Source organism: Myotis nattereri, assembly GCF_964212035.1.
Source record: "Myotis nattereri genome assembly, chromosome: 21".
Lineage (NCBI taxonomy): Eukaryota > Metazoa > Chordata > Mammalia > Chiroptera > Vespertilionidae > Myotis > Myotis nattereri.
In genome coordinates this window covers 5,930,062-6,002,150 of record NC_138097.1, presented here as the reverse complement: position 1 = coordinate 6,002,150, position 72,089 = coordinate 5,930,062, and positions in this window count along the sequence as shown.

Below are 72,089 nucleotides of genomic sequence, written 5' to 3'. Positions count from 1 at the left end.
AGGTGGAGAGTCAGAGGTAAAAACGACATGAGATGGGCACAGTATAGAAGTACTGATGTTGCGGATGAGTACCTGGGAATCACACTATACAATTCTGCACATTTCCATATATTCAGAACTTTCCAAAATTAAAAGTTAAACACACGCACACACACAGAAGCCCAGACTTTGAGACTTTGAAAGGGAAGAAGAGGCCTGGAAGCTGGTGAGGCATGCCCCTTTACATCGGAAGCTGTGGTGAACGCCCCCTCCTTTTTCTTGGTTGGGAGAGAAGAGAAAGAGGGGCAGGAACCCCAGAGGAGCAGGGACCCCAATGCCGACACATGGTTTCCCTGAGCCGGGATCAGCTGGGCACACCATCCTCCCCCGGGGGACGCCCCTGCCCCTCAGCCTCCAGCTGCAGCCACCCCACATCGAATAGGGGGGCATTCCATTCACTTCTCTTCCATGTGAAGCAGCAGATCCAGAGGAACCATGAGGGGCCAGAGTGAAGGGGACAGGAGCCTGGAGAGCTTGCTAGTCACCCCGACAGTTGACGGCACCCACCTACGCCTGAACGCCTTGCTCTCCATTTCTAGAGAACGAAGCAGCAGGGTCTTGTAGCGGCTGTGTTCATCCAGGAGGGCCCGGTGCTGGACTTTACTGATGGTCTCCAACTTCTGGGTGTTTTCTTTTTCTTTGTGGAGTTGCACCTTCCACTTTTCCATCTGCAGAGCCAAAGACCCAGCCCCTGTGAAAGTCTGCTTCACAGAGTGAACTTTACTCTAAGGCAAGCCCTAAACCTCTTACCTCATGGAACACTTTCACAGGCTATTTCTCAAGGATGAACCTTCCTGCCCACTTCTTGGGGAGGTACAACAGCCGTGCCAAGGCTGGCAGAGGGGGAAGAGGGAAGCCTGGCCCCTGGGTGCACTCACTGAGCCGCTGCCCCAGCGCTGGGCTGCCTTCCCTGGGCCGTGTGGTGGTGCCAGGCAAACCCACCCTGGAGGTTTGCCAGGGTTCTCAGGGTGACCTTGGACATTTGGAGCAGGACCATTCTTTGTCCAGCGGGGCTGTCCGGGGGGCTGCAGGACATGGAGCAGCATCCCTGGCCTCCAGGCACCAAAGCCAGAAGCACCACCCCTCCCCTCCCCCAAGTCCTGTCCATCAAAAACAAGATGGCCAGTGTCCCTGGGCAGAGATACCTGTTTCCAATCACCCAGGAATCACTGACCAATGACCAGGACACGGCTGTGATCCTGGACACTCCCCATTGCAGGCAGGGGCGCCAGGGGAGGCACGAGCTCTGGGGGGCCTACCTGAAGGGCTCCAACTTCATTGAGCAGCTGCTCTAGGGCTTTAACGAGCTCCTCAGTGAGGGTCTCCCACTCCTGGCTGCTGGTCTTCTCCTTCCTGAGTTCCATCTCCAACTGTTCCTTCTGCAGAGGCAAAGACCCAGCCGTGAAGTGGCCCATCCGTGGTCCTATACACACGTGCGTGGCTTCCATGACTGCTTCCCTCTCAGGCCCTCCCTGTGCTAACAGGGCGCTGCTCTCCTTTCACTAAATACTTATTATGTGCTCAGACCCTTCATCTACGCTACCTCATCTGATCCTCAAAACACCTACAGGGGGCACATCATTAACCCCATTTCACAGATGAAGATGAGGGCAATGGGGCACAGACACGTCTATAGTGTCCACTCACTCTGCTGCACCGACATGTGATGCTGCCTCAGGCTCTGCTCCATGAGGACGCATGCCCCACTACCATAGCTGTTGCTGCCCTGCATTCCGCATTTCTCCCAGTTTCACATCCCCACCGACACCTGGGTGCTCCACCTGGCCACCTGCTCGCACATATGTTCGGTATACCACCCACCGTTACCTGCTTCCGGAGATGCTGGTTCTCCTCCTGAAGCGTCGTGCAACTAAGGCTGCTGACCTGCAAGGCCAGAGAGGCACCTCGCATCTCCTGGACCGTGCCCTGGAGGGTCTGGTTTTCTAGGATATGGTTGGAGGCTAAAGAGTAAAGTTGAGTCAGAGCCCAGATTGCATGGCGTGGCCTTCCACTCTCTGCCCCCGGCCCCAAGACAACCATCACCCTGAGCCCTAGGTTGGAGGGACCTGGGATGGTTGGCTGGGTGCCCTCACTTGTTCACAGGGTGCTGTTGCTGTCGGCACCTGAGGGTTCCTCAGGCGGTTATGGCCCCTCTGCTGGCTCAGCTGGGGCCTGGTAGGGAAGCAACCCAGAGCTTAAAAAGAAAGAATGTGATGGTGGAGAGGCCAATGCAAAACCTCAAGATAGTAGAACTGCTGGAACCGCTTTTTACCAAATTCTAACCTGGCCATCAAGTCATGGATTTCAGAGAATAACAGAGAAGGCAAAGAGATGGAGATTTCTGTGCCAGCCCTCAGAGTGGTGGGGGTCTGGGTGGCTCAGCTCAGGCTGTGGGGGCTGTGATAACTGACCAGTACGTCTGCAGGTGGTAGAGGCTCGGAGGCAAGTATGCCCAGTACCTACCATCCCTGGGCCGGGCCTTCAGATGGAGATTTCAATTTGAACTTTTACAATTGCATTGAAAAAAGAATGAGGCAGTACATCTAAGTGGCTTGAAAAGGTCTAAGCGAGATCAAAACATAAGGTAAAGACAGAAGAAGGCAGATTTCCGCCTTTGCTTTTAAACAGTTTGAACACCGAACAGAAAGGGGAGCACAGACCTGGGAAGAACGGGAGTTCTCAGCCCCTTCCTACCACACACAGGTGCGTGACTTTAGGTAAATGAATGGGTGAGGGGTCAGGGTGCTCCCTCACCTGTCCCTCCAGGGCCACATCCTCAACCCCGGGACCCTACTCACACTGCTCTGCTCCTATGGCTGCAACCCACCTGCTTCCTATTCACCCCCTCGTGGCTAGAAGGACCTAGAGTGGACGCCGGCTTTCACCCCAGCACATGAAGGTGGATGTGATCAGTTTCCACCAAGGAGAGCAGCACAGACCCAAGAAGCCAGAACAGACTGAAGACCCCAAGCAGCAGGCAACTCAGCAGTGGAGCAGATGAACCTTCCTGGCCCAACTCCAGCTCAGCGCACCCCACAGACAAACACACATGCTGTCAACACACGGAAGCACGCCAAGGGCTTCATCCTGACAAGGCTGCCAATGACACTAACAGCCAAAGACTCCACTAAGTCACAACCTGTGCTCATTCAATGGCACCTTTGCAGCATTCGCTTTAAAAATAACGGTTTTATGAATCGGGGTGAGCCCAGTCAGTGTGGCTTAGTGGTAGAGTGCCAACCTATGAACCATGAGATCACAGTTCAATTTCAGGTCAGGGCATATGCCCAGGTTGTAGGCTCCATGCCTTGTATGGGGCATGCAGGAGACAGCCAATCAATGATTCTCTTTCATCTTTGATGTTTCTATTTCTCTCTCCTTCCGCCTTCCTCTCTGAAATCTATAAAAAATACATGTTATGAAGATTGGGGTGAAATATATGTACAACACTGGGTTCACCATTTTAACTATTTTTCAGTGTATGGTTTTGTGGCATTAGATGCATCTCCACTGACCTGCAACTCACCCCGCCCACCTCCTGCCTCACTCAGTGCCTCACCCTTTGCTCTGTGCTCCTGGGAAATGACTGTGAAGAACCGTCCAGTGCAGCAGTGGAGCTGAGGACCAGCCTCATTTCTTCTTCCCTGAAGGCCAGCCCCGCAGAGGCTCTTATGTTGACACAGCAGTTTATGGGGGGAAAACAATGGTTCTCCACTGGGTACTGTGCTCCCGAGCACCCCAAGAAGCAGAGCAATGGGGTCTTTTAATTCAACAAGGGCGTTGAGGACAGCCGTCTTTGTTGGTGCCCTCGGGCCAGGCACAGCGTAAGGCTGCACTGTCTCCTCTCAGGAGGTACACATAGCAATCCTGTGAGGCAGCTTCATTACCCCCATTTTGCAGATAAGAAAACTGAGGTACAAAAGAGGTCACCTGGCTAACAGGTGAAGGAGCCAGGACTTGAAGCCAGGCCTTTCTGACTCACGAAGCCAGCACACCATCCACGCAGAAGTACATTCACGCTATGTTGATGAATGTCAGTTCTACTGGAGTTAGTCCCCACTGGGGAGGCTCCTGCCAGCTAAGCAGCAGAAGTGTGAACACCAAGAAGGAGTCAAGGGCAGTGACCTGAAAGCGCTCACAAACTACACAGAGGGCCTGAATCAGGGAGGCTTCCCAACCCACCAGCCTCCCTGGTCTCTAACAGAAACATGAGGTCTGAGAGGTCCCTGCCAGCCGGCCCCACTCCTGCCTGCCACCAGGGGGCAGTGGTCCTCCCCAGGAGCCTGATGTCCCAGAGCAGGGATCCCTGTTTTGCCCACCCTTGGTCCCAGGTGTGCCGAGATAACAAACCACTGAAAAAAAACTGGCTTCTCACACAGATTCACAGCTCAATGAACTGATTTTAGGTTTGGAACTGATCGGAACCCTTGAAGAGAAGGAATATCCAGGTTCTCTCAACAGCCTCTCCATGATGCTTAGGAATGTTGATCAATATTGGAAAAGCAGCACCTCTCCCACCCCACAACCTGCCCAAGGCCCTCCTGAGCTCTGCAGAGATCTAAGCACACCTTCACCTGCACTCTCAGGTGCACATGTGATGTTGTTGAGCACAGGAAATGGCTACTTGTTTGCTGGGTGCACTGCCTGCCCCCCTCCCCACCTTCCCCTGGCCAACCCCACACCTCCTCTGGGGCTGTGAGGGGGCAAACACAAGAGGGAGGGGAAGAGGCCTGGCTCCCCTGAGAAGCCAACACGAAGCAGTCCCTGCCCAGGGGGGACAGAGAACAGACTGCACCCATCTGTCCAATTATGAAATGAATGGAGGAAATCATGCCCAGGGTCAGGTATACTGGAGGTTAGTAACCACTGGGGAAGGCTCCTGACATGCAGAGCTTTCAATCCCCCATGGACAGACCTAAGATATCCTAAGGGTGCCAGTGTGCTGTCATCTGGAAGCTCCTGGGACTGTCCACATGGGAGCTGAGAAATCTGTTACTTTGTAGTTCACGTCCTGACGTCAAGGCTGCCAGACCTTTCATGATCTCCTTGGGGAGAATTGCAATGAAACAGTTCCAAATGGCTTTTAAATAAAATGTTATTCCCTTGGGGTGAGGATGAGCTGACACATGAGATTCAGATCCAAGGGCTCAGCTCCCTGGATGAGGAAGCCACATCCAGGCTGGCTCCCAGGCACCAGGGGCTGCTACCTACCTTCTGACAGCTGCTCCATCCTCCAGCTCAGGTGGGTGTGCTGGTTCATCCTCTGGACCTGTTCAGCCTCGAGGGCCATGCTGTCCCCCAACAGCTCCTCAAGAAACCGCTGGGGGATGTGTCCACGATCCTAGTGCAGGAAGAGGGATGGGGTGAGGATGTACCCCGGGGCACACTCTGGACAGGCCCCACATGCATGCATCTATCCTCATTCCCCCAGAATGAAGGGCCTTCATGCACCTTCTCACTTCCAAAAACACAGCTGCACAGAGGTGACTCCAACACAGGGCCCAGCTGGGAGACCTACAGCCACTAACAGATATGCTGACCCAGTGGCCTTAGGTGATGAAGACACCCAATGTCTCTCAGTGGTGTCTGAACAAAGGGGCGTACAGCACTGGGCTTTCAGGCAAGGAATATGATGATGGGCAGCTCTGCGGCTCCTTACAGGTTTAACATGTCTTGGAAAGGTCGTAGGGACTCCCAAATCACAGCTCAACCCACATGCTAAACACTACTAGAGACCCTTTTTGCAATAGTCACCCACGTACATCCATCCTTTCAGACAAGCAACACAGCAGTCAGGTCCTATCTGGTTTTGAGGGGTTTTTTTTAAACACACACACATACACACACACACACACACACCATTTTATAAATAAATAAAATATAAATATAAATATATATATATAAATATATAAATATATAAATATATAAATATATAAATATAAATATATATAAATATATATATATATATATATATATATATATATATATATATATATATATATCAGAGAGGAAGGGAGAGGGAGAGACAGAAACATCAATGATGAGAGAATCATTGATCGGCTGCCTCTTACAGGCAACCCCTGGGTAAGGTTCCTCCAACCAGGGCATCAGCCCTGGCCAGGCAGGCCTGGTCTGTTTTGAAGACATTAAGTGTTGCCCAATCCAGTCAAGCCACTGAGCTTAATAAGAAACTCTTCACAATCAGCAGGTCACCATGTCGGCAAAAGCAACAAACCAGTATCAGAAGGTCAGAGAAGGGCACCACAGAATCCTAACAGTGCCCCAATCTGTTGTACATGTGGTGCAAGAGGGTCTGACAAGTACAGCTACTGATAGCCATGAGACTTTGTTGAGCCCATTTCCTTAACTCGGAAGGGGTGGGGCTAAGGGTCTGTCCAGGGTTTAAGTGCTGAGTCTAGCCTCTCGATTCCACTGTCACTCCACTGATCTGGGGCTGGAAATAAGTAGCTCTTCGGGCAAGCTTTTATTCAACACACAGTTCCTATCTGGACAGTTTCCCCATGTCCTCTTGGAAAACCATTAGCTCTAAGCAGTTTCCTGGAAATGAGGGCTCAGACACAACAAATAATACTATGGGCCTCTGGGTGTCAGGCACATGCTGGGTGTGGGACGCCATGGCTGGTCCCTAGCAGGTCCCCTCACGGGAGGAGTGTGATGGACTTACTCCTGTCCCAGTACCCAGCACACATGGGGGATCCATTTGGCTCTTTCCCCTCATCTCTGCTCCCGCCCCAGGAGCCCTTCCAGAACCACTGGGTGTCTTAGGGGTCTGAGTCTCTCCTGAATGCCTTCACAGTGTGGGAACACACATACAGGGGATGTGACCCTTTCTCTCGGTGGCAGTTTTCCAAGGTTGACCCCACCCAGGGTTTCTAATGACTGGGAGTGGGCGGTAACTGCTGCCTTTCCATCTCCTGTTCATTTTCCCCGAAGGGGCCAGAACACAAGATTCTTGGTAGAAGGGAAGCCATGGACCTCCCATCAGTGGACATAGTTTTGATCAAGACCTGGCAGCCGGAAGGGTTTGCTCACAGACTCTGGATTCACCTGGGCACCGTCTATCTGCCCATCCCCTGCCCTGCACTAGGCGCCCTCTGTCCTTGCCACATTCACTCTTCACAACAGCCCTGAGGGGGAGGCAGGCACAGTCCCTTCTTACACATGAAGAGGCTCTGCACTCACCGACTCTGCTCTCACCGACTCTAAGTTCACCGAATCTACGTCCACCAACTCTATGTCCACCGACTCTACGTCCACCGACTCCTCACACACCTACTCTTCACACACCGACTCTTCACACACCGACTCTGTACTCAACCGACTCCACACCACCAACTCCACGTCCACCGACTCTGCACCGCACATTCCACTGTTTCCATGCCGCCCATTTCAAACTGCCCTATGGGACGCATTCTAAACTGCTCTGCCAGCAGCCATGCCCCATGTTAACTGCTTTGGAATACACAAATATTAGGGCACTCTCCCTATGAAACTTAAATCCTATCTGGACATATAAAATATAAAGAAACAAAAAGGATATACACATCTTCATCCTACATGAATACAAATGGAAATTAACTATTTCATTCTAATTTTGTCTACCGCATTTCTAAAAATTATTGTTTTCCCATCAGCTGAATTACAGAAATCAATCCGTATCATTTAGGTAACAACACATTTATTTTATTTTGTGTATTATCTAGAGAGCTCATTTCTGAAATTCTTCTCATCATCGACTGTGAATAGTTCATACATTAGAACACCTGAACTCCACCAGTCAACTGCCTAAAAAACAATTTGACAGACGATTTACTAATGTGTAGTATGTAAGAAAAATGAACAGAGTAAAGCTGTATATTTGGAAAATACTTTATTTGCTTACTTTTAAAATATATAGTTTTATTAAGTTCAGAAGGAAAAGGAGAAGGAGGGAGATATATAAACATCAATGATGAGAGAAAATCACTGATAGGCTGCCTCCTGTATGCCCCATAATGGGGATGGAGCCCCCAACCTGGACATGTGCCCTGATCAGGTATGGAACGGTGATTTCCTGGTTCATAGTTTGACACTCAATCACTGAGGCACATGGCCGGACTGGAAAAGATTTTAACAAAAAGATTTTGTACACAGCTTTTTGTGCAAGGAATCTTAAATTAGCACATGCAAGGAAGACATTTAGAGAGCAAATATGCAGGTATCCTCTGAACAGAATTGAAACATTTAGGCTGTAAATGAATGAGCTAAATGTGTTTTAATTATTTCTAAATTAGTCATGGTTTTACTTGGGTTAATTAAACATTCATTCTTAATTTAAAATAAATGTGAATTGTTTTAAGTAGATGAAATCGTTGGACTTATGATGGGGGAGTATTGATTAGCATTTATGTTAACTACCTAGCTTCACTAACTGCTATAAAATTACTTAAAGTGAAACTGGACAACCAATGGGTCCATGCTGCTGGTTACTATTTGAACAAATGTAGCAGAGACTGGGTTGTCTCATATATGGCGTTTATTCCATTAATGTGGGCAGAATGGGAGAGCAGCAGGCCATCCACAAACATCTGCTCTACTCTCCCCATAAGCCATAAGCTTCTCCTGGGTAGAATGATACACATTCCATGGGAAAGTAGAAATTGCACACTTGGGAAAGGAGGCAAGATACTGTGGCTACAGGTTACAGGCAATGAGGGTTGGGGTTCGAAGAGGGCAGGTGCCTCAGGGACCAGCTTACAGGCAATGAGGTTGTTAATCTAGGCCATTCTCAGGAAAGGAGGATGGCTGGATTCCCATGTTAACTCTCAAGCCCCAGGGCATACAACTCTCAAACAGATTAGAATGTGCTTTCTCTAATCCGAACAGAACAATCACAGTTAACAGAGCACAATTAATATTTCTTCTTATTATAGCTAGTCCCAATATTATATTCCTGCCTCTAACAAAAGTACAAAAATAAAAATAAATCACACCTAAAGCTGTTATTTTTCATAACTACCTCAATCAAGTCCTCTTGTAGAACCTATCCCATAAATCTAACATGCTTCATTTGTGGGAAGCATTTGTGGGATGAGATTTAAAATGATGTCAAACAAAATGTGATCTAAACTGGACACAAACTTATAGATGTAGTGATATGAACTGAGAACACAGCAAATTACATTTAATTTAAGGAATCTTGACATATTGAAAATTACTTCTTTTATCAATATGCAACTCAAGATTTCAATAACTGTTGAATTTAGGAGCTTATATCTATGAGATAGTAACTGGATGCTAAAATTTTCCACTCTCTGCTCCCAATATTAAGGGTCAACGTTTCAGAGAAATGATGCAAAATTTATGAACCTGGAGCTATTTTAAGGAACATTCATAACAATGACACAGAGAACAGGATGAGGCCGACTGAAACCACAATAGAGTGAGTGCCAGCTTAGCACAGTGATGAGCAGGTTGCAGACATTCTATCTCATTTAATCCACTCAAAATCATCGAGGTGTTCCATGAACTCCCATTGACTTAGCTGTATTTTGGATCTCAGAGATGCAGAAATTTAAGGAGTAATCCAAGGTTTTCTTTCCTACAACTTGGTTCCATGACCTGGCCAGTGTGGCTCAGTTGGTTGGAGCACCGCTCTACACACTGAAAGGCTCTGGGTTCAATTCCCAGTCAGGTTTCATACCTACGTTGGCTGTTCCATTCCCAATGGGAGTGCCTATGAGAGGCAACCAATTGATAATGTTCTCTACATCAACATTTCTCTCTCTCTCTCTCTCTCTCTCTCTCTCTCTCTCTCTCTCTCTCTCAAAGCATATCCTCAGGACAGTATTTAAAGAAAAAATGAGTTCCACTAGGTCTTGCAAGGTAATTTTCAAATTTTAGTTTAAATTCTTGCCAAATTTCCCAATAGTTTCAAAGAATAACTTGGAGTAAATTAAACCAGCAATAACATTCCTTTATTTATATAAGCAGTTTTACTGCACCTGAGCCTGGTCCACCTGGCTTAGTGGTTGAGCATCGATCTATGAGCCAGGTGGTCACCGTTTGATTCCAGGTCAAGGCACATGCCCTAGATCTGGGCTCAACCCCAGGGTTGGGTGTTCAGGAGGCAGTCAATCAATAATTTTCATCATTGATGTTTCTCTCCCTCTCTCTCTCTCTCTCTCTCTCTCTCTCTCTCTCTCTCTCTCTCTCTTTTCCTCTCTCTCTGAAACCAATTTTATATATATATATATATATATATATATATATATATATATATATATGAATTCTTTTTAAAAAAATAAAAAATAATAAAGGAAGGACAGAGGACTCACCTTGATTAGAGAGGGCAGTGGGTCTCAGCTATGGCCCCACATAAAAAAACCTGGGAAGCATAAACAGACAAGACCCCTCTCCTCCTAGGCTAACACCTCTGGTCCTAACACCTCTGGCTAACACCTGTGGGGCCTCTTCCAAAGTGATCAGAAGGTTCTAGGACGATTCTGCTCACAGCCCAGTCCAGCACCACAGGGTAAGGGTGGAGGATGCCTAACTAACAGGGACTCACTGCACACAGGCCAATCACAGGGTCTCACCACAGAAACACAATTGCCATTCAATCCCTCGGACTCTTGCTGACCAGGCCGGTCACCTGACTCACAGCTCCAACTACCTCCCAGACTTCCACGATGGGTCCACGTCCACAGGGAACGCAAAGCACTTAGGAGTAAAAGTGACTCCCCAAAGCTCTTTGCAATTGCCTCAGTTTCTCTACAGGCTCAGGGTCATAGCCCAGAACCCTCTGCATGTCACTGTCCTCAGTACCAACATCTTTTCCAGCATCAAGCGAATCCTAAAAATAGAAACACACGAAAGAGAAAGCCATCATTTCAAATTGTCTGTACAACTGTCCTTCAACTTGGGAAGAAATAAACCAACTCTGCTGGTGGCCATCACTGCTGATAGACCTGATGGTCTCAGGTAGACCATCCCTCTCCCGCCTCTGCAGCCTTTTAACATCAATCCAGCACTGAGCTTCCACCAGACCTCCACGAGGGCCTTGACCACTACCCACAAATCTCTGGTTGTTCCTCTCCTGTTCTCCCACCCCCAACTGTTTCCACTGATCCCCCCACTTGCGCTCCTCCCTCCTGACCCTGTGCTCTGGATCACCCCTCCTCTCCACAGGAGTTGCCATTCCTTCCCGAATCCTGGGATGTTCACTCTTTTAACGTTTAACGTGGAAATAATGCCATACTGAGAGAAAGGTTGTAGGAACAGTACAGAGACCTCCCAGATATCCCATGTTGCTATTTCTTCGAAAGTTGACTTTTTATTGATATAGTTCACATACCATCACTCACCTATTCAAAATATACACTGAGTATATTAAGGGTTGTGCATCCATGTCCACAATTTTACATCATTTTCATCGCTCATCAAAAAGCAGTTCCAAATACAATTTAAAAGCCACCCCAAATTTCCCCGCAACCCACCAGCCCTAGGCAACCAAGAGTGTACTTTCTGCCTCTGCTAACTTCTGGGATTTTTAAATTGATTTATTTTTTAAAACATATTTGTATTGCCATAGCTGGTTTGACTCAGTGGATAGAACTTTGACCTATGGAACAAAGGGTCCTGAGTTTGATTCTGCACAAGGGCACATTCCTTAGTTGCAGATTCCACCCTGGTCCAGGCCTTGGTTTGGGTGCATGCAGGAGGCAACCAATCGATGTGTTTTCCTCACATTGACATATCTCTCTGTATTTCCCTTTCTCTTGCACTTTCTCTAAAAAAAAAACAATGGAAAATATCCTCCAGTGAGAAAATATTTATATATCAAATTGATTTCTGAGAGGATCGAAAAAGGAGAGATGGAAGCATCAATTATGAGAGAATCATTGCTCGGCTGCCTCCTGCATGCTCCACACTGGGGATGCAGCCAAAGACCCAGATATGTGCCCTGACTGAGAATCAGACCATCACTTCCTGGTTCAGCGGTCGACTCTCCACTACTGAGCCAGGATGGCCAGGTTGAATTCTCTGTTTTAAACCTGACCTCTGTGCATTCAATATGGGGAAACTTCTTCTCTGGAACACTCCAGCCTGGTTCCCATGTCCTTCCTCCTGCTCTTCCTACTCTCAACCGTTCTTCTTCCCAAAGCTCTGAATGTCAGTGCTTCAACCCTGAGGCCTCCCACCTCAGAGCCTCAGGACCTCCTCAGAGGGCTCAGAACACACCTCCTAACAGTGAACATTTCGGGATTTCAGAAAAGAGCCCATCTTCCCTTTTGAGTGTGGGTCATCTGCATGTACTGCTGTCCACCCAAGGCCCAAGCTGAGAACATGGGCTCACCCTGGCCTTCCCTCCCACCTCTCACCCACCTAGTCAGTCCTCACTGCCACACCCACTGCAACTGAGTTAATCCTCCCACCACTGGCTCCATCTCCCTGCCTGACCACCTCCGTCTTCTACGTTGTAGCCAAAGGGACCATTAGCATGAAAACTTCCTTTGCCATTTTCCCACTCAGAACCCTCTGGTCCCTTAAGGCTAAAAGCCCAAATTCTTGCAATGGCCTCTGCCTGCGCCTCTGTGGGCCCCACACAAACCCTTCTCCTGCTCCTCACACATTCTGGGGCTTCCCTGTCCTCCCCTACTCTGACCTGCAGAAAAGAAACAAGGTAGGAGCCATGCTCAGCTCTGCTTTCTAGAAGGGGAAACTGAGGCTTGGAAGGCTCAGGTACAGGGCTGTCCACTGGCTGAGCCAGAAGTCCAGGTGTGCTGACACCTGAGCCCCAAGACAAGTGGACTTCCTCAGTAAATAATTTTTGAATACATGAGTGTTAAATAAATCAATTCTTAAACTCAAGAACTAGCCTGTTTCTTAATAATGAAAAAAGGCTTGTTCACATCATCCTATATAATAAAAGAGCAATATGCAAATTAACCATCACTCTGGGAGAAAGATGGCGGCGCCCATAGCAGCCAGGGCAGGACGCTGGCTGCGTCACCCCGGCAATGAGAGGCGAGCAGGTACTGCCGTGGTGACCCGGACCAGGCAAACACCCAGCAGTGCCTGCTGGCGGGTCACCCCGGCAATCTGCGAGCAGGCAAGCATGGCCCAAATGCAGCACCCAGCAGGACCTGCTGACAGGTAGCTGGGCATGGTGGGTCGCCACGGCGATCCCCAAGCAGGCAACTTTGGCCTGCAGGCAGCACCCACCATGGCCTGCTGGTAGATCACCATGGGGATCCCCGAGAAGGAAAGCGCCCAGCAGGGCCTGCTTGCCATTCGCCATGGTGTGGAGCAAGCAGGCCCCACAGAGAGCAGAGAACCTCGGGGAGTGGGCCTAAGCCATCAGAAGGACATCCGCTCATGGCTCCCAGATTGGAGAGGGTGCCGGTTGGGCTGAGGGACCCTCCCCTTCCCCCACCTTGTGCATGAATTTCATGCACAGGGCCTCTAGTATATAATGAAAGCCCAGTGACCGAACAGCAGAACGACCAGAACAATGACCAGTCACTATGAAGCGTAATGACCAATAGGGGGCCAACACTCGATGTAGGATCTGCCCCGTGGTGGTTAGCTCGCTCCTATAGTGCTGACCAGAATGAACAGCACTTCCTGCAGGCTGATCCTTGCAGGCCATGCCCCCTCCCCCCACCCACCAGTACATGAATCCCTTGCTCTGGGCCTCAAATATATATGTATGTATGTATATCTGCCTAATATGCTAATTGTCTCTCCAACCGTTCGACCAATTGACCAGATGCTATGATGCACACTGACCACCAGGGGTAAGATGCTGTGACTGGTAGGTTAGCTTGTTGTGGGGTCCAGCTGATCAGGACTGGGCTAGATGGGACAGACACGCCCTGGAGCCCTCCCACGATCCCTCCCTGGCCCAATCATCCACCAGTGGGGTCCCTCGGCCAGGCCTGCACCCTCTAGCAACCTGGGACTCCTCGGGGCATGTCGGAGAGCTGAATCTGTGCACCTGGCCTCTAGTTTTAAAGATTTAAAATATCAAATCGCAGAAGCAGAATATAACAGATTACTAGGCAATGAAACAGCATTTACCCCACTAATTTCTATGTGCTGGTCAGCTTCTGAACTCTTAGGTACTTAGGGGGCAGGTCGAGTGGCCCATCGTACCTTGTCTTGTCCTGGAACTTGCCGCCTGCCCTGGTGGCTTCGGCCTGGGTCTCTGTGATCATTTAAAGTGACAAAACATTATCTTTTCTCAACAAAAAGCCCACATTTCTCAGCATTAACACATTGCGTACCGCATAGAAATCTCTAAGACATACGCCAGGGACTGCACGTTTTTGGGCAAACTGCACGTTATTTAAATCATCATAATGAACTTTAGGTGTTGTTTTCATTATAACATTTTTATTTACAAAAACAATTTAAACAATTAAACAATTGAAGTTCCTAGTACTTTTTTAGCATATGGTACCGCGTAAAACATTTTCCTCTATGAAGAGGGACCAAACAAAATTTACATTAGTATCTAGATTCGCTCCTTTTTCCTTGGGCGTGAAAAACAGGAACAGTCATGAGCGGTACTTAACAGATGACAGGCAAAACATGAGAAAACTCCTGAGCTGTAGGAAATGTGTTAATAGGATCAGTCCCATATCTTTCTCTGTGACATTTCTTGTAAGTTTTTCCAAAATGACTAATATGAGGAGAGACTGTACCAGGTGGAAGTCATACAAATGGGCAATGATGGTGAACAGGTTGTCACACTCTTTGCCTTCACTGCCCTTTTTACAGACGTCATCAAACTTCCTCACTGTGGCCTCCAGATTGGGAGCTTTCACCTGCACAAAGGAAACAGAGGAAACGTTCTTGCAAACACCTGACAATTGTGGCAGCAAGTTCCTCTCAGGGATCCTTCTCTTCAAAAAGCTGTAGTGTTTATGCTGAAGGAGTCAGTACTTTTAAAATCAACGCATCATTATACACATGGTAGGATGCACCGGCCCACAGGACATACACTTTAAAAACATGTCTGTGTGTACAGTATTGATGCACAGCAACACAGACCGGCAGATGCAGCACAGAGCAATCTGCCACAGCACTGGAGCCTCCCCTGTAAGCACACCCTCTTGTCTTCTAAGTCTAGGGAGGACTGCCTCAGCAAGCAGCCATCTGGCTCCTTGGAAAAATGCCACCGCACATCTCTGTCTGCAACACTGCACATCTAACGGCACTCATTCTGAAGTGCCCACTGAGCCTGGAGGAGGAGGCATAGAGTGGTGCTGAAGTTCCAGTTGGGAAGTGAGACCTGCACAAATGCAGTCCTGCTGGACCTGGGAAGGAAGACCCCGGAACAGAACTAGCAGTTGTGACCAGCAACTCGGCCACTAGACGTAAAAGATTAAACTCTGACGAGCAGAAGCTGGAAGAAGAAACCTGAGGGGAAGAGCAGGTTATGGGGGGCTGCTTCAATTGTGGGTGCAGCTGAGCTCAACCAGACAGGTTACAGTGTGATGTACACGTGTCATTGCTGAAGGGCAAACACTAAATGCTAGAAGACTCCAGAGAAAGGCACAGTTGGGCAGATGAGAATGACTTCACAGAGGCCAGTGTCCATAGACAGGGGACATTCTTTAGGGAACAAATAATAAATATAACCTGTAAACTCCCTATTGGAGCCCCTGCATGAAAATCAACTTGAAGAGCATACTATGACCAGGGCATTAAGCTCAAATATAACTTAAAAGAGAGAGGGAGAGAGAGAGAGAAAGAGAGAGAGAGAGAGAGAGAGAGAGAGAGAGAGAGAGAGAGAGAGAGAGAAATTACCCAGCCAGCATGACTCAGCAGTTAAGAGTCAACTTACGAACCAGGAAGTTGCAGTTTGATTCCTGGTGAGGGCATCTGCCCAGGTTTCCAGCTCAGTCCCCGATATGGGGTTTGCAGGAGGCAGCTGATCAATGATTCTCTCACATCACTGATGTTTCTATCTTTCTCCCTTTCCCTTCCTCTTTGAAATCAATAGAAATATATTTTTAAAAAGAGAAATTAGAATTCTGCTGACATAAAAATAATCTTATATAACAGAAGCGTAGTATGCAAACAGTCCACTCCACGGGGAGTTGTCCTGGAGTTCACCCAGGGGGCGGGGCAGGCTGGGGGAATGGAGGGAGTATCCAGCTACCAGCAGGCAGCTGCTAGGGACCCTACCAGTGTATGAATTTCGTGCACTGGGCCTCTAGTTTAGTATAAACTACTCATGTTGAATGTTTTCAACACACGATTGGAATTAATTAATTACATCAATGTTTCTCAAATTTTGAATTTATCTGGTGTCTTCAATATAAACTACAACTTAGGAGAGCGTTTAAAACCAGCAATACCATTCACGTCGCCGAAGTTATTAAGCACTTACATGAGCTCTGATGGGGCCTGCACATACTCTGCGGAGACCTGATGTTTGATTGATAAAAGACTCAAGAGCAGCGCAGGGACCATCCCCTGGGCTGGTGACACACTCTGGGTCCCCCGAGGACGCTCCTGTCCCCACAGAACCGGAGCTTCATGGACGCCCATCCGGAGAGCTCATCCCTCTGGCACAGGTTTCAGGGGACGCCATGCTCCCAGGCACCATGCCGAGGCCCCTGCACCAGTCCTTCCTGGTGTCCTTCAGGCCAGGAGAGAAGTCGATGTGCGAAGTGGACCAATGACCTCCTGTGCCCACGTCCAGTGGACGCCTGACCTGCTGCAGGGGGTCAGGTCTATGGCGTTTATTCCAACTTGGTGACATTCTGTCTGAGCCCAGACCCTTGGCCTGAGGAGGATCCCGGTCCGTCACAGGAGGACTTGGGCCCAGGGAAGCCCTGGGACAGCGCCCTGAGCTGGGGCCACACAGGGCACAGGCAGCGCGGGCTCCATCACCCTCTGCGGGAGGGCGGGCCTGGCCCGTGCGGAGGAGTCTTTCTCAGAACCCAAACCCCGACTTCAGAAGGCGGCTCCCAAGCAGCTGGCCCACGCAGAGTGGGGGGTCCTCAGCCAGCGCCCCGCAGCCCCCACTGCCCATCTTTGCTGCAGAAGCTGCCTGACTCCCTGCAGGGAGCACACCTCCACCAGGGCTGCCCTCTGAGGACGCCTGCACGCCCTCCTCCCCGCAGGGCAGCCGCCTCAGGGCCCCGCCCGCCGCCCCCAGGCCCACGTCCCCGCTTGAGGCTTCCGGCCCCGCGCTGCCAGCAGCCACACAGCCTAACAGTCCTGCACCCCCGGACTCCGCTGTCTACTGGACACACCTTGCTGACTCCCGGCAGAGGCGGGACTTCCGGGTGGTGCTGGAGGGCAGAGCACTGCGACAGGCGACGCGTCGCCCCCTGGTGGCGGGAGGCTGCAATGTGTCCACTGTCAGAACTCTGCCCTGAGTAGGTGAGTGCAGAGATGGGCTCACTTCACACAGAAAAGCCCTGCAGGTCCTGGTATGGAGGCCTCATGCCTGTAGCAAAATGTGCCCTTGGGCCTGGGCGTGCATTTACCAGTATTTACGGGAAATTCCTACTCAGCTTGCTGTTCTGAGACTGCTCTTTCCACTCAACCCCGGGCCTCGATGTCTCCGTGTGCCCTGTGATACCTGTCCTGAGGTGTGTGCTGCAGGGTCCCCACATCCATGCGGACGGGACACAGCGACCGTGGCCTTATTTGGGAATGGGGCCTTTGCAGTTGTAATCAAGCTCAGAGGAGGCCTTGGCTCTTGGATGGCTGGGCCCTCACTGCAGTGACAGGTGACTTGTAAGAGGGAAATTAGACTCACTCACAGAGAGAAGGTCATGTGACTTGGACACAGAGATGGGTGGGGAGGATGGGTCTCCAAGTCAAGGAACCAGGGATAGCTGGCACCACCAGAAGCTGGGAGAGGTTTTCCCTTGCAGCCCCAGAAGGACCAACCATGTCCTCACCCTGATTTCTGGGGGTGAGTGTTTCAGAGGCAGTGTGGAGAGCTCTGGTCCCTGCCCACCTGCCCGGATCACTGTCTCCTAAGCTCCTGCAGAGAAGGCACAGTGGAGGAAGGGACTCCCAGGTGCAGCCTCCAGGATGGGGGTGAAGAGCAGGAGGAGGGGGTGCCTGGGGCACTGGCTCCTCACTGCCTCCCTGGGCACCTACCATCCTGTGCCTTGACAAGTGGACCAGGGCTGATATCTGCCCAGAGGGCCTTAGAACAGGTGTGCAGGGCTGTGCGAGGGAGACTCAAGAGCAGACATGACAATGTTCGTCTTCCATCTGTCCCACCTCCTCCAGTGTTGCATATACTCAGCACCCTCACTACCCCTGCCCAAGTCTCTACAGGCTCTCCCTCCGGTCTTACACCCTGGACAGCATGCCTGTCTCTCATTCAATCATTTCCTGGTGATAACTGGGAAGAGGGAGTCAGTCACCCTTTTTGTCACCACATTTAACAGGAACTATATGAAGTACATCCCTTAATTCCCGCAGAGTGCTTAGAAGGAGTCTGACCCAGAGTAGCTTCTCAGTGAATGAAAGTCAGCACCCTCCCCAGGCATTCAGGGCAGTTGGTGGACAGAAAGTTCTGTTTCTCTGGACCTGGTGAAAGGGCTGGTTGCAAATATAAAACATTCCATGAATGACACAGGAGCCGATGGGTGTGCAACAGGGCTAGTGGTAGGGCCAGGGTGCTATACAAATACACTATAAGAAATTGAGGCTGCCATTCAGAAAAGGACTACCTGTTTGAGTGAGGTTCTCATAGACACCTTCAGCTTGTTTTACTTGCCAGCATAAAAGAAAACATCATCCAACATTCACGTTGGAACCACACTCATCTGTTCATTGAGGGTAAGCTATAAATACACCTGTTTCGCGAAATCAATGAGAGCAAGTAAGCAAGAGGAAACAAAATGTGTCAAGAACAACGCCAAATACACACATGCTTTAATGGAGGTGAAGTAGCTAACACGTGTCCTAAGGGGCACACTCTCATAGTGGTGGCCTCTGGGAAGGCGGTTTGTCATTGCACTGTGAGAATCCCCAGGCCAAAGTGGATTTGTTCAAAAGATACCAGTGGCTGGAGGTACAAACAGGAGTTTCGCATATGGGGGTGTGACCCTTAGGGCTGGCACAGTGTTCTCAATAACAGAACAAATGGAAGCAGCACGGGAACCCTTTCCTCTTTCTATAGCCGCTCTGTTACCGCAGGCCGACAGGAGAGGAGGCCGTTATCTTCAGAAGACGTGTTGGTTGTTTGAAGGCTCTGGATCTGCTTTGGGGTCAGGAGGAGGGGCCACTATGGGTCCTCTGGCCTTTCAGTACGGGTCATTGGTGGTCTTATATGATTTTTCTTTTTGATGATTTTGGTATTTTGGGTTTTTTTTGGGTTTTTGTGTGGGCTTTTCCTAAATGTGGGAGGGTATTTGGTGGAGGAACTTGTAAAGGGAAGGGAATCACCAGTATCTGGAAAAGGGAGAACCTATTTTTAAGGGGGTGGGATGTTCAAGGAAGATGAGGACTGAAAGCGTTTCAACACAGCTGGGCGGGCCAATGGACACTTGTCTTTGTTCTTCCCTCTGTTCTTTTTTCTCCAAGCAGCTAAATGGTTATCCCCAGATCACCAGGAGAAGAAGAAAAGAACACAAAACAGCAAATAAATGAACTGAATAACACGAATGACGCTACATTCGCTAAATGTATTTGGGAAATCAGAATCCTGTCCAGCCCAGGAGAGATGGAAACAATACCCACGGCACAACCAGAATTAGGACTCCTTGAATCATTTAGGCTCCGACTCCACTTAATTAATTCAGTGGCAACCTTGTGCCATTGTTTTACTTAGCAAGTGAGGAGAAGTCTATATTGCTCTAGGAGCTGACACATTAGACCATTTTTCAATTTCAATATATTAAATTATTAAATAAGCATGTTTATTTAGTACTTGTCTTTTCTCACTCATCCTTTTTTAAAAATATATGTTTTTATTGATTTCAGAGAGAGGAAGGGAGACGGAGAAAGAAATACAAAGATCAATGATGTTTCCATCACTGATCGGCTGCATCCTGGATGTCCCGTCCTTAGAATTGAGCCCACAACCCAGGCACGTGCCCTGACCAAAATCAAACTGTGACCTCCCGGTTCATGAGATGATGCTCAACCAACTGAGCTACACCAGCTGGGCTTATTCATCCATTTGAATGACAGGCTTCCTGACACCTTGGCTCACACACACCACCTCCAGCTCCTGTTCAAAGCCCTTGGGATACTTAATGGTATCTTTCTGTAGTAAAATGGGCTACCTCAACTATTCACTAATATATTTTTTAAATCCACACTGGAAGGTATTTTTCACATTGACCTTTAGAGAGAATGTGGAAGGGGGAGAGTAGATGGAGATAGAGAGAGAAACATCCATGTGAGAGTGTCACATCCACTGGTTGCTCCTCACATGAATCCCAACTGAGGCCTGGGATCAAACCTGCAACCGCGGCACATGCCCTTGACCAGGAATCAAACCCGTGCCCCTTCATTCTGTGGGTTGGCGCTCTATCCACTGAGCCAAATCCAGCCAGGACAAACTAATAATTCTTATACATCTAACATAACCTCTTATAGAAGGATAAGGTTGAAAATAATGAAAGTACCTACCTCTGCCAAAATGGCTAGGGCTCGGAGAAACTAAGATGGCGGCATAGATAAACACCGGGAAATTGTCACCTCACACAACAATTGAAAAATACCGCAAAGGACGGAGCAAACATCGTCCAGAACAACAGGAAGGCTGGCTGAGTGTAAATTCTACAACTAGAAGAAAAGAGGGGCACGCTGAGAGCCAGAGGAGCTGCGGAGGTGAAGTGCAGAGGTACGGCGGCGGCTCGCGCGCGCGGAAAGGGGCTGGCACCTGAGGACGCGGCTGTCTTTTTGAATCACAAGCTCCCGACTGCTCTGAACTCCAGTTCCGGCGAGTCTCTGGGGACCCAGGACTCATACGGGGAGAAGCTGGTCTGTCAGGTGGCAGTGGGCGAACTTGAGGGCGGCGTTCCCTCAGAGGTGCTTGCAGCCGTTACCGGGACACTGAGTCGCGCGACTCCAGGCGGAGAATCAGCCATAGCTTCTTTCTCCTCCCTTTTCACTCCGTGAGACCCCGCCCCACCCAGGCTGCGGCAGAGGCTTTTGCATGTGAATGTACCTAATTGCAGCGGAGCCAGGCAGACCCGGAACTTCCAAGAGAAGGCCCAGGGCCCCGCAGCAGCTTGCATTGCTTCACAGCTGAGCCTCTTCGTGGCTCCTGCTGTGTGGCCTCAGGCAGAGGCTGAATTAGCACCTCCTTAGATCCAGGAGCCACTGTGCCCAGTGGTCAGAGGGGGACCATTCTCCCACTTCAGACAGGGCTGATTCCCACAGCCGGTTGGCCTGGAGGTCAATTCCTCCCAGTGATCCTACAACAACCAAGGCACCAAGAGTGCACCAAGAGTGTCCACCCCAGGTAACTGGGGAGGCTGAGCCACTGGGCCCTACAGGACACCTGGCGCGCAGGGCCACTCTATCAACACAGGGAAGCAGCCAAAATGCGGAGACAAAGAAACGGGTCACGAATGGCAGAAATGGAGGAAAGCAAACGACTGGATATACAGTTCAAGGCCACGTTTATAAGGTTTTTCAAGAATTTTATGGAAACCGCCGATAAATTTAATGAATCCCTCAAGGAGTATAGTGAGACCATGGAGGACATGAAAAAGGACCAACTAGAAATTAAGCATACACTGACTGAAATAAAGAATCATTTACAGAGATCCAACAGCAGACAAGAGGATCCCAAGAATCAAGTCACAGATTTGAAATACAAAGAAACAAAAAATACCCAACCGAAAAAGAAAAGAGATTCAAAAAATATGAAGATAGTGTAAGGAACCTCTGGGACAACTTCAAGCATACCAACATCAGAATTATAGGGGTACCAGAAGGAGAGAGAGGGCAAGATATTGAAAACCTTTTTGAAGAAATAATGACAGAAAACTTCCCCCACCTGGTGAAAGAAATGGACTTACAAGTCCAGGAAGTGCAGAGAACCCCAAACAAAAGGAATCCAAAGAGGACCACACCAAGACACATCATAATTAAAATGCCAAGAGCAAAAGATAAAGAGAGAATCTTAAAAGCAGCAAGAGAAAGACAGTCAGTTACCTACAAGGGAGTACCCATTCGACTGTCAGCTGATTTCTCAACAGAAACCATGCAGGCTAGAAGAGAGTGGCAAGAAATATTCAAAGAGATGAATAGCAAGAACCTGCAACCAAGATTACTTTATCCAGCAAAGCTATCGTTCAGAATGGAAGGTCAGATAAAGAGCTTCACGGATAAGAAAAAGCTAAAGGAGTTTATCACCACCAAACCAGCATTATATGAAATGCTGAAAGGTATTCTTTAAGAAGAGGAAGAAGAAAAAGGAACTCTTACCATTTGCCACAGCATGGATGGAACTGGAGAGCGGATAAATACCACAGGATCTCACTCATTTGTGGAATATAATGAACAACATAAACTGATGAACAAGGACTGATCCAGAGACGGAGAGGCATTGATTGGACTGTCGGGCCTTGGAGGGAAGGTAGGGGAGGGTGGGGGCAAGGGGGAAAGATCAACCAAAGGACTTATATGCAAGCATATAGGCCTAACCAATGGACACGGACAATGGGGGGGTGAGGGCATGAGCGGGGGGGGGGGGGGTAGAGAGTACACATATGTAGCATCTTAATCAATAAAAAATATATATAAAAAAAATGGCTAGGGCTCTACCACTTTTTGATGCCAAAACACACTCAACATCAAGAATGATTCCTGTTCAGCCCTGGTTTTGCTCTGTGGACAGAAAATAGGCCTGCAGACTAAAAGGTCCCAGGTTTGATTTAGGTCAAGGGCACATGCCTGGGTTGCAGGCTCCAACCCAGTAGAGGGCATGCAGAGGCAGCCAATCAATAATCCTTTCTCATTATTGATGTTTCTATCTCTGTCCCTCTCCCTTCCTCTCTGAAATCAATAAAAAATATATATCCAGAAAGTATTATTCCTGTTTAGATCAATATGCATCCTCTACTCTACACCTCCCCTTTAGGACCTGTAAATTATAGTCTGACAATTGGTCTAACATTCTGAGCATGTCATGTGCATGATCATAACGGATTCACCAGATTTCTGATGGAGGATTCAAGTTCATACATAGAAGAACATCTGTTACTTCTTTCCCCCATCGCCACCTGCTGACCACAGCTCACACCACATGATAAGTACCCACTACTCAATCCTGGGGCCACAGCCTGATTCAGCATCTTCAGAGACCAAAGCAGCTTGAAGTGCAGGCAGTGCTCACAGGGGTCAAAGTTCAGGCACCATAATCCGTCAGAGCCGGGGTGGGATCCCGAATCCAACACTTATTTCCTGGGCCAGTGCTTCACCCTGTCAAACCTCACTTTCCCAGCACTGAAAAGGGGATAGGAATCGTGCCTACCTCACCCGGCAGTTAGGACTGAAGGTGGTAGATAAAGCGAGTCAACTCCCTAAAGTGTGCTGAGCCCAGGAAGCACCATTGCAAGGCTGCCATTACTATTATTTACCACTGACTTGCTCATTCATGGATCCCAATGACAGTTTAGATCTGTCAAGCATTTTTTTCTCTGAATGGTTTGCTAACTCAATTAGGCTGATCATATGCATTAAGTCAATTTAGATAATAACAGAAGTTGAGGTGGTAAATGTCACAACATTTAAGGAGCCAATATGAAAACCTTAGGCTAAAGAACCCCTCTAGATAAATCAAATGTTAATAAGCGTCATTATCATTTACCTGCATGTGAGCATTTGACAGAATTCACCTGCTGTAAAGACTGAGAATGCAAGCATTTGTCCCCAAACAGGGGGCATGCATGTGCACACTTCATTTCTGCATCTCCACTGACACACCAAAACTTGAAGTGGTGAATGCCACCTGGAGAGGTTTGTGCACATGTCACACTCAGAAGGCGGCTTGTCACACTCCCTAGGTCTTGTTAGGTACTGTAATGCCAGCTGCTGCGTGCACATGAGTCTCAGGCTTGTCCCTGTTCTTCAGAAAGGTCTAGTGTCCCTCAACAATTTTAACTTATTCAGGGTGCATGCTGGGCAGGTTTATAGGTAAATAATCAACACCATGATATTTAAAGATGAATTTGAAAACTACACCATGCTTAAGACGATGGCTTTGTTTAATTGATTGTAAGATGCACATTTTCACCCCCTGTTCTCTGAAGTCAGGAAGCACCTTTGAGAATCTCTCACAGTCACTGTCGGCCAGTTGGCAATTCTTACAACATCCTCATTGTCACCACCCATTCATATCCTTGTTATGAGGACATAATCGTGCAGCTTTGACTAACAGCTTCTCATATCTGATGATATACATGCAGCACATGCAACTAGAAATCAATTTTGGAACCTCTGGCACACTCCCATTGACAGAACTAAATGACCAGGTATAGTGTACCCCCTGATGACAGGAATCAAGGCCAGGAAGGTGGCAGAAGAGAACCGATTTTCAGAGGGAAGGGAAGACCAGAGCCTTGAGGCCTTACTGAAGACCTTGTGCATGTCCATTACATGTTAAATGCAGGGGATATCCCTCCAGACATGGCTTGTCCTAGGTCTGGCAGATACAAGGAAACCCAAAAACTTACCCTCTTGAGCTCTCTCTGCGTTAACTCTATGGAGATCCGCACTGTACATTCCAGGACCTACCAACTATATGTGATGGGTAAGGCTCCTCATGCTAGCAGAACTAAATTGTTCTGGGAAAAAAGTGCCCAACACTGACAAGGGCTTATATTTTATATTTGGTTGTTCACAAACCTAAGAGGAGGCACACCCGCTTCCGGCTCCTACACACATGTGCACACCCAGCACGCCATCTCCGTGGTGCCCATCTGCCCGTGAAGGAGACCTGAGATCCTCCCCTTTATTTCCCACCTACAGCCCAGTCACCCCTCTTACCTTTTGGAGGTGGCTCACTGGGGGCATCTTGCTCTTCCACCCAGTATGAGCATGATGGGGTGGCCTCCAGGGGCCCGGGAGGGCTGTGTTGTGGTCGCTTCGCTGGTTCTCCAACACCATTGTTTTTGGGTTTGAATAATTTGATGAAGGCTGTGGCTCGAGTCCACCACTTTTTCCTATTAGAGTAGAGGTTCAGGACATTACCAACCCTCACTGTCCCTCCAGCCAGGCAAGTGGCTGTTCGTTTGGGGTTCAGACGGATGGTACTCTTCTCCAGCACCACGATATTCATATGTGGGTCTCAGGGGGTGGAGCACTATTTTCAGTGAATTCACACAGACCCAGGGATGGTAGAAGCGTTCATTGTGGCAGAAACCCACACCAGCCTCTTGGGAAATGGAACTTCAGATACAACTATAAGGTTCATCACCGGACCTAATCACAGTGTGTACAGGATTACAACCAATCGATGTGTCTCTCCCACTGATGTTTCTCTCCCCGCCTCCTTCCTTTCTACTCTCTCTAAATATCAATGGAAAAAATATCCTCAAGGGAGGTTATAAAAATAAAAAGAAATAAATGAAAACAGTGAATTTAAAGGGTAAGTCAAACATTGCAGCTAACCGGAAATGGAGGCATTCGAATAGAATAAGAAGAACTTATTAAAACATGTGGGTTTTAATCCTGGCTCTGCCATAGACCAGCACTGTGCTTTCACAAATTACTGAATTTCCTCATCAATGCCTCATTTCCCTGTCAACAGAAGGGTCAGGCAGAAGGTGGAGATTTCAACAGAGAGGTCTTACAGGATTCATGGTGATATGACCTCTAGGCTGGGCTGGGACAGTACAATCTGAAGGCCCAGCTCATGGGGCTCAGGCCTGCACCAGAGGAAGCCCTGCTGTACGGAGCAGACCGGCAGTCTCGGGGACCGAGCCGGCCCACCACCGGGGCTGATACTCTGCAGAAGGGAAGGTGTTTGTGAACCACCCTGGGGTCCAGAGACTCCAAAGGAATGTCGGGAAGACCTAGATGTCCCTATGATTGAAGACCCTGGGTGCTAGGCAGGTGTCTGGCCCAAGCTTTCTTCCCAAAACAGACACATGGTTTTCTAGGTCCTGAAACTTAGAGACACAACCTGATAGTCCTGCTTTAGTGGCTCTAAACCTGAGACTCTCTGACCCTTAAACAGGCTCATGGCCAGCTGGCCTTCACCATCACTCGTATGATAATCCTGAGTATGGAAGGTGGGACTGAAAGAAACTCTAAATTCTTCAGTGCTGGGAGAGACATGCACACAGTGGACCAGCCATAGAGAGGAAGACGGGGGCCCCACGAACTGGCCACTGCTGTAGATGGCTACAGCTTTCCCCCCTCGTGAAAGAGCAAGCTTTCTGTTCTGTGCTTAAGTTACTGCCATTAAGTCAACTCACTTCTGTGGAACAGGACCCCAGGACTCATAGGAATCCATAACTGTTTCCTCTTGCTCTTCTGTTATTGTCGGCAGGTAATTTACTTTTACTCTGTAAATAGAGGAGAAAGAAAAACAATCTGGTTTTTAAAATAACACATGTAAATTGACTCACCGGCCCAGCATGGGACCAGGCCCAGAAGGGTCGGCATTTTCCTGGGATTCAGACAACACGGTGCTCATGGCCTTACTGATTGTTGACTCGGCAATATGGGGATGGAAGCACGTGACATAGGTCCGGGAACCCTAACACGTCGAGGAGACCTGCTGAAGCACCCAGGATCAGGCTGAATATCATCTCAAGACAACAAGCCCTGAACCATGTGAAACTCAGGGTCGGAAACCCGTGGGCCTAGACAGCTCAGACCCGGGTTTCCTTGCTGGAAAAGGAGTCCTCCGGATCAAGGCGGCTGCTCCAACTCTGTCGGTCATGAAGCTGCCGAGGTTCCACCAGTACGAGGAAATTTCCACCAGTTCACCGTGAAGTAAGCACCCCATTAGTAGTGATCACTTGCAAACTCCTGGACACCTGACCACCGATCCTGCTCTGCTTCCAGCGCCCTTGGCACTGAGTTGTTCTCTTCCCACAGCTGTGCTGCTTGACCTTATGCTAGAGCGCTTTCCTGTCTGGCTCTGACCAACCCTGCACCGCTAGGTGCAGAAACTCACGGAAGGCAGGACCTACAACCCTCCCAGGACTGGGGTAGACTCTGCTCGGAACAGGCTCAGCAAGCCTGCCAACTCCCTGGCCTATTGCAGACACTGGCTAATGCAAAACCATCATCAGATCACCCCCTCGATACCAGGCCCCGACTCTTCTGCACCTGCCCAACCTCTGCTGGTAATTTTGACCTCCTGTGTCACAGAGAGCCAACTCAGGCCACAGTCATTTCTGCCCCAAAACTACAGTGTGGCTTTCCATGTAAACCATCCTGGGTAGGTGGCTAACCACCCCTAGATGAGCAGAAGAATCTGAGAGAACAGTAAAGCAGCACCGTGACCCCAGGGACTTGGACAGTGCCCCCCGTGGTCACTGTGACCATGTCCCTCTGTCCCACATGGCCAGCCATTCCTGATCACAAGGAAGGACAGTTCAGCAGCACAGCAGCGAGGGGGGAAGACCACCCTGGACCCAGCAGAGGCATCTCGGGTTACTTGACTTCCCACCACAAGGTTTCCAACACCAAAGCTCTTCCTTCTGCCCTCCTTTCTGGCAGCTCCCTGGGCCCTGTAGACCAGCTTCCCATAAACACTCGCTTCCCAGTGGACCCAACTCATTAGCCTGGTGTGGATGCCTTGTACAGCTGAGCGCTGCCTGCTGCAGCTTTCCCTCCTGCCACTGCCTGCACCTTCCCTGCACCCAGACTACCCATGCTCTACCTCAGGTCCCCCCACTGGCTAGACCTGTCCCCATCCGGGTCAGCAGCAGCACCCCAAATCCCACCACCACGCTTCCTCCTCGGCCTCTTTGAAGCTCCTCAACATCTGTCTGCTGCGCACACAGCTCTGCTCACTTCCCATCACGCCAACTAGTTTCTGGCCACCAGGTAACTGGTTCTGTGCACCTCACAGCGACTATGCCAAAGCCAGGAATGTGTCTTGTCCACAGAGGGAGGAAAACTACGGTGCACCCACAACCCTCTCCCCAGCTCATTAAGGGAAAACACACAGAAAAACCTCCGCCTGTAATCTGGATTCCTTCCCTAGGCACCACTCTTTACTGCCATCATATTTTTTAAACTGAACTGAATTCCAAAGGCAGATGAAGAACCATCTGGCAGTGGGCAGTATCTTTGAAAAGCCAACCACCCCGACTTGCAGAAATCTAGAACCGTTCCAGGGAAAACGAGAGGAGGATGCAATGGGAAGATGGGGTGTCCCCTTCCCTTGGGACACCAGTGCACCAAGGGACTCTCTGCCCAGGATCTTGAGGCCTAGGCACGGACTGGAAAGCAGGATCCTTTTGCTGACAGGTCAGTCCACACCCCTTACTTGCGCCAAGCCTTGTCTTTCTCATTCTCTCTCAGAAGCTTTCTGTTTCTCTTAGCCAGTGTCTGAGTCTTCCTCTTGAGCTTAACGTTTTCTTCTTGGAAGTTCTCCTTCTCACGAGAGAGCACCTAAAACACAGGTCAACAATGTCTCACATACCACGCGCCCCTGTGATGCCACTGCTGGTAACTGGTTCCCAAAAGAAGAAAATGGCCAAGTGCTCAAAGATGGTCATTTCGGTGTGATCCACGCCAATGGGAATGACCAACACCGCCAATGACACGTGGATGGCCACGTGTCCCGACCAACCAGTCAGCCACGGCCCTCCTGTGGCCACCGAGCACTGAAAACACAGCCGGTCTGAGCTGTGATGTGCCGCAACTGCAAAATAGACAACAACTTCTGAGGCCTTAATCACAGTCTTAAAAAACAATGGAGAACATCTTGTTAATAAGCTGCCCCACCGGTGAGGCTCATTTGGTTGAGCGTCCTCCCAGCACCAAGAGGTCACTGTTGCAATTCTCGGTCAAGAGCCATGACCAGGTTGTGGGGTCCATCCCCAGTAGGGGGCCTGCAGGAGACAGCCCATCAAGGATTCTCTCTCATCATGGATGATTCCATCACTCTCTCCCTCACCCTTTCTCTTGCTGATATCCATAAAATAAAACGTAACATATTTAGAAATGTATTCTTGTTTCACAGACATAAAAACACACAGGAGCAGGGGTTGGATATGAATATATGGCTCAGGTTGGACTGCTCCTGCTCTAGAATATCATCCCGGTTTTTGTAGCGGAAAAGTCTCAACTTTTGGCATCAGACAAACTGGGTTGCAACCCACTACTTAAGAGGAACGAGAATGGGAACCCCAGCTCACAAAATCATTGCAAGAATTAAATGAGAGGACATGGGTGAGCAAAGAGCAAAGTGCTCAGCCGAGGGTTCGGAAATGAAACAGTACCTGGCTGTTTCCATGCACTGCCCCGACCTTGCAAAATGCAAAGCTCAGGTGCAAGGTGTTTTCTAACGCAACCCCCCCAGTCATGGGGTTTGTCCCCTTCAAATGCCTCTGGCTTCCTCTTAGCCTCTGTCTGACACTTACACATGGTCTTTGAGCACAGACGCCAATGAGCACCCATTGCAACATGGCTGATCCATGGCTGTCGCCCAGGGCACACGCCTGCGGTCCTGAGCCACCAGCCCAGGCCTCACCTCGCACTGCCTTCTCAGCTTCTTCAGCGAGATTTCCATACTCTGAAGTTCCTCCTCCGCCCCTTCATACTTGGCCTTCCAGAGCCCCACTTCCCGCTGCACGATCTCTAGTGAGCTTCGCATCTCTTTCCTCTGGGTGTGCAGCTCCTTCTGCTCCGCCATCATCAGCTGGTTCCAGAAGTTGACTCTGGGGGTGGAGAGCCACAGGGCCAAGGGCTGAGGAGCACTCCCAGCCTCCGTCCCAGGTGTGCACCTTAATCAAAACCACAACCTCGCTGGGTCTCCATTTTTCCCGTGTGTAAATGAGGGTGGAACAAACTCAGTGGTTTTCAAACTGTGTCCCTTGGGGTTCTAGAAGGCTAGCACAGCTGCCCACTGTGCGCTGGGGGAGACAGGACAGGCAGGCTCGGACACCACCTCAACAGAGCACCCTGTGAGAATCCTTCCCATGGAAGGCTTTGACAGACCTGCCGACTGGGAACAAAGGGTTCTTTGACTGAAATACTTTTGAAATACATGGAATCAGAACATTTTTGCTGTCAATTTATATGTCTTTGCCCAGCTCTTCTCCCCATTTCCAAGCCCTTTCTAATTTCTTCTCCTGAAACAAATAAAATATGAGGTTGGGGAGTGTTATGTAAATCCACTGAAATTATCATCATCGTCATCTTAACTGCCCGATTGAGTATCAGGGGGCAGATTTACACCAGAAAGCTCACATGACCAGAGGCTCAGGGTCTCAATTTGAACAGATTTGCCCTGTGTGGCCCACATCACCTGTCTTTTTCCATTTAAATTAGTTCAACAAAATTTAAAAATTTTTAAGTGTCACGTCAACATTCAGGTATCTATCTTCTCAGATGGTGGGGAGAAAGCATAAACAAAAGGCCCTAGCAGGTATGGCTCAGTAGTTACAGCAACACCCATGTACAGACGGGTCATGTGTTCAAGTCTCATTCAAGGGAACAGACCTGGGTTGCCCGTTTGCTCCCCCGTGTAGCTTGAGTGTGTGCTGTAGATATCCAATAGATGTGACGCTCTCACATGGATGTTTCTCTCTCTCTCCCCTTCTCCTTCCCTCCCTTTCACTCTCTCTAAAAGTCAATGGAAAAATTACCATGGGGTAAGGTTTTTAAAAAAAAGATTATAAAAAGAATGACCTGGCAGTCCGGGCCTGCCTCTTAGCAGGGAGCCCTAAGAGGGTGTGTATTCTCCACAAGGGTCTGCTATAGCACTGACACTCCTTCCCCCACCTGCTGGACCTGCCTGGCCACTGGAGGCACCTGAATTTGTAACCCCCAATACATGTTAGAACAGGGCTGTGGGAAGGAAGGCTTCATATGGACATCCTCTGGGTTGAGACAAGACCTGGAATTGAATCCTGACAGGCTCAATAACTAGGAGCATGAACTTGAACAAGATATTTAATCTCTCTGAGCTTCTTCCCTCATCTGTGTTTTTTTTCTGTTTGTTTTGTTTTGTTTTAAGAAATAACTATAATGCAGTCAATTCTCATGATTCTCGGTATAAAGCTCTATGAAGCCACCGCGAACACTCCGTTAGTGGATACTGAAACTGTACCCGCCGGTTCGTGTGAATCTTTGGCCACATTTTTGTCAACCGACCAAGTCATCAAGACGCCTTGTGTAATATACTCACAGCCAAGTGCACCATACCCTGGACCAAAAGCAACCTCACGTGCCTCCCCTTTTATTCCCCGTAAGGCCCAGTAAAGCCTTGAACTTGGGGACACTAGACAGCACTTCAGCACTCCATTTGGGGGCCATTTCTAACAGTGACATCACCATCAAAAAGCATGAAAATAGAACTCCATGGCACTCAATGGACCACAAAAGGGACACTGGTTTGCAGTGTGAGAGCTGAAAAAGGCAGGAGCCAAAGGTCTTGTTCAACCTCATCTGAAAATGTGCCCATCAGCGACTCCAGTATCTTGCACTCTGGACAAGCCCATGAAAGGCCATGGGTATGATTTGGGGATTTAAGTGCATTTCAGTGAGGAGGTGAGTTCACCAATAGACAATGCGTGAATGCGAGGACCAAGCGTTTCTCCCTCACGGGATGGCTGGTGTTCGAGGATGAAGGGGCCCATGACTGATACAATCATCACCATCATCAAGGTGGGAGGGGAGGTCATCCACGCCTAGACAATGCAGCATCCCAGTGCTGCTATCCTTCCATCCCAGCCACCATCTGGCGTGCCTTTACCTTGTGACCACCCAGCTGTGACCATGACAGGGTTGGTAAAAATATACCATTACCAGGAGACTCGCCTGAGCTTAGCTCAGTGGGTGCTCAGTGAGTTGCTCTGAATGTAACCTGGCAGATGCCACTGCAGGGGGCGAAGGCGGTTACCTCTCCTCCTGTGGCAGCCTCTCCTCCTGGGCAGCCAGGACATTCGCCTCCTGCGCCTGCATCAGAGCCTCTCTCTGGGTGCTCACGAGGTCCCTCAGCTCCTGTAGTGCGGCCTCATGTTGGAGCTGGTCCTGCTCCCTGAGGAGGGAAACACACCGCTAGGCACCCACACACAGGAGACTGCACAGCCTCTGTAAGCGGCTTCTCTCTGCAGAGCTGAGGTCTGTGGCAATGGGCAGGAGTCTCCTCCAGCCCCAGGGCCGAGTGTCTCTCTTCCCACCCAACACTTCTCCAGGGTCCCTTCCAGTCCCTGTCTCAGCAGCCTCTCTCCGTTATCCCGCTGGGAACACCAACACTGTTTTCTGAACTGCACACCCTTCTCACAGAAACCAGCATATATTCAGGGAATCCCACCCACATGGCAGCTGAACCTCTACCCCACCAGGGCCTGGTGAGCACTCCGCCCAACTCCAGAACAGCCTCCCTATGCTGAGTCAGGCAGCGTGGGGGCCAGAGGCCTGCCTGTTGGGGCCCAAGCAGCTGCCAGGGTCCATTGGCACACAGGCACATGAACATCCACTCAGGCTGTTCCTCCAGGCACCCCCATTCCAGCCCTTACCTTCCCCTCAGCTCCCCCTCATCTCCCCCTCAGTTCAGGGCTTTTATTTTCTTCCTGTCTCAGTGTTTATAGGGTCCTGCACAGCTTCTCTAGAGGGTTGCAGAGAAAAAGGGGAGTCCCTGAGCAGCCCCTGGCTGTCCCGCCCTCCTACTGGAACCTCCCCTGCTTAGGGTGACTCAGCAGCTCCTTGTGGGTCATCCACTTTCTCTTTTCCCCACACAGGCAAATCCCTTTCCAGAACCCCTTCCTGACTTGTCCATACCCAGAGACAGGCTGACAGAGAACACGCAGGGTTCCAGGGTTTGCAGCCTCTGTCTGGAGCCCTCCACCTCCACTCCACCACCCCTAGTAGCTGTCCTTGTACCATCTGCCAGAGCCAAGACTTGGGAGGACTCAGACTCAGAAACCTGCTGTGGCAGCTGCTGAAAGACAAGAGTCCTGTGGCCTTCAGCCACGAGTGGAGGATGCCATGAGTGGGAAGTGGCAAGTGGAGGGGGTGGGATTTCCCCAGCTTTCAGGTGGTGATCTTTCTCATCCAGGTTAATGATTCTGGATAAAGCCAACCAGGTTTCACAAATAGGGCCAAGGAACATTAGGGTTCCCTACTCCTGCGTCCCTGTTGTGTCTTGGAAAAGGACACGGATCAAGCACATTCCAACTGATGGTAAGCACCCTACTGCAGGGCAGAAACTGCGAGTCTCACTCCCCACTGAGTCTCCGGGATGAGGCTTGACACCCAGGAAACATGTGCTGGGGAACGAAGGAGTGAGGGTCCCACTCAGGCGTCAAGTGAAATGAACACACAGCCACCAGCCTGTGCTGCAGGCACCTCCACCTCCCACCCCGTAGCCCTGCTGCACAGAGACTAAGGGCCCCAGCTCTCTGTGCACCAGTAAACACCACCTAGTAACACAGGAGGTCTATCAAGCAAGGAGCTACCAGTAGAATGACAATGCACCCCTCCTTCAGAGCCAGTGAGATGCCACTTGCACAAACCTACCCCATGTGAGCAGACATTAACAATATCACGACACTGTTATAACCACATCATAAGGCCTGAAGGCAACTGGTGAGGGGTGGGCACCACACGATTCTCCCCTCATTAGTCAGCTGGGAGCATTCCCAACAGGTCTAGCACCATATGCCCCACAGAAGCTCACTAAGCATCACTTGAATGTGGGATGGGTGCAGGAGGAGGCAGAGAGGGGGATGCCAAGAGGCAGAAGGTGCTCATTCTGGCTGGAAGGAACGGAGTCTGGTAGGAGCAGACGTCTTAGCACTCCCAGAGGATGGAGCTCTTGGAGGATAAAGGGGGTGGATGGTCCTATGGTGTTGACAGGAACCACTGGGTTAGTAAATAAACGAATTTCATGGGCCCCACACTCATGGCAGCAGCAGGCACCTTCAGCAGGCTCTGCTGGCTCAATGCCCTCCCAGACCCTGTGATTGAAACACCCTGCACCTCAGCTACTTACACTACTGAAGACCCCACGTTTGCTCAGTGTCTTTGAGGAGGAATCAAAGGAAATGCTGTGAGCAGGGGTGTCTCACAAGCATAGGAAGTGGACAACAGCTCTCTCCTGTGCTGCTCCAAGTGTGGGAGGGGCTCTCTTTAGCCTCATCTCTCCCCCTCTCTCCTGAGTTGGAATCCTGTGCACATCAGACCTCCCGCAGGCTCTGGATTCCGCTGCACCTGCCCTGGGACGCAGAGCAATCTGGGATCTGCTGGATCAGGAGCTTGGGCGATGTTGGCTGTCTGCACGTACACAAAGCCCTGATCTAGCAGAAGCTCAAATTTGAGATTTGTGCATGTCAATGGACATCAATTTTACCTTAAAAAAAAGAGTATGCAGGTGGAGAGTCAGAGGTAAAAATGACATGAGATGGGCACAGTATAGAAGTACTGATGTCGTGGATGAGTACCTGGGAATCACACTATACAATTCTGCACATTTCCATATATTCAAAACTTTCCAAAATTAAAAGTTAAACACACGCACACACACAGAAGCCCAGACTTTGAGACTTTGAAAGGGAAGAAGAGGCCTGGAAGCTGGTGAGGCATGCCCCTTTACATCGGAAGCTGTGGTGAACGCCCCCTCCTTTTTCTTGGTTGGGAGAGAAGAGAAAGAGGGGCAGGAACCCCAGAGGAGCAGGGACCCCAATGCCGACACATGGTTTCCCTGAGCCGGGATCAGCTGGGCACACCATCCTCCCCCGGGGGACGCCCCTGCCCCTCAGCCTCCAGCTGCAGCCACCCCACATCGAATAGGGGGGCATTCCATTCACTTCTCTTCCATGTGAAGCAGCAGATCCAGAGGAACCATGAGGGGCCAGAGTGAAGGGGACAGGAGCCTGGAGAGCTTGCTAGTCACCCCGACAGTTGACGGCACCCACCTACGCCTGAACGCCTTGCTCTCCATTTCTAGAGAACGAAGCAGCAGGGTCTTGTAGCGGCTGTGTTCATCCAGGAGGGCCCGGTGCTGGACTTTACTGATGGTCTCCAACTTCTGGGTGTTTTCTTTTTCTTTGTGGAGTTGCAGCTCCCACTTTTCCATCTGCAGAGCCAAAGACCCAGCCCCTGTGAAAGTCTGCTTCACAGAGTGAACTTTACTCTAAGGCAAGCCCTAAACCTCTTACCTCATGGAACACTTTCACAGGCTATTTCTCAAGGATGAACCTTCCTGCCCACTTCTTGGGGAGGTACAACAGCCATGCCAAGGCTGGCAGAGGGGGAAGAGGGAAGCCTGGCCCCTGGGTGCACTCACTGAGCCGCTGCCCCAGCGCTGGGCTGCCTTCCCTGGGCCGTGTGGTGGTGCCAGGCAAACCCACCCTGGAGGCTTGCCAGGGTTCTCAGGGTGACCTTGGACATTTGGAGCAGGACCATTCTTTGTCCAGCGGGGCTGTCCGGGGGGCTGCAGGACATGGAGCAGCATCCCTGGCCTCCAGGCACCAAAGCCAGAAGCACCACCCCTCCCCTCCCCCAAGTCCTGTCCATCAAAAACAAGATGGCCAGTGTCCCTGGGCAGAGATACCTGTTTCCAATCACCCAGGAATCACTGACCAATGACCAGGACACGGCTGTGATCCTGGACACTCCCCATTGCAGGCAGGGGCGCCAGGGGAGGCACGAGCTCTGGGGGGCCTACCTGAAGGGCTCCAACTTCATTGAGCAGCTGCTCTAGGGCTTTAACGAGCTCCTCAGTGAGGGTCTCCCACTCCTGGCTGCTGGTCTTCTCCTTCCTGAGTTCCATCTCCAACTGTTCCTTCTGCAGAGGCAAAGACCCAGCCGTGAAGTGGCCCATCCGTGGTCCTATACACACGTGCGTGGCTTCCATGACTGCTTCCCTCTCAGGCCCTCCCTGTGCTAACAGGGCGCTGCTCTCCTTTCACTAAATACTTATTATGTGCTCAGACCCTTCATCTACGCTACCTCATCTGATCCTCAAAACACCTACAGGGGGCACATCATTAACCCCATTTCACAGATGAAGATGAGGGCAATGGGGCACAGACACGTCTATAGTGTCCACTCACTCTGCTGCACCGACATGTGATGCTGCCTCAGGCTCTGCTCCATGAGGACGCATGCCCCACTACCATAGCTGTTGCTGCCCTGCATTCCGCATTTCTCCCAGTTTCACATCCCCACCGACACCTGGGTGCTCCACCTGGCCACCTGCTCGCACATATGTTCGGTATACCACCCACCGTTACCTGCTTCCGGAGATGCTGGTTCTCCTCCTGAAGCGTCGTGCAACTAAGGCTGCTGACCTGCAAGGCCAGAGAGGCACCTCGCATCTCCTGGACCGTGCCCTGGAGGGTCTGGTTTTCTAGGATATGGTTGGAGGCTAAAGAGTAAAGTTGAGTCAGAGCCCAGATTGCATGGCGTGGCCTTCCACTCTCTGCCCCCGGCCCCAAGACAACCATCACCCTGAGCCCTAGGTTGGAGGGACCTGGGATGGTTGGCTGGGTGCCCTCACTTGTTCACAGGGTGCTGTTGCTGTCGGCACCTGAGGGTTCCTCAGGCGGTTATGGCCCCTCTGCTGGCTCAGCTGGGGCCTGGTAGGGAAGCAACCCAGAGCTTAAAAAGAAAGAATGTGATGGTGGAGAGGCCAATGCAAAACCTCAAGATAGTAGAACTGCTGGAACCGCTTTTTACCAAATTCTAACCTGGCCATCAAGTCATGGATTTCAGAGAATAACAGAGAAGGCAAAGAGATGGAGATTTCTGTGCCAGCCCTCAGAGTGGTGGGGGTCTGGGTGGCTCAGCTCAGGCTGTGGGGGCTGTGATAACTGACCAGTACGTCTGCAGGTGGTAGAGGCTCGGAGGCAAGTATGCCCAGTACCTACCATCCCTGGGCCGGGCCTTCAGATGGAGATTTCAATTTGAACTTTTACAATTGCATTGAAAAAAGAATGAGGCAGTACATCTAAGTGGCTTGAAAAGGTCTAAGCGAGATCAAAACATAAGGTAAAGACAGAAGAAGGCAGATTTCCGCCTTTGCTTTTAAACAGTTTGAACACCGAACAGAAAGGGGAGCACAGACCTGGGAAGAACGGGAGTTCTCAGCCCCTTCCTACCACACACAGGTGCGTGACTTTAGGTAAATGAATGGGTGAGGGGTCAGGGTGCTCCCTCACCTGTCCCTCCAGGGCCACATCCTCAACCCCGGGACCCTACTCACACTGCTCTGCTCCTATGGCTGCAACCCACCTGCTTCCTATTCACCCCCTCGTGGCTAGAAGGACCTAGAGTGGACGCCGGCTTTCACCCCAGCACATGAAGGTGGATGTGATCAGTTTCCACCAAGGAGAGCAGCACAGACCCAAGAAGCCAGAACAGACTGAAGACCCCAAGCAGCAGGCAACTCAGCAGTGGAGCAGATGAACCTTCTTGGCCCAACTCCAGCTCAGCGCACCCCACAGACAAACACACATGCTGTCAACACACGGAAGCACGCCAAGGGCTTCATCCTGACAAGGCTGCCAATGACACTGACAGCCAAAGACTCCACTAAGTCACAACCTTTGCTCATTCAATGGCACCTTTGCAGCATTCGCTTTAAAAATAACGGTTTTATGAATCGGGGTGAGCCCAGTCAGTGTGGCTTAGTGGTAGAGTGCCAACCTATGAACCATGAGGTCATGGTTCAATTTCAGGTCAGGGCATATGCCCGGTTTGTAGGCTCCATGCCTTGTATGGGGCATGCAGGAGACAGCCAAATCAATGATTCTCTTTCATCTTTGATGTTTCTATTTCTCTCTCCTTCCGCCTTCCTCTCTGAAATCTATAAAAAATACATGTTATGAAGATTGGGGTGAAATATATGTACAACACTGGGTTCACCATTTTAACTATTTTTCAGTGTATGGTTTTGTGGCATTAGATGCATCTCCACTGACCTGCAACTCACCCTGCCCACCTCCTGCCTCACTCAGTGCCTCACCCTTTGCTCTGTGCTCCTGGGAAATGACTGTGAAGAACCGTCCAGTGCAGCAGTGGAGCTGAGGACCAGCCTCATTTCTTCTTCCCTGAAGGCCAGCCCCGCAGAGGCTCTTATGTTGACACAGCAGTTTATGGGGAAAAAACAACGGTTCTCCACTGGGTACTGTGCTCCCGAGCACCCCAAGAAGCAGAGCAATGGGGGTCTTTTAATTCAACAAGGGCGTTGAGGACAGCCGTCTTTGTTGGTGCCCTAGGGCCAGGCACAGCGTAAGGCTTCACTGTCTCCTCTCAGGAGGTACACATAGCAATCCTGTGAGGCAGCTTCATTACCCCCATTTTGCAGATAAGAAAACTGAGGTACAAAAGAGGTCACCTGGCTAACAGGTGAAGGAGCCAGGACTTGAAGCCAGGCCTTTCTGACTCACGAAGCCAGCACACCATCCACGCAGAAGTACATTCACGCTATGTTGAGGAATGTCAGTTCTACTGGAGTTAGTCCCCACTGGGGAGGCTCCTGCCAGCTAAGCAGCAGAAGTGTGAACACCAAGAAGGAGTCAAGGGCAGTGACCTGAAAGCGCTCACAAACTACACAGAGGGCCTGAATCAGGGAGGCTTCCCAACCCACCAGCCTCCCTGGTCTCTAACAGAAACATGAGGTCTGAGAGGTCCCTGCCAGCCGGCCCCACTCCTGCCTTCCACCAGGGGGCAGTGGTCCTCCCCAGGAGCCTGAAGTCCCAGAGCAGGGATCCCTGTTTTGCCCACCCTTGGTCCCAGGCGTGCCGAGATAACAAACCACTGAAAAAAAACTGGCTTCTCACACAGATTCACAGCTCAATGAACTGATTTTAGGTTTGGAACTGATCGGAACCCTTGAAGAGAAGGAATATCCAGGTTCTCTCAACAGCCTCTCCATGATGCTTAGGAATGTTGATCAATATTGGAAAAGCAGCACCTCTCCCACCCCACAACCTGCCCAAGGCCCTCCTGAGCTCTGCAGAGATCTAAGCACACCTTCACCTGCATCCTCAGGTGCACATGTGATGTTCTTGAGCACAGGAAATGGCTACTTGTTTGCTGGGTGCACTGCCTGCCCCCCTCCCCACCTTCCCCTGGCCAACCCCACACCTCCTCTGGGGCTGTGAGGGGGCAAACACAAGAGGGAGGGGAAGAGGCCTGGCTCCCCTGAGAAGCCAACACGTAGCAGTCCCTGCCCAGGGGGGACAGAGAACAGACTGCACCCATCTGTCCAATTATGAAATGAATGGAGGAAATCATGCCCAGGGTCAGGTATACTGGAGGTTAGTAACCACTGGGGAAGGCTCCTGCCATGCAGAGCTTTCAATCCCCCATGGACAGACCTAAGATATCCTAAGGGTGCCAGTGTGCTGTCATCTGGAAGCTCCTGGGACTGTCCACATGGGAGCTGAGAAATCTGTTATTTTGTAGTTCACGTCCTGACGTCAAGGCTGCCAGACCTTTCATGATCTCCTTGGGGAGAATTGCAATGAAACAGTTCCAAATGGCTTTTAAATAAAATGTTATTCCCTTGGGGTGAGGATGAGCTGACACATGAGATTCAGATCCAAGGGCTCAGCTCCCTGGATGAGGAAGCCACATCCAGGCTGGCTCCCAGGCACCAGGGGCTGCTACCTACCTTCTGACAGCTGCTCCATCCTCCAGCTCAGGTGGGTGTGCTGGTTCATCCTCTGGACCTGTTCAGCCTCGAGGGCCATGCTGTCCCCCAACAGCTCCTCAAGGAACTGCTGGGGGATGTGTCCACGATCCTAGTGCAGGAAGAGGGGTGGGGCGAGGATGTACCCCGGGGCACCCTCTGGACAAGCCCCACCTCCCCATGCATCTATCCTCATTCCCCCAGAATGAAGGGCCCCCATGCACCTTCTCACTTCCAAAAACACAGCTGCACAGAGGTGACTCCAACACAGGGCCCAGCTGGGAGACCTACAGCCACTAACAGATATGCTGACCCAGTGGCCTTAGGTGATGAAGACACCCAATGTCTCTCAGTGGTGTCTGAACAAAGGGGCGTACAGCACTGGGCTTTCAGGCAAGGAATATGATGATGGGCAGCTCTGCGGCTCCTTACAGGTTTAACATGTCTTGGAAAGGTCGTAGGGACTCCCAAATCACAGCTCAACCCACATGCTAAACACTACTAGAGACCCTTTTTGCAATAGTCGCCCACGTACATCCATCCTTTCAGACAAGCAACACAGCAGTCAGGTCCTATCTGGTTTTGAGGGTTTTTTTTTTAAACACACACACACACACACACACCATTTTATAAATAAATAAAATATAAATATAAATATAAATATAAATGTAAATGTAAGTGTATATATATATCAGAGAGGAAGGGAGAGGGAGAGACAGAAACATCAATGATGAGAGAATCATTGATCGGCTGCCTCTTACAGGCAACCCCTGGGTAAGGTTCCTCCAACCAGGGCATCAGCCCTGGCCAGGCAGGCCTGGTCTGTTTTGAAGACATTAAGTGTTGCCCAATCCAGTCAAGCCACTGAGCTTAATAAGAAACTCTTCACCATCAGCAGGTCACCATGTCGGCAAAAGCAACAAATCAGTATCAGAAAATCAGAGAAGGGCACCACAGAATCCTAACAGTGCCCCAATCTGTTGTACATGTGGTGCAAGAGGGTCTGACAAGTACAGCTACTGATAGCCATGAGACTTTGTTGAGCCCATTTCCTTAACTCGGAAGGGGTGGGGCTAAGGGTCTGTCCAGGGTTTAAGTGCTGAGTCTAGCCTCTCGATTCCACTGTCACTCCACTGATCTGGGGCTGGAAATAAGTAGCTCTTCGGGCAAGCTTTTATTCAACACACAGTTCCTATCTGGACAGTTTCCCCATGTCCTCTTGGAAAACCATTAGCTCTAAGCAGTTTCCTGGAAATGAGGGCTCAGACACAACAAATAATACTATGGGCCTCTGGGTGTCAGGCACATGCTGGGTGTGGGACGCCATGGCTGGTCCCTAGCAGGTCCCCTCACGGGAGGAGTGTGATGGACTTACTCCTGTCCCAGTACCCAGCACACATGGGGGATCCATTTGGCTCTTTCCCCTCATCTCTGCTCCCGCCCCAGGAGCCCTTCCAGAACCACTGGGTGTCTTAGGGGTCTGAGTCTCTCCTGAATGCCTTCACAGTGTGGGAACACACATACAGGGGATGTGACCCTTTCTCTCGGTGGCAGTTTTCCAAGGTTGACCCCACCCAGGGTTTCTAATGACTGGGAGTGGGCGGTAACTGCTGCCTTTCCATCTCCTGTTCATTTTCCCCGAAGGGGCCAGAACCCAAGATTCTTGGTAGAAGGGAAGCCATGGACCTCCCATCAGTGGACATAGTTTTGATCAAGACCTGGCAGCCGGAAGGGTTTGCTCACAGACTCTGGATTCACCTGGGCACCGTCTATCTGCCCATCCCCTGCCCTGCACTAGGCGCCCTCTGTCCTTGCCACATTCACTCTTCACAACAGCCCTGAGGGGGAGGCAGGGACAGTCCCTTCTTACACATGAAGAGGCTCTGCACTCACCGACTCTGCTCTCACCGACTCTAAGTTCACCGAATCTACGCCCACCAACTCTATGTCCACCGACTCTACGTCCACCGACTCTTCACACACCGACTCTTCACACACCGACTCTGTACTCAACCGACTCCACACCACCAACTCCACGCCCACCGACTCTGCACCGCACATTCCACTGTTTCCATGCCGCCCATTCAAACTGCCCTATGGGCCGCATTCTAAACTGCTCTGCCAGCAGCCATGCCCCATGTTAACTGCTTTGGAATACACAAATATTAGGGCACTCTCCCTATGAAACTTAAATCCTATCTGGGCATATAAAATATAAAGAAACAAAAAGGATATACATATCTTCATCCTACATGAATACAAATGGAAATTAACTATTTCATTCTAATTTTGTCTACCGCATTTCTAAAAATTATTGTTTTCCCATCAGCTGAATTACAGAAATCAATCTGTATCATTTAGGTAATAACACATTTATTTTATTTTGTGGACTATTATCTAGAGAGCTCATTTCTGAAATTCTTCTCATCATCGACTGTGAATAGTTCATACATTAAAACACCTGAACTCCACCAGTCAACTGCCTAAAAAACAATTTGACAGATGATTTACTAATGTGTAGTATGTAAGAAAAATGAACAGAGTAAAGCTGTATATTTGGAAAATACTTTATTTACTTACTTTTAAAATATATAGTTTTATTAAGTTCAGAAGGAAAAGGAGAAGGAGGGAGATATATAAACATCAATGATGAGAGAGAATCACTGATAGGCTGCCTCCTGTATGCCCCATAATGGGGATGGAGCCCCCAACCTGGACATGTGCCCTGATCAGGTATGGAACGGTGATTTCCTGGTTCATAGTTTGACACTCAATCACTGAGGCACATGGCCGGACTGGAAAAGATTTTAACAAAAAGATTTTGTACACAGCTTTCTGTGCAAGGAGTCTTAAATTAGCACATGCAAGGAAGACATTTAGAGAGCAAATATGCAGGTATCCTCTGAACAGAATTGAAACATTTAGGCTGTAAATCAATGAGCTAAATGTGTTTTAATTATTTCTAAATTAGTCATGGTTTTACTTGGGTTAATTAAACATTCATTCTTAATTTAAAATAAATGTGAATTGTTTTAAGTAGATGAAATCGTTGGACTTATGATGGGGGAGTATTGATTAGCATTTATGTTAACTACCTAGCTTCACTAACTGCTATAAAATTACTTAAAGTGAAACTGGACAACCAATGGGTCCATGCTGCTGGTTACTACTTGAACAAATGTAGCAGAGACGGGGTTGTCTCATATATGGCGTTTATTCCATTAATGTGGGCAGAATGGGAGAGCAGCAGGCCATCCACAAACATCTGCTCTACTCTCCCCATAAGCCATCAGCTTCTCTTGGGTAGAATGATACACATTCCATGGGAAAGTAGAAATTGCACACTTGGGAAAGGAGGCAAGATACTGTGGCTACAGGTTACAGGCAATGAGGGTTGGGGTTCGAAGAGGGCAGGTGCCTCAGGGGCCAGTTTACAGGCAATGAGGTTGTTAATCTAGGCCATTCTCAGGAAAGGAGGATGGCTGGATTCCAATGTTAACTCTCAAGCCCCAGGGCATACAACTCTCAAACAGATTAGAATGTGCTTTCTCTAATCCGAACAGAACAATCACAGTTAACAGAGCACAATTAATATTTCTTATTATTATAGCTAGTCCCAATATTATATTCCTGCCTCTAACAAAAGTACAAAAATAAAAATAAATCACACCTAAAGCTGTTATTTTTCATAACTACCTCAATCAAGTCCTCTTGTAGAACCTATCCCATAAATCTAACATGCTTCATTTGTGGGAAGCATTTGTGGGATGAGATTTAAAATGATGTCAAACAAAATGTGATCTAAACTGGACACAAACTTATAGATGTAGTGATACGAACTGAGAACACAGCAAATTACATTTAATTTAAGGAATCTTGACATATTGAAAATTACTTCTTTTATCAATATGCAACTCAAGATTTCAATAACTGTTGAATTTAGGAGCTTATATCTATGAGATAGTAACTGGATGCTAAAATTTTCCACTCTCTGCTCCCAATATTAAGGGTCAACGTTTCAGAGAAATGATGCAAAATTTATGAACCTGGAGCTATTTCAAGGAACATTCATAACAATGACACAGAGAACAGGATGAGGCCGACTGAAACCACAATAGAGTGAGTGCCAGCTTAGCACAGTGATGAGCATGTTGCAGACATTCTATCTCATTTAATCCACTCAAAGTCATCGAGGTGTTCCATGATCTCCCATTGACTTAGCTGTATTTTGGATCTCAGAGATGCAGAAATTTAAGGAGTAATCCAAGGTTTTCTTTCCTACAACTTGGTTCCATGACCTGGCCAGTGTGGCTCAGTTGGTTGGAGCACCGCTCTACACACTGAAAGGCTCTGGGTTCAATTCCCAGTCAGGTTTCATACCTACGTTGGCTGTTCCATTCCCAATGGGAGTGCCTATGAGAGGCAACCAATTGATAATGTTCTCTAACATCAACATTTCTCTCTCTCTCTCCTCTCTCTCTCTCTCTCTCTCTCTCTCTCTCAAAGCATATCCTCAGGACAGTATTTAAAGAAAAAATGAGTTCCACTAGGTCTTGCAAGGTAATTTTCAAATTTTAGTTTAAATTCTTGCCAAATTTCCCAATAGTTTCAAAGAATAACTTGGAGTAAATTAAACCAGCAATAACATTCCTTTATTTATATAAGCAGTTTTACTGCACCTGAGCCTGGTCCACCTGGCTTAGTGGTTGAGCATCGATCTATGAGCCAGGTGGTCACCGTTTGATTCCAGGTCAAGGCACATGCCCTAGATCTGGGCTCAACCCCAGGGTTGGGTGTGCAGGAGGCAGTCAATCAATAATTTTCATCATTGATGTTTCTCTCTCTCTCTCTCTCTCTCTCTCTCTCTCTCTCTCTCTCTTTTCCTCTCTCTCTGAAACCAATTATATATATATATATATATATATATATATATATATATATATGAATTCTTTTTAAAAAAATAAAAAATAATAAAGGAAGGACAGAGGACTCACCTTGATTAGGGAGGGCAGTGGGTCTCAGCTATGGCCCCACATAAAAAAAACCTGGGAAGCATAAACAGACAAGACCCCTCTCCTCCTAGGCTAACACCTCTGGTGCTAACACCTCTGGCTAACACCTGTGGGGCCTCTTCCAAAGTGATCAGAAGGTTCTAGGACGATTCTGCTCACAGCCCAGTCCAGCACCACAGGGTAAGGGTGGAGGATGCCTAAATAACAGGGACTCACTGCACACAGGCCAATCACAGGGTCTCACCACAGAAACACAATTGCCATTCAATCCCTCGGACTCTTGCTGACCAGGCCGGTCACCTGACTCACAGCTCCAACTACCGCCCAGACTTCCACGATGGGTCCACGTCCACAGGGAACGCAAAGCACTTAGGAGTAAAAGTGACTCCCCAAAGCTCTTTGCAATTGCCTCAGTTTCTCTACAGGCTCAGGGTCATAGCCCAGAACCCTCTGCATGTCACTGTCCTCAGTACCAACATCTTTTCCAGCATAAAGCGAATCCTAAAAATAGAAACACACGGAAGAGAAAGCCATCATTTCAAATTGTCTGTACAACTGACCTTCAACTTGGGAAGAAATAAACCTACTCTGCTGGTGGCCATCACTGCTGATAGACCTGATGGTCTCAGGTAGACCATCCCTCTCCCGCCTCTGCAGCCTTTTAACATCAATCCAGCACTGAGCTTCCACCAGACCTCCACGAGGGCCTTGACCACTACCCACAAATCTCTGGTTGTTCCTCTCCTGTTCTCCCACCCCCAACTGTTTCCACTGATCCCCCCACTTGCGCTCCTCCCTCCTGGCCCTGTGCTCTGGATCACCCCTCCTCTCCACAGGAGTTGCCATTCCTTCCCGAATCTTCGGATGTCCACTCTTTTAACTTTTAACCTGGAAATAATGCCATACTGAGAGAAAGGCTGTGGGAACAGTACAGAGACCTCCCAGATATCCCGTGTTGCTATTTCTTCAAATGTTGACTTTTTATTGATATAGTTCACATACCATCACTCACCTATTCAAAATATACACTGAGTATATTAAGGGTTGTGCATCCATGTCCACAATTTTACATCATTTTCATCGGTCATCAAAAAGCAGTTCCAAATACAATTTAAAAGCCACCCCAAATTTCCCCGTAACCAACCAGCCCTAGGCAACCAGGAGTGTACTTTCTGCCTCTGCTAACTTCTGTGCTTTTTAAATTGATTTATTTTTAAAAACATATTTTTATTGCCATAGCTGGTTTGACTCAGTGGATAGAGCTTTGGCCTATGGAACAAAGGGTCCTGAGTTTGGTTCTGCTCAAGGGCACATTCCTTAGTTGCAGATTCCACCCTGGTCCAGGCCTTGGTTTGGGTGCATGCAGGAGGCAACCAATCAATGTGTTTTCCTCACATTGATATTTCTCTCTGTATTTCCCTTTCTCTTGCACTTTCTCTAAAAAAAAAAAAAAAAAAAAAAAAAACAATGGAAAATATCCTCCAGTGAGGAAATATATATATATCAAATTGATTTCTGAGAGGATTGAAAAAGGAGAGATGGAAGCATCAATTATGAGAGAATCATTGCTCGGCTGCCTCCTGCATGCTCCACACTGGGGATGCAGCCCAAGACCCAGGTATGTGCACTGACTGGGAATCAGACCATCACTTCCTGGTTCAGCGGTCGACTCTCCACTACTGAGCCAGGATGGCCAGGTTGAATTCTCTGTTTTAAACCTGACCTCTGTGCATTCAATATGGGGAAACTTCTTCTCTGGAACACTCCAGCCTGGTTCCCATGACCTTCCTCCTGCTCTTCCTACCCTCAACTGCTCTTCTTCCCAAAGCTCTGAATGTCAGTGCTTCAACCCTGAGGCTTCCCACCTCAGAGCCTCAGGACCTCCTCAGAGGGCTCAGAACACACCTCCTAACAGTGAACATTTCGGGATTTCAGAAAAGAGCCCTTCTTCCCTTTTGAGTGTGGGTCATCTGCATGTACTGCTGTCCACCGAAGGCCCAAGCTGAGAACATGGGCTCACCCTGGCCTTCCCTCGCACCCCTCACCCACCTAGTCAGTCCTCACTGCCACACCCACTGCAACTGAGTTAATCCTCCCACCACTGGCTCCATCTCCCTGCCTGACCACCTCCGTCTTCTACGTTGTAGCCAAAGGGACCATTAGCATGAAAACTTCCTTTGCCATTTTCCCACTCAGAACCCTCTGGTGCCTTTAGGATAAAAGCCCAAATTCTTGCAATGGCCTCTGCCTGCTCCTCTGTGGGCCCCACACAAACCCTTCTCCTGCTCCTCACACATTCTGGGGCTTCCCTGTCCTCCCCTCCTCTGACCTGCAGAAAAGAAACAAGGTAGGAGCCATGCTCAGCTCTGCTTTCTAGAAGGGGAAACTGAGGCTTGGAAGGCTCAGGTACAGGGCTGTCCACTGGCTGAGCCGGAAGTCCAGGTGTGCTGACACCTGAGCCCCAAGACAAGTGGCCTTCCTCAGTAAATAATTTTTGAATACATGAGTGTTAAATAAACCAATTCTTAAACTCAAGAACTAGCCTGTTTCTTAATAATGAAAAAAGGCTTGTTCACATCATCCTATATAATAAAAGAGCAATATGCAAATTAACCATCACTCTGGGAGAAAGATGGCGGCGCCCATAGCAGCCAGGGCAGGATGCTGGCTGCGTCACCCCGGCAATGAGAGGCCAGCAGGCACTGCCGTGGTGACCCGGACCACGCAAACACCCAGCAGTGCCTGCTGGCGGGTCACCCCGGCAATCTGCGAGCAGGCAAGCATGGCCCAAATGCAGCACCCAGCAGGACCTGCTGACAGGTAGCTGGGCATGGTGGGTCGCCACGGCGATCCCCAAGCAGGCAACTTTGGCCTGCAGGCAGCACCCACCATGGCCTGCTGGTAGATCACCATGGGGATCCCCGAGAAGGAAAGCGCCCAGCAGGGCCTGCTTGCCATTCGCCATGGTGTGGAGCAAGCAGGCCCCACAGAGAGCAGAGAACCTCAGGGAGCAGGCCTAAGCCATCAGGAGGACATCCGCTCACGGCTCCCAGATTGGAGAGGGTGCCGGTTGGGCTGAGGGACCCTCCCCTTCCCCCACCTCATGCATGAATTTCATGCACAGGGCCTCTAGTATATAATGAAAGCCCAGTGACCAAACAGCAGAACGACCAGAACAATGACCAGTCACTAGGAAGCGTAATGACCAATAGGGGGCCAACACTCGATGTAGGATCTGCCCCGTGGTGGTTAGCTCGCTCCTATAGTGCTGACCAGAATGAACAGCACTTCCTGCAGGCTGATCCTTGCAGGCCATGCCCCCCCCCCAACCCACCAGTACATGAATCCCTTGCTCTGGGCCTCAAATATATATGTATGTATATATATATGCCTAATATGCTAATTGTCTCTCCAACCGTTCGACCAATTGACCAGATGCTATGATGCACACTGACCACCAGGGGTAAGATGCTGTGACTGGTAGGTTAGCTTGCTGCTGGGGTCCAGCTGATCAGGACTGGGCTAGATGGGACAGACACGCACTGGAGCCCTCCCACGATCCCTCCGTGGCCCAATCATCCACCAGTGGGGTCCCTCGGCCAGGCCTGCACCCTCTAGCAACCTGGGACTCCTCAGGGCATGTCGGAGAGCTGAATCTGTGCACCTGGCCTCTAGTTTTAAAGATTTAAAATATCAAATCGCAGAAGCAGAATATAACAGATTACTAGGCAATGAAACAGCATTTACCCCACTTATTTCTATGTGCTGGTCAGCTTCTGAACTCTTAGGTACTTAGGAGGCAGGTCGAGTGGCCCATCGTACCTTGTCTTGTCCTGGAACTTGCCGCTGGCCGTGGTGGCTTCGGCCTGGGTCTCTGTGATCATTTAAAGTGACAAAACATTATCTTTTCTCAACAAAAAGCCCACATTTCTCAGCATTAACACATTGCGTACCGCATGGAAATCTCTAAGACATACACCAGGGACTGCACGTTTTTGGGCAAACTGCACGTTATTTAAATCATCATAATGAACTTTAGGTGTTGTTTTCATTATAACATTTTTATTTACAAAAACAATTAAACAATTAAACAATTAAAGTTCCTAGTACTTTTTTAGCATATGGTACTGGGTAAAACATTTTCCTCTATGAAGAGGGACCAAACAAAATTTACATAAGTATCTAGATTCGCTCCTTTTTCCTTGGGCGTGAAAAACAGGAACAGTCATGAGTGGTACTTAACAGATGACAGGCAAAACATGAGAAAACTTCTGAGCGGTAGGAAATGTGTTAATAGGTTCAGTCCCATATCTTTCTCTGTGAAATTTCTTGTAAGTTTTTCCAAAATGACTAATATGAGCAGAGACTGTACCAGGTGGAAGTCATACAAATGGGCAATGATGGTGAACAGGTTGTCACACTCTTTGCCTTCACTGCTCTTTTTACAGACGTCATCAAACTTCCTCACTGTGGCCTCCAGATTGGGAGCTTTCACCTGCACAAAGGAAACAGACGAAACGTTATTGCAAACACCTGACAATTGTGGCAGCAAGTTCCTCTCAGGGATCCTTCTCTTCAACAAGCTGTAGTGTTTATGCTGAAGGAGTCAGTACTTTTAAAATCAACGCATCATTATACACATGGTAGGATGCACAGGCCCACAGGACATACACTTTAAAAAGCAGTCTGAGTGTACAGTATTGATGCACAGCAACACAGTCCGGCAGATGCAGCACAGAGCAATCTGCCACAGCACTGGAGCCTCCCCTGTAAGCACACCCTCTCGTCTTCTAAGCCTAGGGTGGACTGCCTCAGCAAGCAGCCATCTGGCTCCTTGGAAAAATACCTCTACACATCTCTGTCTGAAACACTGCACATCTAATGGCACTCATTCTGAAGTGCCCACTGAGCCTGGAGGAGGAGGCATAGAGTGGTGCTGAAGATCCACTTGGGAAGTGAGACCTGCACAAATGCAGTCCTGCTGGACCTGGGAAGGAAGACCCCGGAACAGAACTAGCAGTTGTGACCAGCAACTCGGCCACTAGACGTAAAAGATTAAACTCTGACGAGCAGAAGCTGGAAGAAGAAACCTGAGGGGAAGAGCAGGTTATGGGGGGCTGCTTCAATTGTGGGTGCAGCTGAGCTCAACCAGACAGGTTACAGTGTGATATACACGTGTCATTGCTGAAGGGCAAACACTAAATGCTAGAAGACTCCAGAGAAAGGCACAGTTGGGCAGATGAGAATGACTTCACAGAAGCCAGTGTCCATAGACAGGGGACATTCTTTAGGGAACAAATAATAAATATAACCTGTAAACTCCCTATTGGAGCCCCTGCATGAAAATCAACTTGAAGAGCATACTATGACCAGGGCATTAAGCTCAAATATAACTTAAAAGAGAGAGAGAGAGAGAGAGAGAGAGAGAGAGAGAGAGAGAGAAATTACCCAGCCAGCATGACTCAGCAGTTAAGAGTCAACTTATGAACCAGGAAGTTGCAGTTTGATTCCTGGTGAGGGCATCTGCCCAGGTTTCGAGCTCAGTCCCCGATGTGGGGTTTGCAGGAGGCAGCTGATCAATGATTCTCTCACATCACTGCTGTTTCTATCTTTCTCCCTTTCCCTTCCTCTTTGAAATCAATAGAAATATATTTTTGAAAAGAGAAATTAGAATTCTACTGACATAAAAATAATCTTATATAACAGAAGCGTAGTATGCAAACAGTCCACTCCACGGGGAGTTGTCCTGGAGTTCAACCAGGGGGCGGGGCTGGCTGGGGGAATGGAGGGAGTATCCAGCTGCCAGCAGGCAGCTGCTAGGGACCCTACCAGTGCATGAATTTCGTGCACTGGGCCTCTAGTTTATGTATAAACTACTCATGTTGAATGTTTTCAACACACGATTGGAATTAATTAATTACATCAATGTTTCTCAAATTTTGAATTTATCTGGTGTCTTCAATATAAACTACAACTTAGGAGAGCGTTTAAAACCAGCAATACCATTCACGTTGCCGACGTTATTAAGCACTTACATGAGCTCTGATGGGGCTTGCACACACTCTGCGGAGACCTGATGTTTGATTGATAAAAGACTCAAGAGCAGCTCAGGGACCGTCCCCCTGGGCTGGTGACACACTCTGGGTCCCCCGAGGACGCTCCTGTCCCCACAGAACCGGAGCTTCATGGACGCCCATCCGGAGAGCTCATCCCTCTGGCACAGGTTTCAGGGGACGCCATGCTCCCAGGCACCATGCCGAGGCCCCTGCACCAGTCCTTTCTGGTGTCCTTCAGGCCAGGAGAGAAGTCGATGTGCGAAGTGGACCAATGACCTCCTGTGCCCACGTCCAGTGGACGCCTGACCTGCTGCAGGGGGTCAGGTCTATGGCGTTTATTCCAACTCGGTGACATTCTGTCTGAGCCCAGACCCTTGGGCTGAGGAGGATCCCGGTCCGTCACAGGAGGACTTGGGCCCAGGAAAGCCCTGGGACAGCGCCCTGAGCTGGGGCCACACAGGGCACAGGCAGCGCGGGCTCCATCACCCTCTGCGGGAGGGCGGGCCTGGCCCGTGCGGAGGAGTCTTTCTCAGAACCCAAACCCCGACTTCAGAAGGCGGCTCCCAAGCAGCTGGTCCACGCAGAGTGGGGGTCCTCAGCCAGCGCCCCGCAGCCCCCACTTCCCATCTTTGCTGCAGAAGCTGCCTGACTCCCTGCAGGGAGCACACCTCCACCAGGGCTGCCCTCTGAGGACGCCTGCACGCCCTCCTCCCCGCAGGGCAGCCGCCTCAGGGCTCCGCCCGCCGCCCCCAGGCCCACGTCCCCGCTTGAGGCTTCCGGCCCCGCGCTGCCAGCAGCCACACAGCCTAACAGTCCTGCACCCCCGGACTCCGCTGTCTGCTGGACACACCTTGCTGACTCCAGGCAGAGGCGGGACTTCCGGGTGGTGCTGGAGGGCAGAGCACTGCGACAGGCGACGCGTCGCCCCCTGGTGGCGGGAGGCTGCAATGTGTCCACTGTCAGAACTCTGCTCTGAATAGGTGAGTGCAGAGATGGGCTCACTTCACACAGGAAAGCCCTGCAGGTCCTGGTACAGAGGCCTCATGCCTGTAGGAAAATGTGCCCTTGGGCCTGGGCGTGCATTTACCAGTATTTACAGGAAATTCCTACTCAGCTTGCTGTTCTGAGACTGCTCTTTCCACTCAACCCCGGGCCTCGATGTCTCCGTGTGCCCTGTGATACCTGTCCTGAGGTGTGTGCTGCAGTGTCCCCACATCCATGCGGACGGGACACAGCGACCGTGGCCTTATTTGGGAATGGGGCCTTTGCAGTTGTACTCAAGTTCAGAGGAGGCCTTGGGTCTTCGATGGCTGGGCCCTCACTGCAGTGACAGGTGACTTGTAAGAGGGAAATTAGACTCACTCACAGAGAGAAGGTCATGTGACTTGGACACAGAGATGGGTGGGGAGGATGGGTCTCCAAGCCAAGGAACCAGGGATAGCTGGCACCACCAGAAGCTGGGAGAGGTTTTCCCTTGCAGCCCCAGAAGGACCAACCATGTCCTCACCCTGATTTCTGGGGGTGAGTGTTTCAGAGGCAGTGTGGAGAGCTCTGGTCCCTGCCCACCTGCCCAGATCACTGTCTCCTAAGCTCCTGCAGAGAAGGCACAGTGGAGGAAGGGACTCCCAGGTGCAGCCTCCAGGATGGGGGTGAAGAGCAGGAGGAGGGGGTGCCTGGGGCACTGGCTCCTCACTGCCTCCCTGGGCACCTACCATCCTGTGCCTTGACAAGTGGACCAGGGCTGATATCTTCCCAGAGGGCCTGAGACCAGGTGTGCAGGGCTGTGCGAGGGAGACTCAAGAGCAGACATGACAATGTTCGTCTTCCATCTGTCCCACCTCCTCCAGTGTTGCATATACTCAGCACCCTCACTACCTCCACCCAAGTCTCTACAGGCTCTCCCTCCGGTCTTACACCCTGGACAGCATGCCTGTCTCTCATTCAATCATTTCCTGGTGATAACTGGGAAGAGGGAGTCAGTCACCCTTTTTGTCACCACATTTAACAGGAACTATATGAAGTACATCCCTTAATTCCCGCAGAGTGCTTAGAAGGAGTCTGACCCAGAGTAGCTTCTCAGTGAATGAAAGTCAGCACCCTCCCCAGGCATTCAGGGCAGTTGGTGGACATAAAGTTCTCTTTCTCTGGACCTGGTGAAAGGGCTGGTTGCAAATATAAAACATTCCATGAATGACACAGGAGCCGATGGGTGTGCAACAGGGCTAGTGGTAGGGCCAGGGTGCTATACCAATACACTATAAGAAATTGAGGCTGCCATTCAGAAAAGGACTACCTGATTGAGTGAGGTTCTCATAGACACCTTCAGCTTGTTTTACTTGCCAGCATAAAAGAAAACATCATCCAACATTCACGTTGGAACCACACTCATCTGTTCATTGAGGGTAAGCTATAAATACACCTGTTTCGCGAAATCAATGACAGCAAGTAAGCAAGAGGAAACAAAATGTGTCAAGAACAACGCCAAATACACACATGCTTTAATGGAGGTGAAGTAGCTGACACGTGTCCTAAGGGGCACACTCTCATAGTGGTGGCCTCTGGGAAGGCGGTTTGTCATTGCACTGTGAGCATCCCCAGGCCAAAGTGGATTTGTTCAAAAGATACCAGTGGCTGGAGGTACAAACAGGAGTTTCGCATATGGGGGTGTGACCCTTAGGGCTGGCACAGTGTTCTCAATAACAGAACAAATGGAAGCAGCACGGGAACCCTTTCCTCTTTCTACAGCCGCTCTGTTACCGCAGGCCGACAGGAGAGGAGGCCGTTATCTTCAGAAGACGTGTTGGTTGTTTGAAGGCTCTGGATCTGCTTTGGGGTCAGGAGGAGGGGGCCACTATGGGTCCTCTGGCCTTTCAGTACGGGTCATTGGTGGTCTTATATGATTTTTCTTTTTGATGGTTTTGGTATTTTGTGGGTTTTTTGGGTTTTTGTGTGGGCTTTTCCTAAATGTGGGAGGGTATTTGGTGGAGGAACTTGTAAAGGAAGGGAATCACCAGTATATGGAAAAGGGAGAACCTATTTTTAAGGGGGTGGGATGTTCAAGGAAGATGAGGACTGAAAGCGTTTCAACACAGCTGGGCGGGCCAATGGACACTCGTCTTTGTTCTTCCCTTTGTTCTTTTTTCTCCAAGCAGCTAAATGGTTATCCCCAGATCACCAGGAGAAGAAGAAAAGAACACAAAACAGCAAATAAATGAACTGAATAACACGAATGACGCTACATTCGCTAAATGTATTTGGGAAATCAGAATCCTGTCCAGCCCAGGAGAGATGGAAACAATACCCACGGCACAACCAGAATTAGGACTCCTTGAATCATTTAGGCTCCGACTCCACTTAATTAATTCAGTGGCAACCTTGTGCCATTGTTTTACTTAGCAAGTGAGGAGAAGTCTATATTGCTCTAGGAGCTGACACATTAGACCATTTTTCAATTTCAATATATTAAATTATTAAATAAGCATGTTTATTTAGTACTTGTCTTTTCTCACTCATCCTTTTTTAAAAATATATGTTTTTATTGATTTCAGAGAGAGGAAGGGAGACGGAGAAAGAAATACAAAGATCAATGATGTTTCCATCACTGATCGGCTGCATCCTGGATGTCCCGTCCTTAGAATTGAGCCCACAACCCAGGCACGTGCCCTGACCAAAATCAAACTGTGACCTCCCGGTTCATGAGATGATGCTCAACCAACTGGGCTACACCAGCTGGGCTTATTCATCCATTTGAATGACAGGCTTCCTGACACCTTGGCTCACACACACCACCTCCAGCTCCTGTTCAAAGCCCTTGGGATACTTAATGGTATCTTTCTGTAGTAAAATGGGCTACCTCAACTATTCACTAATATATTTTTTAAATCCACACTGGAAGGTATTTTTCACATTGACCTTTAGAGAGAATGTGGAAGGGGGAGAGTAGATGGAGATAGAGAGAGAAACACCATGTGAGAGTGTCACATCCACTGGTTGCTCCTCACATGAATCCCAACTGAGGCCTGGGATCAAACCTGCAACCGCGGCACATGCCCTTGACCAGGAATCAAACCCGTGCCCCTTCATTCTGTGGGTTGGCGCTCTATCCACTGAGCCAAATCCAGCCAGGGCAAACTAATAATTCTTATACATCTAACGTAACCTCTTATAGAAGGATAAGTTTGAAAATAATGAAAGTACCTACCTCTGCCAAAATGGCTAGGGCTCGGAGAAACTAAGATGGCGGCATAGATAAACACCGGGAAATTGTCACCTCACACAACAATTGAAAAATACCGCAAAGGACGGAGAAAACATCGTCCAGAACAACAGGAAGGCTGGCTGAGTGTAAATTCTACAACTAGAAGAAAAGAGGGGCACGCTGAGAGCCAGAGGAGCTGCGGAGGTGAAGTGCAGAGGTACGGCGGCGGCTCGCGCGCGCGGAAAGGGGCTGGCACCTGAGGACGCGGCTGTCTTTTTGAATCACCAGCTCCCGACTGCTCTGAACTCCAGTTCCGGTGAGTCTCTGGGGACCCAGGACTCATACGGGGAGAAGTTGGTCTGTCAGGTGGCAGTGGGCGAACTTGAGGGCGGCGTTCCCTCAGAGGTGCTTGCAGCCGTTATCGGGACACTGAGTCGCGCGACTCCAGGCGGAGAATCAGCCATCGCTTCTTTCTCCGCCCTTTTCACTCCGTGAGACCCCGCCCCACCCAGGCTGCGGCAGAGGCTTTTGCATGTGAATGTACCTAATTGCAGCCGAGCCAGGCAGACCCGGAACTTCCAAGAGAAGGCCCAGGGCCCCGCAGCGGCTTGCATTGCTTCACAGCTGAGCCTCTTCGTGGCTCCTGCTGTGTGGCCTCAGGCAGAGGCTGAATTAGCACCTCCTTAGATCCAGGAGCCACTGTGCCCAGTGGTCAGAGGGGGACCATTCTCCCACTTCAGACACGGCTGATTCCCACAGCCGGTTGGCCTGGAGGTCAATTCCTCCCAGTGATCCTACAACAACCAAGGCACCAAGAGTGCACCAAGAGTGTCTACCCCAGGTAACTGGGGAGGCTGAGCCACTGGGCCCTACAGGACACCTGGCGCGCAGGGCCACTCTATCAACACAGGGAAGCAGCCAAAATGCGGAGACAAAGAAACGGGTCACGAATGGCAGAAATGGAGGAAAGCAAACGACTGGATATAGAGTTCAAGGCCACGTTTATAAGGTTTTTCAAGAATTTTATGGAAACCGCCGATAAATTTAATGAATCCCTCAAGGAGTATAGTGAGACCATGAAGGACATGAAAAAGGACCAACTAGAAATTAAGCATACACTGACTGAAATAAAGAATAATTTACAGAGATCCAACAGCAGACAAGAGGATCCCAAGAATCAAGTCACAGATTTGAAATACAAAGAAACAAAAAATACCCAACCGAAAAAGAAAAAAGAAAAGAGATTCAAAAAATATGAAGATAGTGTAAGGAACCTCTGGGACAACTTCAAGCGTACCAACATCAGAATTATAGGGGTACCAGAAGGAGAGAGAGGGCAAGATATTGAAAACCTTTTTGAAGAAATAATGACAGAAAACTTCCCCCACCTGGTGAAAGAAATGGACTTACAAGTCCAGGAAGTGCAGAGAACCCCAAACAAAAGGAATCCAAAGAGGACCACACCAAGACACATCATAATTAAAATGCCAAGAGCAAAAGATAAAGAGAGAATCTTAAAAGCAGCAAGAGAAAGACAGTCAGTTACCTACAAGGGAGTACCCATTCGACTGTCAGCTGATTTCTCAACAGAAACCATGCAGGCTAGAAGAGAGTGGCAAGAAATATTCAAAGAGATGAATAGCAAGAACCTGCAACCAAGATTACTTTATCCAGCAAAGCTATCGTTCAGAATGGAAGGTCAGATAAAGAGCTTCACGGATAAGAAAAAGCTAAAGGAGTTTATCACCACCAAACCAGCATTATATGAAATGCTGAAAGGTATTCTTTAAGAAGAGGAAGAAGAAAAAGGAACTCTTACCATTTGCCACAGCATGGATGGAACTGGAGAGCAGATAAATACCACAGGATCTCACTCATTTGTGGAATATAATGAACAACATAAACTGATGAACAAGGACTGATCCAGAGACGGAGAGGCATTGATTGGACTGTCGGGCCTTGGAGGGAAGGTAGGGGAGGGTGGGGGCAAGGGGGAAAGATCAACCAAAGGACTTATATGCAAGCATATAGGCCTAACCAATGGACACAGACAATGGGGGGGTGAGGGCATGAGCAGGGGGGGGGGGGTAGAGGGTACACATATGTAACATCTTAATCAATAAAAAATATATATAAAAAAAATGGCTAGGGCTCTACCACTTTTTGATGCCAAAACACACTCAACATCAAGAATGATTCCTGTTCAGCCCTGGTTTTGCTCTGTGGACAGAAAATAGGCCTGCAGACTAAAAGGTCCCAGGTTTGATTTAGGTCAAGGGCACATGCCTGGGTTGCAGGCTCCAACCCAGTAGAGGGCATGCAGGAGCAGCCAATCAATAATTCTTTCTCATTATTGATGTTTCTATCTCTGTCCCTCTCCCTTCCTCTCTGAAATCAATAAAAAATATATATCCAGAAAGTATTATTCCTGTTTAGATCAATATTGCATCCTCTACTCTACACCTCCCCTTTAGGACCTGTAAATTATAGTCTGACAATTGGTCTAACATTCTGAGCATGTCATGTGCATGATCATAACTGATTCACCAGATTTCTGATTGAGGATTCAAGTTCATACATAGAAGAACCTCTGTTACTTCTTTCCCCCATCGCCACCTGCTGACCACAGCTCACACCACATGATAAGTACCCACTACTCAATCCTGGGGCCACAGCCTGATTGAGCATCTTCAGAGACCAAAGCAGCTTGAAGTGCAGGCAGTGCTCACAGGGGTCAAAGTTCAGGCACCATAATCCGTCAGAGCCGGGGTGGGATCCTGAATCCTACACTTATTTCCTGGGCCAGTACTTCACCCTGTCAAACCTCACTTTCCCAGCACTGAAAAGGGGATAGGAATCGTGCCTACCTCACCCGGCAGTTAGGACTGAAGGTGGTAGATAAAGCGAGTCAACTCCCTAAAGTGTGCTGAGCCCAGGAAGCACCATTGCAAGGCTGCCATTACTATTATTTACCACTGACTTGCTCATTCATGGATCCCAATGACAGTTTAGATCTGTCAAGCATTTTTTTCTCTGAATGGTTTGCTAACTCAATTAGGCTGATCATATGCATTAAGTCAATTTAGACAATAACAGAAGTTGAGGTGGTAAATGTCACAACATTTAAGGAGCCAATATGAAAACCTCAGGCTAAAGAACCCCTCTAGATAAATCAAATGTTAATAAGCGTCATTATCATTTACCTGCATGTGAGCATTTGACAGAATTCACCTGCTGTAAAGACTGAGAATGCAAGCATTTGTCCCCAAACAGGGGGCATGCATGTGCACACTTCATTTTTGCATCTCCACTGACACACCAAAACTTGAAGTGGTGAATGCCACCTGGAGAGGTTTGTGCACATGTCACACTCAGAAGGCGGCTTGTCACACTCCCTAGGTCTTGTTAGGTACTGTAATGCCAGCTGCTGCGTGCACATGAGTCTCAGGCTTGTCCCTGTTCTTCAGAAAGCTCTAGTGTCCCTCAACAATTTTAACTTATTCAGGGTGCATGCTGGGCAGGTTTATAGGTAAATAATCAACACCATGATATTTAAAGATGAATTTGAAAACTACACCATGCTTAAGACGATGGCTTTGTTTAATTGATTGTAAGATGCACATTTTCACCCCCTGTTCTCTGAAGTCAGGAAGCACCTTTGAGAATCTCTCACAGTCACTGTCGGCCAGTTGGCAATTCTTACAACATCCTCATTGTCACCACCCATTCATATCCTTGTTATGAGGACATAATCGTGCAGCTTTGACTAACAGCTTCTCATATCTGATGATATACATGCAGCACATGCAACTAGAAATCAATTTTGGAACCTCTGGCACACTCCCATTGACAGAACTAAATGACCAGGTATAGTGTACCCCCTGATGACAGGAATCAAGGCCAGGAAGGTGGCAGAAGAGAACCGATTTTCAGAGGGAAGGGAAGACCAGAGCCTTGAGGCCTTACTGAAGACCTTGTGCATGTCCATTACATGTTAAATGCAGGGGATATCCCTCCAGACATGGCTTGTCCTAGGTCTGGCAGATACAAGGAAACCCAAAAACTTACCCTCTTGAGCTCTCTCTGCGTTAACTCTATGGAGATCCGCACTGTACATTCCAGGACCTACCAACTATATGTGATGGGTAAGGCTCCTCATGCTAGCAGAACTAAATTGTTCTGGGAAAAAAGTGCCCAACACTGACAAGGGCTTATATTTTATATTTGGTTGTTCACAAACCTAAGAGGAGGCACACCCGCTTCCGGCTCCTACACACATGTGCACACCCAGCACGCCATCTCCGTGGTGCCGATCTGCCCGTGAAGGAGACCTGAGATCCTCCCCTTTATTTCCCACCTACAGCCCAGTCACCCCTCTTACCTTTTGGAGGTGGCTCACTGGGGGCATCTTGCTCTTCCACCCAGTATGAGCATGATGGGGTGGCCTCCAGGGGCCCGGGAGGGCTGTGTTGGGGTCGCTTCGCTGGTTCTCCAGAACCGTTGTTTTTGGGTTTGAAAAATTTGATGAAGGCTGTGGCTCGAGTCCACCACTTTTTCCTATTAGAGTAGAGGTTCAGGACATTACCAACCCTCACTGTCCCTCCAGCCAGGCAAGTGGCTGTTCGTTTGGGGTTCAGACGGATGGTACTCTTCTCCAGCACCACGATATTCATATGTGGGTCTCAGGGGGTGGAGCACTATTTTCAGTGAATTCACACAGACCCAGGGATGGTAGAAGCGTTCATTGTGGCAGAAACCCACACCAGCCTCTTGGGAAATGGAACTTCAGATACAACTATAAGGTTCATCACCGGACCTAATCACAGTGTGTACAGGATTACAACCAATCGATGTGTCTCTCCCACTGATGTTTCTCTCCCCGCCTCCTTCCTTTCTACTCTCTCTAAATATCAATGGAAAAAATATCCTCAAGGGAGGTTATAAAAATAAAAAGAAATAAATGAAAACAGTGAATTTAAAGGGTAAGTCAAACATTGCAGCTAACCGGAAATGGAGGCATTCGAATAGAATAAGAAGAACTTATTAAAACATGTGGGTTTTAATCCTGGCTCTGCCATAGACCAGCACTGTGCTTTCACAAATTACTGAATTTCCTCATCAATGCCTCATTTCCCTGTCAACAGAAGGGTCAGGCAGAAGGTGGAGATTTCAACAGAGAGGTCTTACAGGATTCATGGTGATATGACCTCTAGGCTGGGCTGGGACAGTACAATCTGAAGGCCCAGCTCATGGGGCTCAGGCCTGCACCAGAGGAAGCCCTGCTGTACGGAGCAGACCGGCAGTCTCGGGGACCGAGCCGGCCCACCACCGGGGCTGATACTCTGCAGAAGGGAAGGTGTTTGTGAACCACCCTGGGGTCCAGAGACTCCAAAGGAATGTCGGGAAGACCTAGATGTCCCTATGATTGAAGACCCTGGGTGCTAGGCAGGTGTCTGGCCCAAGCTTTCTTCCCAAAACAGACACATGGTTTTCTAGGTCCTGAAACTTAGAGACACAACCTGATAGTCCTGCTTTAGTGGCTCTAAACCTGAGACTCTCTGACCCTTAAACAGGCTCATGGCCAGCTGGCCTTCACCATCACTCGTATGATAATCCTGAGTATGGAAGGTGGGACTGAAAGAAACTCTAAATTCTTCAGTGCTGGGAGAGACATGCACACAGTGGACCAGCCATAGAGAGGAAGACGGGGGCCCCACGAACTGGCCACTGCTGTAGATGGCTACAGCTTTCCCCCCTCGTGAAAGAGCAAGCTTTCTGTTCTGTGCTTAAGTTACTGCCATTAAGTCAACTCACTTCTGTGGAACAGGACCCCAGGACTCATAGGAATCCATAACTGTTTCCTCTTGCTCTTCTGTTATTGTCGGCAGGTAATTTACTTTTACTCTGTAAATAGAGGAGAAAGAAAAACAATCTGGTTTTTAAAATAACACATGTAAATTGACTCACCGGCCCAGCATGGGACCAGGCCCAGAAGGGTCGGCATTTTCCTGGGATTCAGACAACACGGTGCTCATGGCCTTACTGATTGTTGACTCGGCAATATGGGGATGGAAGCACGTGACATAGGTCCGGGAACCCTAACACGTCGAGGAGACCTGCTGAAGCACCCAGGATCAGGCTGAATATCATCTCAAGACAACAAGCCCTGAACCATGTGAAACTCAGGGTCGGAAACCCGTGGGCCTAGACAGCTCAGACCCGGGTTTCCTTGCTGGAAAAGGAGTCCTCCGGATCAAGGCGGCTGCTCCAACTCTGTCGGTCATGAAGCTGCCGAGGTTCCACCAGTACGAGGAAATTTCCACCAGTTCACCGTGAAGTAAGCACCCCATTAGTAGTGATCACTTGCAAACTCCTGGACACCTGACCACCGATCCTGCTCTGCTTCCAGCGCCCTTGGCACTGAGTTGTTCTCTTCCCACAGCTGTGCTGCTTGACCTTATGCTAGAGCGCTTTCCTGTCTGGCTCTGACCAACCCTGCACCGCTAGGTGCAGAAACTCACGGAAGGCAGGACCTACAACCCTCCCAGGACTGGGGTAGACTCTGCTCGGAACAGGCTCAGCAAGCCTGCCAACTCCCTGGCCTATTGCAGACACTGGCTAATGCAAAACCATCATCAGATCACCCCCTCGATACCAGGCCCCGACTCTTCTGCACCTGCCCAACCTCTGCTGGTAATTTTGACCTCCTGTGTCACAGAGAGCCAACTCAGGCCACAGTCATTTCTGCCCCAAAACTACAGTGTGGCTTTCCATGTAAACCATCCTGGGTAGGTGGCTAACCACCCCTAGATGAGCAGAAGAATCTGAGAGAACAGTAAAGCAGCACCGTGACCCCAGGGACTTGGACAGTGCCCCCCGTGGTCACTGTGACCATGTCCCTCTGTCCCACATGGCCAGCCATTCCTGATCACAAGGAAGGACAGTTCAGCAGCACAGCAGCGAGGGGGGAAGACCACCCTGGACCCAGCAGAGGCATCTCGGGTTACTTGACTTCCCACCACAAGGTTTCCAACACCAAAGCTCTTCCTTCTGCCCTCCTTTCTGGCAGCTCCCTGGGCCCTGTAGACCAGCTTCCCATAAACACTCGCTTCCCAGTGGACCCAACTCATTAGCCTGGTGTGGATGCCTTGTACAGCTGAGCGCTGCCTGCTGCAGCTTTCCCTCCTGCCACTGCCTGCACCTTCCCTGCACCCAGACTACCCATGCTCTACCTCAGGTCCCCCCACTGGCTAGACCTGTCCCCATCCGGGTCAGCAGCAGCACCCCAAATCCCACCACCACGCTTCCTCCTCGGCCTCTTTGAAGCTCCTCAACATCTGTCTGCTGCGCACACAGCTCTGCTCACTTCCCATCACGCCAACTAGTTTCTGGCCACCAGGTAACTGGTTCTGTGCACCTCACAGCGACTATGCCAAAGCCAGGAATGTGTCTTGTCCACAGAGGGAGGAAAACTACGGTGCACCCACAACCCTCTCCCCAGCTCATTAAGGGAAAACACACAGAAAAACCTCCGCCTGTAATCTGGATTCCTTCCCTAGGCACCACTCTTTACTGCCATCATATTTTTTAAACTGAACTGAATTCCAAAGGCAGATGAAGAACCATCTGGCAGTGGGCAGTATCTTTGAAAAGCCAACCACCCCGACTTGCAGAAATCTAGAACCGTTCCAGGGAAAACGAGAGGAGGATGCAATGGGAAGATGGGGTGTCCCCTTCCCTTGGGACACCAGTGCACCAAGGGACTCTCTGCCCAGGATCTTGAGGCCTAGGCACGGACTGGAAAGCAGGATCCTTTTGCTGACAGGTCAGTCCACACCCCTTACTTGCGCCAAGCCTTGTCTTTCTCATTCTCTCTCAGAAGCTTTCTGTTTCTCTTAGCCAGTGTCTGAGTCTTCCTCTTGAGCTTAACGTTTTCTTCTTGGAAGTTCTCCTTCTCACGAGAGAGCACCTAAAACACAGGTCAACAATGTCTCACATACCACGCGCCCCTGTGATGCCACTGCTGGTAACTGGTTCCCAAAAGAAGAAAATGGCCAAGTGCTCAAAGATGGTCATTTCGGTGTGATCCACGCCAATGGGAATGACCAACACCGCCAATGACACGTGGATGGCCACGTGTCCCGACCAACCAGTCAGCCACGGCCCTCCTGTGGCCACCGAGCACTGAAAACACAGCCGGTCTGAGCTGTGATGTGCCGCAACTGCAAAATAGACAACAACTTCTGAGGCCTTAATCACAGTCTTAAAAAACAATGGAGAACATCTTGTTAATAAGCTGCCCCACCGGTGAGGCTCATTTGGTTGAGCGTCCTCCCAGCACCAAGAGGTCACTGTTGCAATTCTCGGTCAAGAGCCATGACCAGGTTGTGGGGTCCATCCCCAGTAGGGGGCCTGCAGGAGACAGCCCATCAAGGATTCTCTCTCATCATGGATGATTCCATCACTCTCTCCCTCACCCTTTCTCTTGCTGATATCCATAAAATAAAACGTAACATATTTAGAAATGTATTCTTGTTTCACAGACATAAAAACACACAGGAGCAGGGGTTGGATATGAATATATGGCTCAGGTTGGACTGCTCCTGCTCTAGAATATCATCCCGGTTTTTGTAGCGGAAAAGTCTCAACTTTTGGCATCAGACAAACTGGGTTGCAACCCACTACTTAAGAGGAACGAGAATGGGAACCCCAGCTCACAAAATCATTGCAAGAATTAAATGAGAGGACATGGGTGAGCAAAGAGCAAAGTGCTCAGCCGAGGGTTCGGAAATGAAACAGTACCTGGCTGTTTCCATGCACTGCCCCGACCTTGCAAAATGCAAAGCTCAGGTGCAAGGTGTTTTCTAACGCAACCCCCCCAGTCATGGGGTTTGTCCCCTTCAAATGCCTCTGGCTTCCTCTTAGCCTCTGTCTGACACTTACACATGGTCTTTGAGCACAGACGCCAATGAGCACCCATTGCAACATGGCTGATCCATGGCTGTCGCCCAGGGCACACGCCTGCGGTCCTGAGCCACCAGCCCAGGCCTCACCTCGCACTGCCTTCTCAGCTTCTTCAGCGAGATTTCCATACTCTGAAGTTCCTCCTCCGCCCCTTCATACTTGGCCTTCCAGAGCCCCACTTCCCGCTGCACGATCTCTAGTGAGCTTCGCATCTCTTTCCTCTGGGTGTGCAGCTCCTTCTGCTCCGCCATCATCAGCTGGTTCCAGAAGTTGACTCTGGGGGTGGAGAGCCACAGGGCCAAGGGCTGAGGAGCACTCCCAGCCTCCGTCCCAGGTGTGCACCTTAATCAAAACCACAACCTCGCTGGGTCTCCATTTTTCCCGTGTGTAAATGAGGGTGGAACAAACTCAGTGGTTTTCAAACTGTGTCCCTTGGGGTTCTAGAAGGCTAGCACAGCTGCCCACTGTGCGCTGGGGGAGACAGGACAGGCAGGCTCGGACACCACCTCAACAGAGCACCCTGTGAGAATCCTTCCCATGGAAGGCTTTGACAGACCTGCCGACTGGGAACAAAGGGTTCTTTGACTGAAATACTTTTGAAATACATGGAATCAGAACATTTTTGCTGTCAATTTATATGTCTTTGCCCAGCTCTTCTCCCCATTTCCAAGCCCTTTCTAATTTCTTCTCCTGAAACAAATAAAATATGAGGTTGGGGAGTGTTATGTAAATCCACTGAAATTATCATCATCGTCATCTTAACTGCCCGATTGAGTATCAGGGGGCAGATTTACACCAGAAAGCTCACATGACCAGAGGCTCAGGGTCTCAATTTGAACAGATTTGCCCTGTGTGGCCCACATCACCTGTCTTTTTCCATTTAAATTAGTTCAACAAAATTTAAAAATTTTTAAGTGTCACGTCAACATTCAGGTATCTATCTTCTCAGATGGTGGGGAGAAAGCATAAACAAAAGGCCCTAGCAGGTATGGCTCAGTAGTTACAGCAACACCCATGTACAGACGGGTCATGTGTTCAAGTCTCATTCAAGGGAACAGACCTGGGTTGCCCGTTTGCTCCCCCGTGTAGCTTGAGTGTGTGCTGTAGATATCCAATAGATGTGACGCTCTCACATGGATGTTTCTCTCTCTCTCCCCTTCTCCTTCCCTCCCTTTCACTCTCTCTAAAAGTCAATGGAAAAATTACCATGGGGTAAGGTTTTTAAAAAAAAGATTATAAAAAGAATGACCTGGCAGTCCGGGCCTGCCTCTTAGCAGGGAGCCCTAAGAGGGTGTGTATTCTCCACAAGGGTCTGCTATAGCACTGACACTCCTTCCCCCACCTGCTGGACCTGCCTGGCCACTGGAGGCACCTGAATTTGTAACCCCCAATACATGTTAGAACAGGGCTGTGGGAAGGAAGGCTTCATATGGACATCCTCTGGGTTGAGACAAGACCTGGAATTGAATCCTGACAGGCTCAATAACTAGGAGCATGAACTTGAACAAGATATTTAATCTCTCTGAGCTTCTTCCCTCATCTGTGTTTTTTTTCTGTTTGTTTTGTTTTGTTTTAAGAAATAACTATAATGCAGTCAATTCTCATGATTCTCGGTATAAAGCTCTATGAAGCCACCGTGAACACTCATTTAGTGGATACTGAAACTGTACCCGCCGGTTCGTGTGAATCTTTGGCCACATTTTTGTCAACCGACCAAGTCATCAAGACGCCTTGTGTAATATACTCACAGCCAAGTGCACCATACCCTGGACCAAAAGCAACCTCACGTGCCTCCCCTTTTATTCCCCGTAAGGCCCAGTAAAGCCTTGAACTTGGGGACACTAGACAGCACTTCAGCACTCCATTTGGGGGCCATTTCTAACAGTGACATCACCATCAAAAAGCATGAAAATAGAACTCCATGGCACTCAATGGACCACAAAAGGGACACTGGTTTGCAGTGTGAGAGCTGAAAAAGGCAGGAGCCAAAGGTCTTGTTCAACCTCATCTGAAAATGTGCCCATCAGCGACTCCAGTATCTTGCACTCTGGAGAAGCCCATGAAAGGCCATGGGTATGATTTGGGGATTTAAGTGCATTTCAGTGAGGAGGTGAGTTCACCAATAGACAATGCGTGAATGCGAGGACCAAGCGTTTCTCCCTCACGGGATGGCTGGTGTTCGAGGATGAAGGGGCCCATGACTGATACAATCATCACCATCATCAAGGTGGGAGGGGAGGTCATCCACGCCTAGACAATGCAGCATCCCAGTGCTGCTATCCTTCCATCCCAGCCACCATCTGGCGTGCCTTTACCTTGTGACCACCCAGCTGTGACCATGACAGGGTTGGTAAAAATATACCATTACCAGGAGACTCGCCTGAGCTTAGCTCAGTGGGTGCTCAGTGAGTTGCTCTGAATGTAACCTGGCAGATGCCACTGCAGGGGGCGAAGGCGGTTACCTCTCCTCCTGTGGCAGCCTCTCCTCCTGGGCAGCCAGGACATTCGCCTCCTGCGCCTGCATCAGAGCCTCTCTCTGGGTGCTCACGAGGTCCCTCAGCTCCTGTAGTGCGGCCTCATGTTGGAGCTGGTCCTGCTCCCTGAGGAGGGAAACACACCGCTAGGCACCCACACACAGGAGACTGCACAGCCTCTGTAAGCGGCTTCTCTCTGCAGAGCTGAGGTCTGTGGCAATGGGCAGGAGTCTCCTCCAGCCCCAGGGCCGAGTGTCTCTCTTCCCACCCAACACTTCTCCAGGGTCCCTTCCAGTCCCTGTCTCAGCAGCCTCTCTCCGTTATCCCGCTGGGAACACCAACACTGTTTTCTGAACTGCACACCCTTCTCACAGAAACCAGCATATATTCAGGGAATCCCACCCACATGGCAGCTGAACCTCTACCCCACCAGGGCCTGGTGAGCACTCCGCCCAACTCCAGAACAGCCTCCCTATGCTGAGTCAGGCAGCGTGGGGGCCAGAGGCCTGCCTGTTGGGGCCCAAGCAGCTGCCAGGGTCCATTGGCACACAGGCACATGAACATCCACTCAGGCTGTTCCTCCAGGCACCCCCATTCCAGCCCTTACCTTCCCCTCAGCTCCCCCTCATCTCCCCCTCAGTTCAGGGCTTTTATTTTCTTCCTGTCTCAGTGTTTATAGGGTCCTGCACAGCTTCTCTAGAGGGTTGCAGAGAAAAAGGGGAGTCCCTGAGCAGCCCCTGGCTGTCCCGCCCTCCTACTGGAACCTCCCCTGCTTAGGGTGACTCAGCAGCTCCTTGTGGGTCATCCACTTTCTCTTTTCCCCACACAGGCAAATCCCTTTCCAGAACCCCTTCCTGACTTGTCCATACCCAGAGACAGGCTGACAGAGAACACGCAGGGTTCCAGGGTTTGCAGCCTCTGTCTGGAGCCCTCCACCTCCACTCCACCACCCCTAGTAGCTGTCCTTGTACCATCTGCCAGAGCCAAGACTTGGGAGGACTCAGACTCAGAAACCTGCTGTGGCAGCTGCTGAAAGACAAGAGTCCTGTGGCCTTCAGCCACGAGTGGAGGATGCCATGAGTGGGAAGTGGCAAGTGGAGGGGGTGGGATTTCCCCAGCTTTCAGGTGGTGATCTTTCTCATCCAGGTTAATGATTCTGGATAAAGCCAACCAGGTTTCACAAATAGGGCCAAGGAACATTAGGGTTCCCTACTCCTGCGTCCCTGTTGTGTCTTGGAAAAGGACACGGATCAAGCACATTCCAACTGATGGTAAGCACCCTACTGCAGGGCAGAAACTGCGAGTCTCACTCCCCACTGAGTCTCCGGGATGAGGCTTGACACCCAGGAAACATGTGCTGGGGAACGAAGGAGTGAGGGTCCCACTCAGGCGTCAAGTGAAATGAACACACAGCCACCAGCCTGTGCTGCAGGCACCTCCACCTCCCACCCCGTAGCCCTGCTGCACAGAGACTAAGGGCCCCAGCTCTCTGTGCACCAGTAAACACCACCTAGTAACACAGGAGGTCTATCAAGCAAGGAGCTACCAGTAGAATGACAATGCACCCCTCCTTCAGAGCCAGTGAGATGCCACTTGCACAAACCTACCCCATGTGAGCAGACATTAACAATATCACGACACTGTTATAACCACATCATAAGGCCTGAAGGCAACTGGTGAGGGGTGGGCACCACACGATTCTCCCCTCATTAGTCAGCTGGGAGCATTCCCAACAGGTCTAGCACCATATGCCCCACAGAAGCTCACTAAGCATCACTTGAATGTGGGATGGGTGCAGGAGGAGGCAGAGAGGGGGATGCCAAGAGGCAGAAGGTGCTCATTCTGGCTGGAAGGAACGGAGTCTGGTAGGAGCAGACGTCTTAGCACTCCCAGAGGATGGAGCTCTTGGAGGATAAAGGGGGTGGATGGTCCTATGGTGTTGACAGGAACCACTGGGTTAGTAAATAAACGAATTTCATGGGCCCCACACTCATGGCAGCAGCAGGCACCTTCAGCAGGCTCTGCTGGCTCAATGCCCTCCCAGACCCTGTGATTGAAACACCCTGCACCTCAGCTACTTACACTACTGAAGACCCCACGTTTGCTCAGTGTCTTTGAGGAGGAATCAAAGGAAATGCTGTGAGCAGGGGTGTCTCACAAGCATAGGAAGTGGACAACAGCTCTCTCCTGTGCTGCTCCAAGTGTGGGAGGGGCTCTCTTTAGCCTCATCTCTCCCCCTCTCTCCTGAGTTGGAATCCTGTGCACATCAGACCTCCCGCAGGCTCTGGATTCCGCTGCACCTGCCCTGGGACGCAGAGCAATCTGGGATCTGCTGGATCAGGAGCTTGGGCGATGTTGGCTGTCTGCACGTACACAAAGCCCTGATCTAGCAGAAGCTCAAATTTGAGATTTGTGCATGTCAATGGACATCAATTTTACCTTAAAAAAAAGAGTATGCAGGTGGAGAGTCAGAGGTAAAAATGACATGAGATGGGCACAGTATAGAAGTACTGATGTCGTGGATGAGTACCTGGGAATCACACTATACAATTCTGCACATTTCCATATATTCAAAACTTTCCAAAATTAAAAGTTAAACACACGCACACACACAGAAGCCCAGACTTTGAGACTTTGAAAGGGAAGAAGAGGCCTGGAAGCTGGTGAGGCATGCCCCTTTACATCGGAAGCTGTGGTGAACGCCCCCTCCTTTTTCTTGGTTGGGAGAGAAGAGAAAGAGGGGCAGGAACCCCAGAGGAGCAGGGACCCCAATGCCGACACATGGTTTCCCTGAGCCGGGATCAGCTGGGCACACCATCCTCCCCCGGGGGACGCCCCTGCCCCTCAGCCTCCAGCTGCAGCCACCCCACATCGAATAGGGGGGCATTCCATTCACTTCTCTTCCATGTGAAGCAGCAGATCCAGAGGAACCATGAGGGGCCAGAGTGAAGGGGACAGGAGCCTGGAGAGCTTGCTAGTCACCCCGACAGTTGACGGCACCCACCTACGCCTGAACGCCTTGCTCTCCATTTCTAGAGAACGAAGCAGCAGGGTCTTGTAGCGGCTGTGTTCATCCAGGAGGGCCCGGTGCTGGACTTTACTGATGGTCTCCAACTTCTGGGTGTTTTCTTTTTCTTTGTGGAGTTGCAGCTCCCACTTTTCCATCTGCAGAGCCAAAGACCCAGCCCCTGTGAAAGTCTGCTTCACAGAGTGAACTTTACTCTAAGGCAAGCCCTAAACCTCTTACCTCATGGAACACTTTCACAGGCTATTTCTCAAGGATGAACCTTCCTGCCCACTTCTTGGGGAGGTACAACAGCCATGCCAAGGCTGGCAGAGGGGGAAGAGGGAAGCCTGGCCCCTGGGTGCACTCACTGAGCCGCTGCCCCAGCGCTGGGCTGCCTTCCCTGGGCCGTGTGGTGGTGCCAGGCAAACCCACCCTGGAGGCTTGCCAGGGTTCTCAGGGTGACCTTGGACATTTGGAGCAGGACCATTCTTTGTCCAGCGGGGCTGTCCGGGGGGCTGCAGGACATGGAGCAGCATCCCTGGCCTCCAGGCACCAAAGCCAGAAGCACCACCCCTCCCCTCCCCCAAGTCCTGTCCATCAAAAACAAGATGGCCAGTGTCCCTGGGCAGAGATACCTGTTTCCAATCACCCAGGAATCACTGACCAATGACCAGGACACGGCTGTGATCCTGGACACTCCCCATTGCAGGCAGGGGCGCCAGGGGAGGCACGAGCTCTGGGGGGCCTACCTGAAGGGCTCCAACTTCATTGAGCAGCTGCTCTAGGGCTTTAACGAGCTCCTCAGTGAGGGTCTCCCACTCCTGGCTGCTGGTCTTCTCCTTCCTGAGTTCCATCTCCAACTGTTCCTTCTGCAGAGGCAAAGACCCAGCCGTGAAGTGGCCCATCCGTGGTCCTATACACACGTGCGTGGCTTCCATGACTGCTTCCCTCTCAGGCCCTCCCTGTGCTAACAGGGCGCTGCTCTCCTTTCACTAAATACTTATTATGTGCTCAGACCCTTCATCTACGCTACCTCATCTGATCCTCAAAACACCTACAGGGGGCACATCATTAACCCCATTTCACAGATGAAGATGAGGGCAATGGGGCACAGACACGTCTATAGTGTCCACTCACTCTGCTGCACCGACATGTGATGCTGCCTCAGGCTCTGCTCCATGAGGACGCATGCCCCACTACCATAGCTGTTGCTGCCCTGCATTCCGCATTTCTCCCAGTTTCACATCCCCACCGACACCTGGGTGCTCCACCTGGCCACCTGCTCGCACATATGTTCGGTATACCACCCACCGTTACCTGCTTCCGGAGATGCTGGTTCTCCTCCTGAAGCGTCGTGCAACTAAGGCTGCTGACCTGCAAGGCCAGAGAGGCACCTCGCATCTCCTGGACCGTGCCCTGGAGGGTCTGGTTTTCTAGGATATGGTTGGAGGCTAAAGAGTAAAGTTGAGTCAGAGCCCAGATTGCATGGCGTGGCCTTCCACTCTCTGCCCCCGGCCCCAAGACAACCATCACCCTGAGCCCTAGGTTGGAGGGACCTGGGATGGTTGGCTGGGTGCCCTCACTTGTTCACAGGGTGCTGTTGCTGTCGGCACCTGAGGGTTCCTCAGGCGGTTATGGCCCCTCTGCTGGCTCAGCTGGGGCCTGGTAGGGAAGCAACCCAGAGCTTAAAAAGAAAGAATGTGATGGTGGAGAGGCCAATGCAAAACCTCAAGATAGTAGAACTGCTGGAACCGCTTTTTACCAAATTCTAACCTGGCCATCAAGTCATGGATTTCAGAGAATAACAGAGAAGGCAAAGAGATGGAGATTTCTGTGCCAGCCCTCAGAGTGGTGGGGGTCTGGGTGGCTCAGCTCAGGCTGTGGGGGCTGTGATAACTGACCAGTACGTCTGCAGGTGGTAGAGGCTCGGAGGCAAGTATGCCCAGTACCTACCATCCCTGGGCCGGGCCTTCAGATGGAGATTTCAATTTGAACTTTTACAATTGCATTGAAAAAAGAATGAGGCAGTACATCTAAGTGGCTTGAAAAGGTCTAAGCGAGATCAAAACATAAGGTAAAGACAGAAGAAGGCAGATTTCCGCCTTTGCTTTTAAACAGTTTGAACACCGAACAGAAAGGGGAGCACAGACCTGGGAAGAACGGGAGTTCTCAGCCCCTTCCTACCACACACAGGTGCGTGACTTTAGGTAAATGAATGGGTGAGGGGTCAGGGTGCTCCCTCACCTGTCCCTCCAGGGCCACATCCTCAACCCCGGGACCCTACTCACACTGCTCTGCTCCTATGGCTGCAACCCACCTGCTTCCTATTCACCCCCTCGTGGCTAGAAGGACCTAGAGTGGACGCCGGCTTTCACCCCAGCACATGAAGGTGGATGTGATCAGTTTCCACCAAGGAGAGCAGCACAGACCCAAGAAGCCAGAACAGACTGAAGACCCCAAGCAGCAGGCAACTCAGCAGTGGAGCAGATGAACCTTCTTGGCCCAACTCCAGCTCAGCGCACCCCACAGACAAACACACATGCTGTCAACACACG